This window comes from Coregonus clupeaformis, unplaced genomic scaffold (genome assembly GCF_020615455.1).
Source record: "Coregonus clupeaformis isolate EN_2021a unplaced genomic scaffold, ASM2061545v1 scaf2347, whole genome shotgun sequence".
In the NCBI taxonomy this organism is placed as follows: domain Eukaryota; kingdom Metazoa; phylum Chordata; class Actinopteri; order Salmoniformes; family Salmonidae; genus Coregonus; species Coregonus clupeaformis.
This window is the reverse complement of record NW_025535801.1, coordinates 1-70,749: the sequence shown is the minus strand read 5'-3', so window position 1 is coordinate 70,749 and position 70,749 is coordinate 1. Positions and strand designations below refer to the sequence as shown.

General features: G+C 43.1%; 23 non-coding genes across 23 annotated transcripts; all 23 read right to left on the bottom strand.

The window, feature by feature from the left end:
- Positions 1 to 35,552: 35,552 nt before the first annotated feature.
- Positions 35,553 to 35,671, bottom strand: LOC123488477. The gene has a single exon (XR_006660110.1). It is a non-coding gene; the product is annotated as a 5S ribosomal RNA (ribosomal RNA).
- A 1,157-nt stretch (positions 35,672 to 36,828) lies between these two features.
- LOC123488461 lies at positions 36,829 to 36,947 on the bottom strand. The gene has a single exon (XR_006660093.1). It is a non-coding gene; the product is annotated as a 5S ribosomal RNA (ribosomal RNA).
- A 1,157-nt stretch (positions 36,948 to 38,104) lies between these two features.
- LOC123488475 lies at positions 38,105 to 38,223 on the bottom strand. The gene has a single exon (XR_006660108.1). It is a non-coding gene; the product is annotated as a 5S ribosomal RNA (ribosomal RNA).
- A 1,156-nt stretch (positions 38,224 to 39,379) lies between these two features.
- On the bottom strand, positions 39,380 to 39,498 carry LOC121583634. Its single transcript, XR_006660107.1, has one exon. It is a non-coding gene; the product is annotated as a 5S ribosomal RNA (ribosomal RNA).
- Positions 39,499 to 47,488: 7,990 nt separating this feature from the next.
- On the bottom strand, positions 47,489 to 47,607 carry LOC123488472. The gene has a single exon (XR_006660104.1). It is a non-coding gene; the product is annotated as a 5S ribosomal RNA (ribosomal RNA).
- A 1,160-nt stretch (positions 47,608 to 48,767) lies between these two features.
- LOC123488474 lies at positions 48,768 to 48,886 on the bottom strand. Its single transcript, XR_006660106.1, has one exon. It is a non-coding gene; the product is annotated as a 5S ribosomal RNA (ribosomal RNA).
- Positions 48,887 to 50,046: 1,160 nt separating this feature from the next.
- On the bottom strand, positions 50,047 to 50,165 carry LOC121532366. The gene has a single exon (XR_005994274.1). It is a non-coding gene; the product is annotated as a 5S ribosomal RNA (ribosomal RNA).
- Positions 50,166 to 51,325: 1,160 nt separating this feature from the next.
- Positions 51,326 to 51,444, bottom strand: LOC121532415. The gene has a single exon (XR_005994318.2). It is a non-coding gene; the product is annotated as a 5S ribosomal RNA (ribosomal RNA).
- Positions 51,445 to 52,605: 1,161 nt separating this feature from the next.
- LOC123488473 lies at positions 52,606 to 52,724 on the bottom strand. Its single transcript, XR_006660105.1, has one exon. It is a non-coding gene; the product is annotated as a 5S ribosomal RNA (ribosomal RNA).
- Positions 52,725 to 53,883: 1,159 nt separating this feature from the next.
- On the bottom strand, positions 53,884 to 54,002 carry LOC123488471. Its single transcript, XR_006660103.1, has one exon. It is a non-coding gene; the product is annotated as a 5S ribosomal RNA (ribosomal RNA).
- A 1,161-nt stretch (positions 54,003 to 55,163) lies between these two features.
- Positions 55,164 to 55,282, bottom strand: LOC123488470. Its single transcript, XR_006660102.1, has one exon. It is a non-coding gene; the product is annotated as a 5S ribosomal RNA (ribosomal RNA).
- Positions 55,283 to 56,442: 1,160 nt separating this feature from the next.
- Positions 56,443 to 56,561, bottom strand: LOC123488469. The gene has a single exon (XR_006660101.1). It is a non-coding gene; the product is annotated as a 5S ribosomal RNA (ribosomal RNA).
- A 1,166-nt stretch (positions 56,562 to 57,727) lies between these two features.
- On the bottom strand, positions 57,728 to 57,846 carry LOC123488476. The gene has a single exon (XR_006660109.1). It is a non-coding gene; the product is annotated as a 5S ribosomal RNA (ribosomal RNA).
- Positions 57,847 to 59,004: 1,158 nt separating this feature from the next.
- Positions 59,005 to 59,123, bottom strand: LOC123488468. Its single transcript, XR_006660100.1, has one exon. It is a non-coding gene; the product is annotated as a 5S ribosomal RNA (ribosomal RNA).
- A 1,161-nt stretch (positions 59,124 to 60,284) lies between these two features.
- LOC123488467 lies at positions 60,285 to 60,403 on the bottom strand. Its single transcript, XR_006660099.1, has one exon. It is a non-coding gene; the product is annotated as a 5S ribosomal RNA (ribosomal RNA).
- Positions 60,404 to 61,561: 1,158 nt separating this feature from the next.
- LOC123488466 lies at positions 61,562 to 61,680 on the bottom strand. The gene has a single exon (XR_006660098.1). It is a non-coding gene; the product is annotated as a 5S ribosomal RNA (ribosomal RNA).
- A 1,161-nt stretch (positions 61,681 to 62,841) lies between these two features.
- On the bottom strand, positions 62,842 to 62,960 carry LOC123488465. The gene has a single exon (XR_006660097.1). It is a non-coding gene; the product is annotated as a 5S ribosomal RNA (ribosomal RNA).
- Positions 62,961 to 64,120: 1,160 nt separating this feature from the next.
- Positions 64,121 to 64,239, bottom strand: LOC123488464. Its single transcript, XR_006660096.1, has one exon. It is a non-coding gene; the product is annotated as a 5S ribosomal RNA (ribosomal RNA).
- Positions 64,240 to 65,398: 1,159 nt separating this feature from the next.
- Positions 65,399 to 65,517, bottom strand: LOC123488463. The gene has a single exon (XR_006660095.1). It is a non-coding gene; the product is annotated as a 5S ribosomal RNA (ribosomal RNA).
- A 1,159-nt stretch (positions 65,518 to 66,676) lies between these two features.
- LOC123488462 lies at positions 66,677 to 66,795 on the bottom strand. The gene has a single exon (XR_006660094.1). It is a non-coding gene; the product is annotated as a 5S ribosomal RNA (ribosomal RNA).
- Positions 66,796 to 67,953: 1,158 nt separating this feature from the next.
- On the bottom strand, positions 67,954 to 68,072 carry LOC123488480. The gene has a single exon (XR_006660113.1). It is a non-coding gene; the product is annotated as a 5S ribosomal RNA (ribosomal RNA).
- A 1,161-nt stretch (positions 68,073 to 69,233) lies between these two features.
- LOC123488479 lies at positions 69,234 to 69,352 on the bottom strand. Its single transcript, XR_006660112.1, has one exon. It is a non-coding gene; the product is annotated as a 5S ribosomal RNA (ribosomal RNA).
- A 1,157-nt stretch (positions 69,353 to 70,509) lies between these two features.
- LOC123488478 lies at positions 70,510 to 70,628 on the bottom strand. The gene has a single exon (XR_006660111.1). It is a non-coding gene; the product is annotated as a 5S ribosomal RNA (ribosomal RNA).
- Positions 70,629 to 70,749: the final 121 nt, after the last annotated feature.

The window sequence follows — 70,749 nt, the reverse complement described above, 5'->3', positions numbered from 1 at the left end:
AGCTGAGTTCCATGAACATTGTCCAAAATCATGTTTTAGGCCAAATCCACATTGCGACCAGTTCAGCATATGACAGGAGACACTGTTTGAGTGTAACAAACGTGAAACATTTCTTTTAGCCTTTTCGCATGAAAACAGGGTCCAAAATCATGGGTTTTCGCTCAGCAGTGGAAGTAGGAGGCGCGCTCTACAATAGGCAAGGGTTTTCAAGTCTGCAAGTACGTTTTAAGCTGAGTTCCATGAACATTGTCCAAAATCATGTTTTAACCAAAATCCACAATGCGACCAGTTCAGCATATGACAGGAGACACTGTTTGAGTGTAACAAACGTGAAACATTTCTTTTAGCCTTTTCGCATGAAAACAGGGTCCAAAATCATGGGTTTTCGTTCAGCAGTGGAAGTAGGAGGCGCGCTCTACAATAGGCAAGGGTTTTCAAGTCTGCAAGTACGTTTTTAAGCTGAGTTCCATGAACATTGTCCAAAATCATGTTTTAGGCCAAATCCACATTGCGACCAGTTCAGCATATGACAGGAGACACTGTTTGAGTGTAACAAACGTGAAACAATTCTTTTAGCCTTTTCGCATGAAAACAGGGTCCAAAATCATGGGTTTTCGTTCAGCAGTGGAAGTAGGAGGCGCGCTCTACAATAGGCAAGGGTTTTCAAGTCTGCAAGTACGTTTTAAGCTGAGTTCCATGAACATTGTCCAAAATCATGTTTTAGGCCAAAATCCACAATGCGACCAGTTCAGCATATGACAGGAGACACTGTTTGAGTGTAACAAACGTGAAACATTTCTTTTAGCCTTTTCGCATGAAAACAGGGTCCAAAATCATGGGTTTTCGTTCAGCAGTGGAAGTAGGAGGCGCGCTCTACAATAGGCAAGGGTTTTCAAGTCTGCAAGTACGTTTTAAGCTGAGTTCCATGAACATTGTCCAAAATCATGTTTTAGGCCAAAATCCACAATGCGACCAGTTCAGCATATGACAGGAGACACTGTTTGAGTGTAACAAACGTGAAACATTTCTTTTAGCCTTTTCGCATGAAAACAGGGTCCAAAATCATGGGTTTTCGTTCAGCAGTGGAAGTAGGAGGCGCGCTCTACAATAGGCAAGGGTTTTCAAGTCTGCAAGTACGTTTTAAGCTGAGTTCCATGAACATTGTCCAAAATCATGTTTTAGGCCAAAATCCACAATGCGACCAGTTCAGCATATGACAGGAGACACTGTTTGAGTGTAACAAACGTGAAACAATTCTTTTAGCCTTTTCGCATGAAAACAGGGTCCAAAATCATGGGTTTTCGTTCAGCAGTGGAAGTAGGAGGCGCGCTCTACAATAGGCAAGGGTTTTCAAGTCTGCAAGTACGTTTTTAAGCTGAGTTCCATGAACATTGTCCAAAATCATGTTTTAGGCCAAATCCACATTGCGACCAGTTCAGCATATGACAGGAGACACTGTTTGAGTGTAACAAACGTGAAACAATTCTTTTAGCCTTTTCGCATGAAAACAGGGTCCAAAATCATGGGTTTTCGCTCAGCAGTGGAAGTAGGAGGCGCGCTCTACAATAGGCAAGGGTTTTCAAGTCTGCAAGTACGTTTTAAGCTGAGTTCCATGAACATTGTCCAAAATCATGTTTTAAGCCAAAATCCACAATGCGACCAGTTCAGCATATGACAGGAGACACTGTTTGAGTGTAACAAACGTGAAACATTTCTTTTAGCCTTTTCGCATGAAAACAGGGTCCAAAATCATGGGTTTTCGTTCAGCAGTGGAAGTAGGAGGCGCGCTCTACAATAGGCAAGGGTTTTCAAGTCTGCAAGTACGTTTTAAGCTGAGTTCCATGAACATTGTCCAAAATCATGTTTTAGGCCAAATCCACATTGCGACCAGTTCAGCATATGACAGGAGACACTGTTTGAGTGTAACAAACGTGAAACATTTCTTTTAGCCTTTTCGCATGAAAACAGGGTCCAAAATCATGGGTTTTCGTTCAGCAGTGGAAGTAGGAGGCGCGCTCTACAATAGGCAAGGGTTTTCAAGTCTGCAAGTACGTTTTAAGCTGAGTTCCATGAACATTGTCCAAAATCATGTTTTAGGCCAAAATCCACAATGCGACCAGTTCAGCATATGACAGGAGACACTGTTTGAGTGTAACAAACGTGAAACATTTCTTTTAGCCTTTTCGCATGAAAACAGGGTCCAAAATCATGGGTTTTCGTTCAGCAGTGGAAGTAGGAGGCGCGCTCTACAATAGGCAAGGGTTTTCAAGTCTGCAAGTACGTTTTAAGCTGAGTTCCATGAACATTGTCCAAAATCATGTTTTAGGCCAAATCCACAATGCGACCAGTTCAGCATATGACAGGAGACACTGTTTGAGTGTAACAAACGTGAAACAATTCTTTTAGCCTTTTCGCATGAAAACAGGGTCCAAAATCATGGGTTTTCGTTCAGCAGTGGAAGTAGGAGGCGCGCTCTACAATAGGCAAGGGTTTTCAAGTCTGCAAGTACGTTTTAAGCTGAGTTCCATGAACATTGTCCAAAATCATGTTTTAAGCCAAAATCCACAATGCGACCAGTTCAGCATATGAGAGGAGACACTGTTTGAGTGTAACAAACGTGAAACATTTCTTTTAGCCTTTTCGCATGAAAACAGGGTCCAAAATCATGGGTTTTCGTTCAGCAGTGGAAGTAGGAGGCGCGCTCTACAATAGGCAAGGGTTTTCAAGTCTGCAAGTACGTTTTAAGCTGAGTTCCATGAACATTGTCCAAAATCATGTTTTAGGCCAAATCCACATTGCGACCAGTTCAGCATATGACAGGAGACACTGTTTGAGTGTAACAAACGTGAAACAATTCTTTTAGCCTTTTCGCATGAAAACAGGGTCCAAAATCATGGGTTTTCGTTCAGCAGTGGAAGTAGGAGGCGCGCTCTACAATAGGCAAGGGTTTTCAAGTCTGCAAGTACGTTTTAAGCTGAGTTCCATGAACATTGTCCAAAATCATGTTTTAGGCCAAAATCCACAATGCGACCAGTTCAGCATATGAGAGGAGACACTGTTTGAGTGTAACAAACGTGAAACATTTCTTTTAGCCTTTTCGCATGAAAACAGGGTCCAAAATCATGGGTTTTCGTTCAGCAGTGGAAGTAGGAGGCGCGCTCTACAATAGGCAAGGGTTTTCAAGTCTGCAAGTACGTTTTAAGCTGAGTTCCATGAACATTGTCCAAAATCATGTTTTAGGCCAAATCCACATTGCGACCAGTTCAGCATATGACAGGAGACACTGTTTGAGTGTAACAAACGTGAAACAATTCTTTTAGCCTTTTCGCATGAAAACAGGGTCCAAAATCATGGGTTTTCGCTCAGCAGTGGAAGTAGGAGGCGCGCTCTACAATAGGCAAGGGTTTTCAAGTCTGCAAGTACGTTTTTAAGCTGAGTTCCATGAACATTGTCCAAAATCATGTTTTAGGCCAAATCCACAATGCGACCAGTTCAGCATATGACAGGAGACACTGTTTGAGTGTAACAAACGTGAAACAATTCTTTTAGCCTTTTCGCATGAAAACAGGGTCCAAAATCATGGGTTTTCGTTCAGCAGTGGAAGTAGGAGGCGCGCTCTACAATAGGCAAGGGTTTTCAAGTCTGCAAGTACGCTTTAAGCTGAGTTCCATGAACATTGTCCAAAATCATGTTTTAGGCCAAAATCCACAATGCGACCAGTTCAGCATATGACAGGAGACACTGTTTGAGTGTAACAAACGTGAAACATTTCTTTTAGCCTTTTCGCATGAAAACAGGGTCCAAAATCATGGGTTTTCGCTCAGCAGTGGAAGTAGGAGGCGCGCTCTACAATAGGCAAGGGTTTTCAAGTCTGCAAGTACGTTTTAAGCTGAGTTCCATGAACATTGTCCAAAATCATGTTTTAGGCCAAATCCACATTGCGACCAGTTCAGCATATGACAGGAGACACTGTTTGAGTGTAACAAACGTGAAACATTTCTTTTAGCCTTTTCGCATGAAAACAGGGTCCAAAATCATGGGTTTTCGTTCAGCAGTGGAAGTAGGAGGCGCGCTCTACAATAGGCAAGGGTTTTCAAGTCTGCAAGTACGTTTTAAGCTGAGTTCCATGAACATTGTCCAAAATCATGTTTTAGGCCAAATCCACATTGCGACCAGTTCAGCATATGACAGGAGACACTGTTTGAGTGTAACAAACGTGAAACATTTCTTTTAGCCTTTTCGCATGAAAACAGGGTCCAAAATCATGGGTTTTCGTTCAGCAGTGGAAGTAGGAGGCGCGCTCTACAATAGGCAAGGGTTTTCAAGTCTGCAAGTACGTTTTAAGCTGAGTTCCATGAACATTGTCCAAAATCATGTTTTAGGCCAAATCCACAATGCGACCAGTTCAGCATATGACAGGAGACACTGTTTGAGTGTAACAAACGTGAAACATTTCTTTTAGCCTTTTCGCATGAAAACAGGGTCCAAAATCATGGGTTTTCGTTCAGCAGTGGAAGTAGGAGGCGCGCTCTACAATAGGCAAGGGTTTTCAAGTCTGCAAGTACGTTTTAAGCTGAGTTCCATGAACATTGTCCAAAATCATGTTTTAAGCCAAAATCCACAATGCGACCAGTTCAGCATATGAGAGGAGACACTGTTTGAGTGTAACAAACGTGAAACATTTCTTTTAGCCTTTTCGCATGAAAACAGGGTCCAAAATCATGGGTTTTCGTTCAGCAGTGGAAGTAGGAGGCGCGCTCTACAATAGGCAAGGGTTTTCAAGTCTGCAAGTACGTTTTAAGCTGAGTTCCATGAACATTGTCCAAAATCATGTTTTAGGCCAAATCCACATTGCGACCAGTTCAGCATATGACAGGAGACACTGTTTGAGTGTAACAAACGTGAAACAATTCTTTTAGCCTTTTCGCATGAAAACAGGGTCCAAAATCATGGGTTTTCGTTCAGCAGTGGAAGTAGGAGGCGCGCTCTACAATAGGCAAGGGTTTTCAAGTCTGCAAGTACGTTTTAAGCTGAGTTCCATGAACATTGTCCAAAATCATGTTTTAGGCCAAATCCACATTGCGACCAGTTCAGCATATGACAGGAGACACTGTTTGAGTGTAACAAACGTGAAACAATTCTTTTAGCCTTTTCGCATGAAAACAGGGTCCAAAATCATGGGTTTTCGTTCAGCAGTGGAAGTAGGAGGCGCGCTCTACAATAGGCAAGGGTTTTCAAGTCTGCAAGTACGTTTTAAGCTGAGTTCCATGAACATTGTCCAAAATCATGTTTTAGGCCAAATCCACAATGCGACCAGTTCAGCATATGACAGGAGACACTGTTTGAGTGTAACAAACGTGAAACATTTCTTTTAGCCTTTTCGCATGAAAACAGGGTCCAAAATCATGGGTTTTCGCTCAGCAGTGGAAGTAGGAGGCGCGCTCTACAATAGGCAAGGGTTTTCAAGTCTGCAAGTACGTTTTTAAGCTGAGTTCCATGAACATTGTCCAAAATCATGTTTTAGCCAAAATCCACAATGCGACCAGTTCAGCATATGACAGGAGACACTGTTTGAGTGTAACAAACGTGAAACATTTCTTTTAGCCTTTTCGCATGAAAACAGGGTCCAAAATCATGGGTTTTCGTTCAGCAGTGGAAGTAGGAGGCGCGCTCTACAATAGGCAAGGGTTTTCAAGTCTGCAAGTACGTTTTAAGCTGAGTTCCATGAACATTGTCCAAAATCATGTTTTAGGCCAAATCCACATTGCGACCAGTTCAGCATATGACAGGAGACACTGTTTGAGTGTAACAAACGTGAAACATTTCTTTTTAGCCTTTTCTCATGAAAACAGGGTCCAAAATCATGGGTTTTCGCTCAGCAGTGGAAGTAGGAGGCGCGCTCTACAATAGGCAAGGGTTTTCAAGTCTGCAAGTACGTTTTTAAGCTGAGTTCCATGAACATTGTCCAAAATCATGTTTTAGGCCAAATCCACAATGCGACCAGTTCAGCATATGACAGGAGACACTGTTTGAGTGTAACAAACGTGAAACATTTCTTTTAGCCTTTTCGCATGAAAACAGGGTCCAAAATCATGGGTTTTCGCTCAGCAGTGGAAGTAGGAGGCGCGCTCTACAATAGGCAAGGGTTTTCAAGTCTGCAAGTACGTTTTAAGCTGAGTTCCATGAACATTGTCCAAAATCATGTTTTAGGCCAAAATCCACATTGCGACCAGTTCAGCATATGACAGGAGACACTGTTTGAGTGTAACAAACGTGAAACATTTCTTTTAGCCTTTTCGCATGAAAACAGGGTCCAAAATCATGGGTTTTCGTTCAGCAGTGGAAGTAGGAGGCGCGCTCTACAATAGGCAAGGGTTTTCAAGTCTGCAAGTACGTTTTAAGCTGAGTTCCATGAACATTGTCCAAAATCATGTTTTAGGCCAAATCCACATTGCGACCAGTTCAGCATATGACAGGAGACACTGTTTGAGTGTAACAAACGTGAAACATTTCTTTTAGCCTTTTCGCATGAAAACAGGGTCCAAAATCATGGGTTTTCGTTCAGCAGTGGAAGTAGGAGGCGCGCTCTACAATAGGCAAGGGTTTTCAAGTCTGCAAGTACGTTTTAAGCTGAGTTCCATGAACATTGTCCAAAATCATGTTTTAGGCCAAAATCCACAATGCGACCAGTTCAGCATATGAGAGGAGACACTGTTTGAGTGTAACAAACGTGAAACATTTCTTTTAGCCTTTTCGCATGAAAACAGGGTCCAAAATCATGGGTTTTCGTTCAGCAGTGGAAGTAGGAGGCGCGCTCTACAATAGGCAAGGGTTTTCAAGTCTGCAAGTACGCTTTAAGCTGAGTTCCATGAACATTGTCCAAAATCATGTTTTAGGCCAAATCCACATTGCGACCAGTTCAGCATATGACAGGAGACACTGTTTGAGTGTAACAAACGTGAAACAATTCTTTTTAGCCTTTTCGCATGAAAACAGGGTCCAAAATCATGGGTTTTCGTTCAGCAGTGGAAGTAGGAGGCGCGCTCTACAATAGGCAAGGGTTTTCAAGTCTGCAAGTACGTTTTTAAGCTGAGTTCCATGAACATTGTCCAAAATCATGTTTTAGGCCAAAATCCACAATGCGACCAGTTCAGCATATGACAGGAGACACTGTTTGAGTGTAACAAACGTGAAACATTTCTTTTAGCCTTTTCGCATGAAAACAGGGTCCAAAATCATGGGTTTTCGTTCAGCAGTGGAAGTAGGAGGCGCGCTCTACAATAGGCAAGGGTTTTCAAGTCTGCAAGTACGTTTTAAGCTGAGTTCCATGAACATTGTCCAAAATCATGTTTTAGGCCAAATCCACAATGCGACCAGTTCAGCATATGACAGGAGACACTGTTTGAGTGTAACAAACGTGAAACATTTCTTTTAGCCTTTTCGCATGAAAACAGGGTCCAAAATCATGGGTTTTCGTTCAGCAGTGGAAGTAGGAGGCGCGCTCTACAATAGGCAAGGGTTTTCAAGTCTGCAAGTACGTTTTAAGCTGAGTTCCATGAACATTGTCCAAAATCATGTTTTAGGCCAAATCCACAATGCGACCAGTTCAGCATATGACAGGAGACACTGTTTGAGTGTAACAAACGTGAAACATTTCTTTTAGCCTTTTCGCATGAAAACAGGGTCCAAAATCATGGGTTTTCGTTCAGCAGTGGAAGTAGGAGGCGCGCTCTACAATAGGCAAGGGTTTTCAAGTCTGCAAGTACGTTTTAAGCTGAGTTCCATGAACATTGTCCAAAATCATGTTTTAGGCCAAATCCACAATGCGACCAGTTCAGCATATGACAGGAGACACTGTTTGAGTGTAACAAACGTGAAACAATTTCTTTTAGCCTTTTCGCATGAAAACAGGGTCCAAAATCATGGGTTTTCGTTCAGCAGTGGAAGTAGGAGGCGCGCTCTACAATAGGCAAGGGTTTTCAAGTCTGCAAGTACGTTTTTAAGCTGAGTTCCATGAACATTGTCCAAAATCATGTTTTAGGCCAAATCCACAATGCGACCAGTTCAGCATATGACAGGAGACACTGTTTGAGTGTAACAAACGTGAAACATTTCTTTTAGCCTTTTCGCATGAAAACAGGGTCCAAAATCATGGGTTTTCGTTCAGCAGTGGAAGTAGGAGGCGCGCTCTACAATAGGCAAGGGTTTTCAAGTCTGCAAGTACGTTTTAAGCTGAGTTCCATGAACATTGTCCAAAATCATGTTTTAGCCAAAATCCACAATGCGACCAGTTCAGCATATGACAGGAGACACTGTTTGAGTGTAACAAACGTGAAACATTTCTTTTAGCCTTTTCGCATGAAAACAGGGTCCAAAATCATGGGTTTTCGTTCAGCAGTGGAAGTAGGAGGCGCGCTCTACAATAGGCAAGGGTTTTCAAGTCTGCAAGTACGTTTTAAGCTGAGTTCCATGAACATTGTCCAAAATCATGTTTTAGGCCAAATCCACATTGCGACCAGTTCAGCATATGACAGGAGACACTGTTTGAGTGTAACAAACGTGAAACAATTCTTTTAGCCTTTTCGCATGAAAACAGGGTCCAAAATCATGGGTTTTCGTTCAGCAGTGGAAGTAGGAGGCGCGCTCTACAATAGGCAAGGGTTTTCAAGTCTGCAAGTACGTTTTAAGCTGAGTTCCATGAACATTGTCCAAAATCATGTTTTAGGCCAAATCCACATTGCGACCAGTTCAGCATATGACAGGAGACACTGTTTGAGTGTAACAAACGTGAAACAATTCTTTTAGCCTTTTCGCATGAAAACAGGGTCCAAAATCATGGGTTTTCGTTCAGCAGTGGAAGTAGGAGGCGCGCTCTACAATAGGCAAGGGTTTTCAAGTCTGCAAGTACGTTTTAAGCTGAGTTCCATGAACATTGTCCAAAATCATGTTTTAGGCCAAATCCACATTGCGACCAGTTCAGCATATGACAGGAGACACTGTTTGAGTGTAACAAACGTGAAACATTTCTTTTAGCCTTTTCGCATGAAAACAGGGTCCAAAATCATGGGTTTTCGTTCAGCAGTGGAAGTAGGAGGCGCGCTCTACAATAGGCAAGGGTTTTCAAGTCTGCAAGTACGTTTTAAGCTGAGTTCCATGAACATTGTCCAAAATCATGTTTTAGGCCAAATCCACAATGCGACCAGTTCAGCATATGACAGGAGACACTGTTTGAGTGTAACAAACGTGAAACATTTCTTTTTAGCCTTTTCGCATGAAAACAGGGTCCAAAATCATGGGTTTTCGTTCAGCAGTGGAAGTAGGAGGCGCGCTCTACAATAGGCAAGGGTTTTCAAGTCTGCAAGTACGTTTTAAGCTGAGTTCCATGAACATTGTCCAAAATCATGTTTTAGGCCAAATCCACATTGCGACCAGTTCAGCATATGACAGGAGACACTGTTTGAGTGTAACAAACGTGAAACAATTCTTTTAGCCTTTTCGCATGAAAACAGGGTCCAAAATCATGGGTTTTCGTTCAGCAGTGGAAGTAGGAGGCGCGCTCTACAATAGGCAAGGGTTTTCAAGTCTGCAAGTACGTTTTAAGCTGAGTTCCATGAACATTGTCCAAAATCATGTTTTAGGCCAAATCCACAATGCGACCAGTTCAGCATATGACAGGAGACACTGTTTGAGTGTAACAAACGTGAAACAATTCTTTTAGCCTTTTCGCATGAAAACAGGGTCCAAAATCATGGGTTTTCGCTCAGCAGTGGAAGTAGGAGGCGCGCTCTACAATAGGCAAGGGTTTTCAAGTCTGCAAGTACGTTTTAAGCTGAGTTCCATGAACATTGTCCAAAATCATGTTTTAGGCCAAAATCCACAATGCGACCAGTTCAGCATATGAGAGGAGACACTGTTTGAGTGTAACAAACGTGAAACATTTCTTTTAGCCTTTTCGCATGAAAACAGGGTCCAAAATCATGGGTTTTCGTTCAGCAGTGGAAGTAGGAGGCGCGCTCTACAATAGGCAAGGGTTTTCAAGTCTGCAAGTACGTTTTAAGCTGAGTTCCATGAACATTGTCCAAAATCATGTTTTAGGCCAAATCCACATTGCGACCAGTTCAGCATATGACAGGAGACACTGTTTGAGTGTAACAAACGTGAAACAATTCTTTTAGCCTTTTCGCATGAAAACAGGGTCCAAAATCATGGGTTTTCGTTCAGCAGTGGAAGTAGGAGGCGCGCTCTACAATAGGCAAGGGTTTTCAAGTCTGCAAGTACGTTTTAAGCTGAGTTCCATGAACATTGTCCAAAATCATGTTTTAGGCCAAATCCACATTGCGACCAGTTCAGCATATGACAGGAGACACTGTTTGAGTGTAACAAACGTGAAACAATTCTTTTAGCCTTTTCGCATGAAAACAGGGTCCAAAATCATGGGTTTTCGTTCAGCAGTGGAAGTAGGAGGCGCGCTCTACAATAGGCAAGGGTTTTCAAGTCTGCAAGTACGTTTTAAGCTGAGTTCCATGAACATTGTCCAAAATCATGTTTTAGGCCAAATCCACAATGCGACCAGTTCAGCATATGACAGGAGACACTGTTTGAGTGTAACAAACGTGAAACATTTCTTTTTAGCCTTTTCGCATGAAAACAGGGTCCAAAATCATGGGTTTTCGTTCAGCAGTGGAAGTAGGAGGCGCGCTCTACAATAGGCAAGGGTTTTCAAGTCTGCAAGTACGTTTTAAGCTGAGTTCCATGAACATTGTCCAAAATCATGTTTTAGGCCAAATCCACATTGCGACCAGTTCAGCATATGACAGGAGACACTGTTTGAGTGTAACAAACGTGAAACATTTCTTTTAGCCTTTTCGCATGAAAACAGGGTCCAAAATCATGGGTTTTCGTTCAGCAGTGGAAGTAGGAGGCGCGCTCTACAATAGGCAAGGGTTTTCAAGTCTGCAAGTACGTTTTTAAGCTGAGTTCCATGAACATTGTCCAAAATCATGTTTTAGGCCAAATCCACAATGCGACCAGTTCAGCATATGACAGGAGACACTGTTTGAGTGTAACAAACGTGAAACATTTCTTTTAGCCTTTTCGCATGAAAACAGGGTCCAAAATCATGGGTTTTCGTTCAGCAGTGGAAGTAGGAGGCGCGCTCTACAATAGGCAAGGGTTTTCAAGTCTGCAAGTACGTTTTAAGCTGAGTTCCATGAACATTGTCCAAAATCATGTTTTAGGCCAAATCCACATTGCGACCAGTTCAGCATATGACAGGAGACACTGTTTGAGTGTAACAAACGTGAAACAATTCTTTTAGCCTTTTCGCATGAAAACAGGGTCCAAAATCATGGGTTTTCGTTCAGCAGTGGAAGTAGGAGGCGCGCTCTACAATAGGCAAGGGTTTTCAAGTCTGCAAGTACGTTTTAAGCTGAGTTCCATGAACATTGTCCAAAATCATGTTTTAGGCCAAATCCACAATGCGACCAGTTCAGCATATGACAGGAGACACTGTTTGAGTGTAACAAACGTGAAACATTTCTTTTAGCCTTTTCGCATGAAAACAGGGTCCAAAATCATGGGTTTTCGTTCAGCAGTGGAAGTAGGAGGCGCGCTCTACAATAGGCAAGGGTTTTCAAGTCTGCAAGTACGTTTTAAGCTGAGTTCCATGAACATTGTCCAAAATCATGTTTTAGGCCAAATCCACAATGCGACCAGTTCAGCATATGACAGGAGACACTGTTTGAGTGTAACAAACGTGAAACAATTCTTTTAGCCTTTTCGCATGAAAACAGGGTCCAAAATCATGGGTTTTCGCTCAGCAGTGGAAGTAGGAGGCGCGCTCTACAATAGGCAAGGGTTTTCAAGTCTGCAAGTACGTTTTAAGCTGAGTTCCATGAACATTGTCCAAAATCATGTTTTAACCAAAATCCACAATGCGACCAGTTCAGCATATGAGAGGAGACACTGTTTGAGTGTAACAAACGTGAAACATTTCTTTTAGCCTTTTCGCATGAAAACAGGGTCCAAAATCATGGGTTTTCGTTCAGCAGTGGAAGTAGGAGGCGCGCTCTACAATAGGCAAGGGTTTTCAAGTCTGCAAGTACGTTTTAAGCTGAGTTCCATGAACATTGTCCAAAATCATGTTTTAGGCCAAATCCACATTGCGACCAGTTCAGCATATGACAGGAGACACTGTTTGAGTGTAACAAACGTGAAACAATTCTTTTAGCCTTTTCGCATGAAAACAGGGTCCAAAATCATGGGTTTTCGTTCAGCAGTGGAAGTAGGAGGCGCGCTCTACAATAGGCAAGGGTTTTCAAGTCTGCAAGTACGTTTTAAGCTGAGTTCCATGAACATTGTCCAAAATCATGTTTTAGGCCAAATCCACAATGCGACCAGTTCAGCATATGACAGGAGACACTGTTTGAGTGTAACAAACGTGAAACATTTCTTTTTAGCCTTTTCGCATGAAAACAGGGTCCAAAATCATGGGTTTTCGTTCAGCAGTGGAAGTAGGAGGCGCGCTCTACAATAGGCAAGGGTTTTCAAGTCTGCAAGTACGTTTTAAGCTGAGTTCCATGAACATTGTCCAAAATCATGTTTTAAGCCAAAATCCACAATGCGACCAGTTCAGCATATGAGAGGAGACACTGTTTGAGTGTAACAAACGTGAAACATTTCTTTTAGCCTTTTCGCATGAAAACAGGGTCCAAAATCATGGGTTTTCGTTCAGCAGTGGAAGTAGGAGGCGCGCTCTACAATAGGCAAGGGTTTTCAAGTCTGCAAGTACGTTTTAAGCTGAGTTCCATGAACATTGTCCAAAATCATGTTTTAGGCCAAATCCACATTGCGACCAGTTCAGCATATGACAGGAGACACTGTTTGAGTGTAACAAACGTGAAACAATTCTTTTAGCCTTTTCGCATGAAAACAGGGTCCAAAATCATGGGTTTTCGCTCAGCAGTGGAAGTAGGAGGCGCGCTCTACAATAGGCAAGGGTTTTCAAGTCTGCAAGTACGTTTTAAGCTGAGTTCCATGAACATTGTCCAAAATCATGTTTTAGCCCAAATCCACAATGCGACCAGTTCAGCATATGACAGGAGACACTGTTTGAGTGTAACAAACGTGAAACATTTCTTTTAGCCTTTTTCGCATGAAAACAGGGTCCAAAATCATGGGTTTTCGTTCAGCAGTGGAAGTAGGAGGCGCGCTCTACAATAGGCAAGGGTTTTCAAGTCTGCAAGTACGCTTTTAAGCTGAGTTCCATGAACATTGTCCAAAATCATGTTTTAGGCCAAATCCACATTGCGACCAGTTCAGCATATGACAGGAGACACTGTTTGAGTGTAACAAACGTGAAACAATTCTTTTAGCCTTTTCGCATGAAAACAGGGTCCAAAATCATGGGTTTTCGTTCAGCAGTGGAAGTAGGAGGCGCGCTCTACAATAGGCAAGGGTTTTCAAGTCTGCAAGTACGTTTTAAGCTGAGTTCCATGAACATTGTCCAAAATCATGTTTTAGGCCAAATCCACAATGCGACCAGTTCAGCATATGACAGGAGACACTGTTTGAGTGTAACAAACGTGAAACATTTCTTTTAGCCTTTTTCGCATGAAAACAGGGTCCAAAATCATGGGTTTTCGTTCAGCAGTGGAAGTAGGAGGCGCGCTCTACAATAGGCAAGGGTTTTCAAGTCTGCAAGTACGTTTTAAGCTGAGTTCCATGAACATTGTCCAAAATCATGTTTTAGGCCAAAATCCACAATGCGACCAGTTCAGCATATGACAGGAGACACTGTTTGAGTGTAACAAACGTGAAACATTTCTTTTAGCCTTTTCGCATGAAAACAGGGTCCAAAATCATGGGTTTTCGTTCAGCAGTGGAAGTAGGAGGCGCGCTCTACAATAGGCAAGGGTTTTCAAGTCTGCAAGTACGCTTTTAAGCTGAGTTCCATGAACATTGTCCAAAATCATGTTTTAGGCCAAATCCACAATGCGACCAGTTCAGCATATGACAGGAGACACTGTTTGAGTGTAACAAACGTGAAACAATTCTTTTAGCCTTTTCGCATGAAAACAGGGTCCAAAATCATGGGTTTTCGTTCAGCAGTGGAAGTAGGAGGCGCGCTCTACAATAGGCAAGGGTTTTCAAGTCTGCAAGTACGTTTTAAGCTGAGTTCCATGAACATTGTCCAAAATCATGTTTTAGGCCAAATCCACAATGCGACCAGTTCAGCATATGACAGGAGACACTGTTTGAGTGTAACAAACGTGAAACATTTCTTTTAGCCTTTTCGCATGAAAACAGGGTCCAAAATCATGGGTTTTCGTTCAGCAGTGGAAGTAGGAGGCGCGCTCTACAATAGGCAAGGGTTTTCAAGTCTGCAAGTACGTTTTAAGCTGAGTTCCATGAACATTGTCCAAAATCATGTTTTAAGCCAAAATCCACAATGCGACCAGTTCAGCATATGACAGGAGACACTGTTTGAGTGTAACAAACGTGAAACATTTCTTTTAGCCTTTTCGCATGAAAACAGGGTCCAAAATCATGGGTTTTCGTTCAGCAGTGGAAGTAGGAGGCGCGCTCTACAATAGGCAAGGGTTTTCAAGTCTGCAAGTACGCTTTTAAGCTGAGTTCCATGAACATTGTCCAAAATCATGTTTTAGGCCAAAATCCACAATGCGACCAGTTCAGCATATGACAGGAGACACTGTTTGAGTGTAACAAACGTGAAACAATTCTTTTAGCCTTTTCGCATGAAAACAGGGTCCAAAATCATGGGTTTTCGCTCAGCAGTGGAAGTAGGAGGCGCGCTCTACAATAGGCAAGGGTTTTCAAGTCTGCAAGTACGCTTTAAGCTGAGTTCCATGAACATTGTCCAAAATCATGTTTTAGGCCAAATCCACATTGCGACCAGTTCAGCATATGACAGGAGACACTGTTTGAGTGTAACAAACGTGAAACATTTCTTTTAGCCTTTTCGCATGAAAACAGGGTCCAAAATCATGGGTTTTCGTTCAGCAGTGGAAGTAGGAGGCGCGCTCTACAATAGGCAAGGGTTTTCAAGTCTGCAAGTACGTTTTAAGCTGAGTTCCATGAACATTGTCCAAAATCATGTTTTAGGCCAAATCCACAATGCGACCAGTTCAGCATATGACAGGAGACACTGTTTGAGTGTAACAAACGTGAAACAATTCTTTTAGCCTTTTTCGCATGAAAACAGGGTCCAAAATCATGGGTTTTCGCTCAGCAGTGGAAGTAGGAGGCGCGCTCTACAATAGGCAAGGGTTTTCAAGTCTGCAAGTACGTTTTAAGCTGAGTTCCATGAACATTGTCCAAAATCATGTTTTAGGCCAAAATCCACAATGCGACCAGTTCAGCATATGACAGGAGACACTGTTTGAGTGTAACAAACGTGAAACATTTCTTTTAGCCTTTTCGCATGAAAACAGGGTCCAAAATCATGGGTTTTCGTTCAGCAGTGGAAGTAGGAGGCGCGCTCTACAATAGGCAAGGGTTTTCAAGTCTGCAAGTACGTTTTAAGCTGAGTTCCATGAACATTGTCCAAAATCATGTTTTAGGCCAAAATCCACAATGCGACCAGTTCAGCATATGACAGGAGACACTGTTTGAGTGTAACAAACGTGAAACAATTCTTTTAGCCTTTTCGCATGAAAACAGGGTCCAAAATCATGGGTTTTCGTTCAGCAGTGGAAGTAGGAGGCGCGCTCTACAATAGGCAAGGGTTTTCAAGTCTGCAAGTACGTTTTTAAGCTGAGTTCCATGAACATTGTCCAAAATCATGTTTTAGGCCAAATCCACATTGCGACCAGTTCAGCATATGACAGGAGACACTGTTTGAGTGTAACAAACGTGAAACATTTCTTTTAGCCTTTTCGCATGAAAACAGGGTCCAAAATCATGGGTTTTCGCTCAGCAGTGGAAGTAGGAGGCGCGCTCTACAATAGGCAAGGGTTTTCAAGTCTGCAAGTACGCTTTTAAGCTGAGTTCCATGAACATTGTCCAAAATCATGTTTTAGCCCAAATCCACAATGCGACCAGTTCAGCATATGACAGGAGACACTGTTTGAGTGTAACAAACGTGAAACATTTCTTTTAGCCTTTTCGCATGAAAACAGGGTCCAAAATCATGGGTTTTCGCTCAGCAGTGGAAGTAGGAGGCGCGCTCTACAATAGGCAAGGGTTTTCAAGTCTGCAAGTACGTTTTAAGCTGAGTTCCATGAACATTGTCCAAAATCATGTTTTAGGCCAAATCCACATTGCGACCAGTTCAGCATATGACAGGAGACACTGTTTGAGTGTAACAAACGTGAAACAATTCTTTTAGCCTTTTCGCATGAAAACAGGGTCCAAAATCATGGGTTTTCGCTCAGCAGTGGAAGTAGGAGGCGCGCTCTACAATAGGCAAGGGTTTTCAAGTCTGCAAGTACGTTTTAAGCTGAGTTCCATGAACATTGTCCAAAATCATGTTTTAGGCCAAATCCACAATGCGACCAGTTCAGCATATGACAGGAGACACTGTTTGAGTGTAACAAACGTGAAACATTTCTTTTAGCCTTTTTCGCATGAAAACAGGGTCCAAAATCATGGGTTTTCGTTCAGCAGTGGAAGTAGGAGGCGCGCTCTACAATAGGCAAGGGTTTTCAAGTCTGCAAGTACGCTTTTAAGCTGAGTTCCATGAACATTGTCCAAAATCATGTTTTAGCCAAAATCCACAATGCGACCAGTTCAGCATATGACAGGAGACACTGTTTGAGTGTAACAAACGTGAAACATTTCTTTTAGCCTTTTCGCATGAAAACAGGGTCCAAAATCATGGGTTTTCGCTCAGCAGTGGAAGTAGGAGGCGCGCTCTACAATAGGCAAGGGTTTTCAAGTCTGCAAGTACGTTTTAAGCTGAGTTCCATGAACATTGTCCAAAATCATGTTTTAGGCCAAATCCACAATGCGACCAGTTCAGCATATGACAGGAGACACTGTTTGAGTGTAACAAACGTGAAACAATTCTTTTTAGCCTTTTCGCATGAAAACAGGGTCCAAAATCATGGGTTTTCGCTCAGCAGTGGAAGTAGGAGGCGCGCTCTACAATAGGCAAGGGTTTTCAAGTCTGCAAGTACGTTTTAAGCTGAGTTCCATGAACATTGTCCAAAATCATGTTTTAGGCCAAATCCACATTGCGACCAGTTCAGCATATGACAGGAGACACTGTTTGAGTGTAACAAACGTGAAACATTTCTTTTAGCCTTTTCGCATGAAAACAGGGTCCAAAATCATGGGTTTTCGCTCAGCAGTGGAAGTAGGAGGCGCGCTCTACAATAGGCAAGGGTTTTCAAGTCTGCAAGTACGTTTTAAGCTGAGTTCCATGAACATTGTCCAAAATCATGTTTTAGGCCAAATCCACAATGCGACCAGTTCAGCATATGACAGGAGACACTGTTTGAGTGTAACAAACGTGAAACAATTCTTTTAGCCTTTTCGCATGAAAACAGGGTCCAAAATCATGGGTTTTCGTTCAGCAGTGGAAGTAGGAGGCGCGCTCTACAATAGGCAAGGGTTTTCAAGTCTGCAAGTACGTTTTTAAGCTGAGTTCCATGAACATTGTCCAAAATCATGTTTTAGGCCAAATCCACATTGCGACCAGTTCAGCATATGACAGGAGACACTGTTTGAGTGTAACAAACGTGAAACATTTCTTTTAGCCTTTTCGCATGAAAACAGGGTCCAAAATCATGGGTTTTCGTTCAGCAGTGGAAGTAGGAGGCGCGCTCTACAATAGGCAAGGGTTTTCAAGTCTGCAAGTACGTTTTAAGCTGAGTTCCATGAACATTGTCCAAAATCATGTTTTAGGCCAAATCCACAATGCGACCAGTTCAGCATATGACAGGAGACACTGTTTGAGTGTAACAAACGTGAAACAATTCTTTTAGCCTTTTCGCATGAAAACAGGGTCCAAAATCATGGGTTTTCGCTCAGCAGTGGAAGTAGGAGGCGCGCTCTACAATAGGCAAGGGTTTTCAAGTCTGCAAGTACGTTTTTAAGCTGAGTTCCATGAACATTGTCCAAAATCATGTTTTAACCAAAATCCACAATGCGACCAGTTCAGCATATGAGAGGAGACACTGTTTGAGTGTAACAAACGTGAAACATTTCTTTTAGCCTTTTCGCATGAAAACAGGGTCCAAAATCATGGGTTTTCGTTCAGCAGTGGAAGTAGGAGGCGCGCTCTACAATAGGCAAGGGTTTTCAAGTCTGCAAGTACGTTTTAAGCTGAGTTCCATGAACATTGTCCAAAATCATGTTTTAGGCCAAATCCACAATGCGACCAGTTCAGCATATGACAGGAGACACTGTTTGAGTGTAACAAACGTGAAACATTTCTTTTAGCCTTTTCGCATGAAAACAGGGTCCAAAATCATGGGTTTTCGTTCAGCAGTGGAAGTAGGAGGCGCGCTCTACAATAGGCAAGGGTTTTCAAGTCTGCAAGTACGTTTTTAAGCTGAGTTCCATGAACATTGTCCAAAATCATGTTTTAGGCCAAAATCCACAATGCGACCAGTTCAGCATATGACAGGAGACACTGTTTGAGTGTAACAAACGTGAAACAATTCTTTTAGCCTTTTCGCATGAAAACAGGGTCCAAAATCATGGGTTTTCGCTCAGCAGTGGAAGTAGGAGGCGCGCTCTACAATAGGCAAGGGTTTTCAAGTCTGCAAGTACGTTTTAAGCTGAGTTCCATGAACATTGTCCAAAATCATGTTTTAGGCCAAATCCACAATGCGACCAGTTCAGCATATGACAGGAGACACTGTTTGAGTGTAACAAACGTGAAACATTTCTTTTAGCCTTTTCGCATGAAAACAGGGTCCAAAATCATGGGTTTTCGCTCAGCAGTGGAAGTAGGAGGCGCGCTCTACAATAGGCAAGGGTTTTCAAGTCTGCAAGTACGTTTTAAGCTGAGTTCCATGAACATTGTCCAAAATCATGTTTTAGGCCAAATCCACAATGCGACCAGTTCAGCATATGACAGGAGACACTGTTTGAGTGTAACAAACGTGAAACATTTCTTTTAGCCTTTTCGCATGAAAACAGGGTCCAAAATCATGGGTTTTCGCTCAGCAGTGGAAGTAGGAGGCGCGCTCTACAATAGGCAAGGGTTTTCAAGTCTGCAAGTACGTTTTAAGCTGAGTTCCATGAACATTGTCCAAAATCATGTTTTAGGCCAAATCCACAATGCGACCAGTTCAGCATATGACAGGAGACACTGTTTGAGTGTAACAAACGTGAAACAATTTTCTTTTAGCCTTTTCGCATGAAAACAGGGTCCAAAATCATGGGTTTTCGTTCAGCAGTGGAAGTAGGAGGCGCGCTCTACAATAGGCAAGGGTTTTCAAGTCTGCAAGTACGCTTTTAAGCTGAGTTCCATGAACATTGTCCAAAATCATGTTTTAGGCCAAAATCCACAATGCGACCAGTTCAGCATATGACAGGAGACACTGTTTGAGTGTAACAAACGTGAAACAATTCTTTTAGCCTTTTCGCATGAAAACAGGGTCCAAAATCATGGGTTTTCGCTCAGCAGTGGAAGTAGGAGGCGCGCTCTACAATAGGCAAGGGTTTTCAAGTCTGCAAGTACGTTTTAAGCTGAGTTCCATGAACATTGTCCAAAATCATGTTTTAAGCCAAAATCCACAATGCGACCAGTTCAGCATATGACAGGAGACACTGTTTGAGTGTAACAAACGTGAAACATTTCTTTTAGCCTTTTCGCATGAAAACAGGGTCCAAAATCATGGGTTTTCGCTCAGCAGTGGAAGTAGGAGGCGCGCTCTACAATAGGCAAGGGTTTTCAAGTCTGCAAGTACGTTTTAAGCTGAGTTCCATGAACATTGTCCAAAATCATGTTTTAGGCCAAATCCACATTGCGACCAGTTCAGCATATGACAGGAGACACTGTTTGAGTGTAACAAACGTGAAACATTTCTTTTAGCCTTTTCGCATGAAAACAGGGTCCAAAATCATGGGTTTTCGCTCAGCAGTGGAAGTAGGAGGCGCGCTCTACAATAGGCAAGGGTTTTCAAGTCTGCAAGTACGTTTTAAGCTGAGTTCCATGAACATTGTCCAAAATCATGTTTTAGGCCAAATCCACAATGCGACCAGTTCAGCATATGACAGGAGACACTGTTTGAGTGTAACAAACGTGAAACATTTCTTTTAGCCTTTTCGCATGAAAACAGGGTCCAAAATCATGGGTTTTCGTTCAGCAGTGGAAGTAGGAGGCGCGCTCTACAATAGGCAAGGGTTTTCAAGTCTGCAAGTACGTTTTAAGCTGAGTTCCATGAACATTGTCCAAAATCATGTTTTAGCCAAAATCCACAATGCGACCAGTTCAGCATATGAGAGGAGACACTGTTTGAGTGTAACAAACGTGAAACATTTCTTTTAGCCTTTTCGCATGAAAACAGGGTCCAAAATCATGGGTTTTCGCTCAGCAGTGGAAGTAGGAGGCGCGCTCTACAATAGGCAAGGGTTTTCAAGTCTGCAAGTACGTTTTAAGCTGAGTTCCATGAACATTGTCCAAAATCATGTTTTAGGCCAAAATCCACAATGCGACCAGTTCAGCATATGACAGGAGACACTGTTTGAGTGTAACAAACGTGAAACATTTCTTTTAGCCTTTTCGCATGAAAACAGGGTCCAAAATCATGGGTTTTCGTTCAGCAGTGGAAGTAGGAGGCGCGCTCTACAATAGGCAAGGGTTTTCAAGTCTGCAAGTACGTTTTTAAGCTGAGTTCCATGAACATTGTCCAAAATCATGTTTTAGGCCAAAATCCACAATGCGACCAGTTCAGCATATGACAGGAGACACTGTTTGAGTGTAACAAACGTGAAACATTTCTTTTAGCCTTTTCGCATGAAAACAGGGTCCAAAATCATGGGTTTTCGTTCAGCAGTGGAAGTAGGAGGCGCGCTCTACAATAGGCAAGGGTTTTCAAGTCTGCAAGTACGCTTTTAAGCTGAGTTCCATGAACATTGTCCAAAATCATGTTTTAGGCCAAATCCACAATGCGACCAGTTCAGCATATGACAGGAGACACTGTTTGAGTGTAACAAACGTGAAACATTTCTTTTAGCCTTTTCGCATGAAAACAGGGTCCAAAATCATGGGTTTTCGCTCAGCAGTGGAAGTAGGAGGCGCGCTCTACAATAGGCAAGGGTTTTCAAGTCTGCAAGTACGTTTTTAAGCTGAGTTCCATGAACATTGTCCAAAATCATGTTTTAGGCCAAATCCACAATGCGACCAGTTCAGCATATGACAGGAGACACTGTTTGAGTGTAACAAACGTGAAACATTTCTTTTAGCCTTTTCGCATGAAAACAGGGTCCAAAATCATGGGTTTTCGTTCAGCAGTGGAAGTAGGAGGCGCGCTCTACAATAGGCAAGGGTTTTCAAGTCTGCAAGTACGTTTTAAGCTGAGTTCCATGAACATTGTCCAAAATCATGTTTTAGGCCAAATCCACAATGCGACCAGTTCAGCATATGACAGGAGACACTGTTTGAGTGTAACAAACGTGAAACAATTCTTTTAGCCTTTTCGCATGAAAACAGGGTCCAAAATCATGGGTTTTCGTTCAGCAGTGGAAGTAGGAGGCGCGCTCTACAATAGGCAAGGGTTTTCAAGTCTGCAAGTACGTTTTAAGCTGAGTTCCATGAACATTGTCCAAAATCATGTTTTAGGCCAAATCCACAATGCGACCAGTTCAGCATATGACAGGAGACACTGTTTGAGTGTAACAAACGTGAAACATTTCTTTTAGCCTTTTCGCATGAAAACAGGGTCCAAAATCATGGGTTTTCGCTCAGCAGTGGAAGTAGGAGGCGCGCTCTACAATAGGCAAGGGTTTTCAAGTCTGCAAGTACGTTTTAAGCTGAGTTCCATGAACATTGTCCAAAATCATGTTTTAAGGCCAAAATCCACAATGCGACCAGTTCAGCATATGACAGGAGACACTGTTTGAGTGTAACAAACGTGAAACATTTCTTTTAGCCTTTTCGCATGAAAACAGGGTCCAAAATCATGGGTTTTCGCTCAGCAGTGGAAGTAGGAGGCGCGCTCTACAATAGGCAAGGGTTTTCAAGTCTGCAAGTACGTTTTAAGCTGAGTTCCATGAACATTGTCCAAAATCATGTTTTAGGCCAAATCCACAATGCGACCAGTTCAGCATATGACAGGAGACACTGTTTGAGTGTAACAAACGTGAAACAATTCTTTTAGCCTTTTCGCATGAAAACAGGGTCCAAAATCATGGGTTTTCGTTCAGCAGTGGAAGTAGGAGGCGCGCTCTACAATAGGCAAGGGTTTTCAAGTCTGCAAGTACGTTTTAAGCTGAGTTCCATGAACATTGTCCAAAATCATGTTTTAGGCCAAATCCACAATGCGACCAGTTCAGCATATGACAGGAGACACTGTTTGAGTGTAACAAACGTGAAACAATTCTTTTAGCCTTTTCGCATGAAAACAGGGTCCAAAATCATGGGTTTTCGTTCAGCAGTGGAAGTAGGAGGCGCGCTCTACAATAGGCAAGGGTTTTCAAGTCTGCAAGTACGCTTTAAGCTGAGTTCCATGAACATTGTCCAAAATCATGTTTTAGGCCAAATCCACAATGCGACCAGTTCAGCATATGACAGGAGACACTGTTTGAGTGTAACAAACGTGAAACATTTCTTTTAGCCTTTTCGCATGAAAACAGGGTCCAAAATCATGGGTTTTCGTTCAGCAGTGGAAGTAGGAGGCGCGCTCTACAATAGGCAAGGGTTTTCAAGTCTGCAAGTACGTTTTAAGCTGAGTTCCATGAACATTGTCCAAAATCATGTTTTAGGCCAAATCCACAATGCGACCAGTTCAGCATATGACAGGAGACACTGTTTGAGTGTAACAAACGTGAAACATTTCTTTTAGCCTTTTCGCATGAAAACAGGGTCCAAAATCATGGGTTTTCGTTCAGCAGTGGAAGTAGGAGGCGCGCTCTACAATAGGCAAGGGTTTTCAAGTCTGCAAGTACGCTTTTAAGCTGAGTTCCATGAACATTGTCCAAAATCATGTTTTAGACCAAAATCCACAATGCGACCAGTTCAGCATATGACAGGAGACACTGTTTGAGTGTAACAAACGTGAAACATTTCTTTTAGCCTTTTCGCATGAAAACAGGGTCCAAAATCATGGGTTTTCGCTCAGCAGTGGAAGTAGGAGGCGCGCTCTACAATAGGCAAGGGTTTTCAAGTCTGCAAGTACGTTTTAAGCTGAGTTCCATGAACATTGTCCAAAATCATGTTTTAGGCCAAATCCACATTGCGACCAGTTCAGCATATGACAGGAGACACTGTTTGAGTGTAACAAACGTGAAACATTTCTTTTAGCCTTTTCGCATGAAAACAGGGTCCAAAATCATGGGTTTTCGCTCAGCAGTGGAAGTAGGAGGCGCGCTCTACAATAGGCAAGGGTTTTCAAGTCTGCAAGTACGCTTTAAGCTGAGTTCCATGAACATTGTCCAAAATCATGTTTTAGGCCAAATCCACAATGCGACCAGTTCAGCATATGACAGGAGACACTGTTTGAGTGTAACAAACGTGAAACATTTCTTTTAGCCTTTTCGCATGAAAACAGGGTCCAAAATCATGGGTTTTCGTTCAGCAGTGGAAGTAGGAGGCGCGCTCTACAATAGGCAAGGGTTTTCAAGTCTGCAAGTACGTTTTAAGCTGAGTTCCATGAACATTGTCCAAAATCATGTTTTAGGCCAAAATCCACAATGCGACCAGTTCAGCATATGACAGGAGACACTGTTTGAGTGTAACAAACGTGAAACATTTCTTTTAGCCTTTTCGCATGAAAACAGGGTCCAAAATCATGGGTTTTCGTTCAGCAGTGGAAGTAGGAGGCGCGCTCTACAATAGGCAAGGGTTTTCAAGTCTGCAAGTACGCTTTTAAGCTGAGTTCCATGAACATTGTCCAAAATCATGTTTTAGGCCAAATCCACAATGCGACCAGTTCAGCATATGACAGGAGACACTGTTTGAGTGTAACAAACGTGAAACATTTCTTTTAGCCTTTTCGCATGAAAACAGGGTCCAAAATCATGGGTTTTCGCTCAGCAGTGGAAGTAGGAGGCGCGCTCTACAATAGGCAAGGGTTTTCAAGTCTGCAAGTACGTTTTAAGCTGAGTTCCATGAACATTGTCCAAAATCATGTTTTAGGCCAAATCCACAATGCGACCAGTTCAGCATATGACAGGAGACACTGTTTGAGTGTAACAAACGTGAAACAATTCTTTTAGCCTTTTCGCATGAAAACAGGGTCCAAAATCATGGGTTTTCGTTCAGCAGTGGAAGTAGGAGGCGCGCTCTACAATAGGCAAGGGTTTTCAAGTCTGCAAGTACGTTTTAAGCTGAGTTCCATGAACATTGTCCAAAATCATGTTTTAACCAAAATCCACAATGCGACCAGTTCAGCATATGACAGGAGACACTGTTTGAGTGTAACAAACGTGAAACATTTCTTTTAGCCTTTTCGCATGAAAACAGGGTCCAAAATCATGGGTTTTCGTTCAGCAGTGGAAGTAGGAGGCGCGCTCTACAATAGGCAAGGGTTTTCAAGTCTGCAAGTACGTTTTTAAGCTGAGTTCCATGAACATTGTCCAAAATCATGTTTTAGGCCAAATCCACATTGCGACCAGTTCAGCATATGACAGGAGACACTGTTTGAGTGTAACAAACGTGAAACAATTCTTTTAGCCTTTTCGCATGAAAACAGGGTCCAAAATCATGGGTTTTCGTTCAGCAGTGGAAGTAGGAGGCGCGCTCTACAATAGGCAAGGGTTTTCAAGTCTGCAAGTACGTTTTAAGCTGAGTTCCATGAACATTGTCCAAAATCATGTTTTAGGCCAAATCCACAATGCGACCAGTTCAGCATATGACAGGAGACACTGTTTGAGTGTAACAAACGTGAAACATTTCTTTTAGCCTTTTCGCATGAAAACAGGGTCCAAAATCATGGGTTTTCGTTCAGCAGTGGAAGTAGGAGGCGCGCTCTACAATAGGCAAGGGTTTTCAAGTCTGCAAGTACGTTTTAAGCTGAGTTCCATGAACATTGTCCAAAATCATGTTTTAAGCCAAAATCCACAATGCGACCAGTTCAGCATATGACAGGAGACACTGTTTGAGTGTAACAAACGTGAAACATTTCTTTTAGCCTTTTCGCATGAAAACAGGGTCCAAAATCATGGGTTTTCGTTCAGCAGTGGAAGTAGGAGGCGCGCTCTACAATAGGCAAGGGTTTTCAAGTCTGCAAGTACGTTTTAAGCTGAGTTCCATGAACATTGTCCAAAATCATGTTTTAGGCCAAATCCACAATGCGACCAGTTCAGCATATGACAGGAGACACTGTTTGAGTGTAACAAACGTGAAACAATTCTTTTAGCCTTTTCGCATGAAAACAGGGTCCAAAATCATGGGTTTTCGTTCAGCAGTGGAAGTAGGAGGCGCGCTCTACAATAGGCAAGGGTTTTCAAGTCTGCAAGTACGTTTTAAGCTGAGTTCCATGAACATTGTCCAAAATCATGTTTTAGGCCAAATCCACAATGCGACCAGTTCAGCATATGACAGGAGACACTGTTTGAGTGTAACAAACGTGAAACAATTCTTTTAGCCTTTTCGCATGAAAACAGGGTCCAAAATCATGGGTTTTCGTTCAGCAGTGGAAGTAGGAGGCGCGCTCTACAATAGGCAAGGGTTTTCAAGTCTGCAAGTACGTTTTAAGCTGAGTTCCATGAACATTGTCCAAAATCATGTTTTAGGCCAAATCCACAATGCGACCAGTTCAGCATATGACAGGAGACACTGTTTGAGTGTAACAAACGTGAAACAATTCTTTTAGCCTTTTCGCATGAAAACAGGGTCCAAAATCATGGGTTTTCGTTCAGCAGTGGAAGTAGGAGGCGCGCTCTACAATAGGCAAGGGTTTTCAAGTCTGCAAGTACGTTTTAAGCTGAGTTCCATGAACATTGTCCAAAATCATGTTTTAGGCCAAATCCACAATGCGACCAGTTCAGCATATGAGAGGAGACACTGTTTGAGTGTAACAAACGTGAAACAATTCTTTTAGCCTTTTCGCATGAAAACAGGGTCCAAAATCATGGGTTTTCGTTCAGCAGTGGAAGTAGGAGGCGCGCTCTACAATAGGCAAGGGTTTTCAAGTCTGCAAGTACGTTTTAAGCTGAGTTCCATGAACATTGTCCAAAATCATGTTTTAGGCCAAAATCCACAATGCGACCAGTTCAGCATATGACAGGAGACACTGTTTGAGTGTAACAAACGTGAAACATTTCTTTTAGCCTTTTCGCATGAAAACAGGGTCCAAAATCATGGGTTTTCGTTCAGCAGTGGAAGTAGGAGGCGCGCTCTACAATAGGCAAGGGTTTTCAAGTCTGCAAGTACGTTTTAAGCTGAGTTCCATGAACATTGTCCAAAATCATGTTTTAGGCCAAATCCACATTGCGACCAGTTCAGCATATGACAGGAGACACTGTTTGAGTGTAACAAACGTGAAACAATTCTTTTAGCCTTTTCTTATGAAAACAGGGTCCAAAATCATGGGTTTTCGTTCAGCAGTGGAAGTAGGAGGCGCGCTCTACAATAGGCAAGGGTTTTCAAGTCTGCAAGTACGTTTTAAGCTGAGTTCCATGAACATTGTCCAAAATCATGTTTTAGGCCAAATCCACAATGCGACCAGTTCAGTATATGAGAGGAGACACTGTTTGTGTCAGCTTCCTGCTTCCCCTGTTTGTCTCCTGGCCTCTAGAGGTCAGCTGTGTTCCCCTTTGCCTTAGTTTTTCCTCATGTGTCCTAATTAGCTTATCTATGTCACCTGTGCCTTGTTTCCCCTTGAGTATTTTAGCTGTGTGTTTTCCCCTTGTTTCTCACTTGGTTATTGCGTCCTGTCTATGTGTCTCCTGCTTTGTCCCACCGTATCAGTCCTAGTAAGTTATTCGAAGTTATCTTTTGTTTGTTTTTCTCCCCTCGGGGAGTTGTTTTGTTTTGCCTCCTGTTTTGAACATTAAATCTACTTACCTGGAGTATTGCCTGGGGTGTTTCATTTGGGTCCTACAACATCTCCTCTGTGGCAAGGGGTAGTACCCCCAGCTCTACACATTTGAGACCGGAGTTCTAGCCCGGCTTGTGACAGAATAACCAAGTCAATCATGGACCCAGAAACACTCAGTTCCCAGGACCTGTTGGCGGTGATCATTCGACATGAGGCTTCTTTCCAGCGCCATGAAGCCGTTCTCAGCCGACAAGAGGAGCTGATGGCTAGACATTCTCAACTCCTGGCCGAAATGATGAGTTCCCTTCACCAGCTCTTTGAACGCCTCCTTGGTTCTCCCCCTTCCCCCGGTCACCTCCCAGTGACGACAGGCCTTCTCGGTTGGCGGAGCCCCGACTACCACCTCCCAAGCCCTTTTCTGGGGATCCAAGCTCTTGTCAGGGTTTCCTCACCCAATGCTCCCTCACCTTGAGCTCCAACCCTCAAGTTTTCCCACAGACCGTTCCAAGATTGCCTACCTCATTACCCTTCTTTCAGACAAGGCGCTCGCCTGGGCCTCTGCGGTGTGGCAGTCCCAGGAGGCCTGTTGTGACTCCCACGCTGCATTTGTAGAAGAGTTCAAGCGGGTGTTCGATCATCCTGTCAGTGGGCGGGAGGCTTCCAAGCGCCTACTGTCTCTCCGTCAGGGCCCCCGAAGCACGGCAGATTTTGCCATTGAGTTCCGAACCATAGCAGCAAGGAGCGGATGGAATGATGAAGCGCTGAGGGTCTGCTTTCAGGGAGGGTTATCTGAGCCCCTTCAAGATGAGTTAGCCACCCGTGAACCAGCTGAAGATCTCGAGTCCCTCATAGCCTTGGCCATCCGCCTGGACAATCGTCTAAGAGAGCGGAGAACGGCTCGCCGTCAGGTGTCTCAGTCCCAAGTTCCTCTGAGCAGCTCTGTTTCTCCTGTTTGGACTCCGTCATTCAGAGCTGCCCCGGCTCCTGAACTGCCCCAGGATTCCCGGAGAGCATGCAGTTAGGCCGTTCCAGGCTTTCTTCCAACGAAAGGGAACGTCGCATGAGGGAGCGTCGGTGCCTCTACTGCGGGGTTGCCGGCCACTTCCGCTCCACTTGCCCCGAGCTGGGAAACGCCTGTCCCCGCCCAGCTACAGGAGGGTTGTGATGGGGAAAATTAGAGCTCCTCCTACTAACGCGGTCCTAGCTATTCCAGCCACTCTGTCCTGGGAGGGCCACCAGCATCGGGTCCAGGCTATGATCGATTCCGGTGCCGCAGGTGATTTTATGGATGTAACCTTGGCTAAGGAACTTAAGATCCCTACCCAACTACTTCCTCAACCCCAGGCAGTTACAGCCTTAGATGGCAGACCTCTGGAACCAGGAAAAGTTACTGAGGCGACTCAGTCCCTGCGACTTACCATCTCTCAACACCAGCAGGAGGAGACCTTCTATCTCATTGACTCTCCCGAGTATCCTATTATCCTGGGTCACCCTTGGCTATGCAGACATAATCCCCAGATCGACTGGCCTACTGGCACCATTCTTTGCTGGGGTCCCACTTGCCAACTCACCTGCATGCTTCAGAGTTCCTCAGCCCCTAGTACCCAGTTTCAAGAGTCTGTTGACGTCTCCCGAGTCCCCAGTGTTTACCATCGGTTCAAAGCAGTGTTCAGCAAGGCCCGGGCTACTGCCTTACCGCCTCATCGCACTTATGACTGTGCCATTGATCTACTCCCTGGTGCTGCCCTCCCTAGAGGTCGGATCTTTTCCTTGTCCTCCCCGAGCACGCAGCTATGGACACCTACATTAAGGAGTCCTTGGCAGCCGGCCTCATCTATGCCTCTACTTCCCGGCTGGGGGCGGGCTTCCTTTTTGTTGAAAAGAAAGACGGGGGTCTGAGGCCTTGTATTGATTACCGGGGACTCAACAAGATCACGGTTCGGAATCGATACCCTCTTCCTCTCATGGCCACTGCTTTTGAGCTGCTTCAAGGGGCTTCCATTTTTACTAAGCTGGATCTCCGCAATGCTTACCATCTCGTGCGGATCCGGCCAGGAGACGAATGGAAGACGGCGTTCAACACGCCACGGGACACTATGAATATCGGGTGATGCCGTTCGGGCTCACCAATGCCCCCCCAGTATTCCAAGCCCTGATTAATGATGTTCTCCGGGATATGCTTAATCTGTTCGTCTTCCGTGTACCTGGACGATATCCTCATCTTCTCGAGGTCACTGAAGGAGCATGAGGGGCATGTTAGCCGGGTTCTCCAGAGGCTCCTTGACAATCACCTCTACGTTAAGCCTGAGAAGTGTGAATTTCATGTTTCTCAGACTCAGTTTCTCGGGTTTATTGTCACTCCCGGGCACCTAGAGATGGATCCCAAGAAGGTCAAGGCGGTCCACGATTGGCCCACACCTGCCACGGTCAAGGAGGTTCAACGGTTCATTGGCTTTTCTAACTTCTATCGGAAGTTCATCAAGAATTTCAGCTCGGTGGTAGCCCCCCTTGACGACGCTTACCAAGGGAGGAGGGACCAAGATTCACTGGGGTCCGGAAGCAGCAGGGGCCTTCGAGGATCTCAAGCGCCGCTTCACTTCTGCTCCGATTCTGGTGACCCCCTGACCCAGAGAGACCTTTCGTGGTGGAGGTGGACGCCTCAGAGGTGGGGGTGGGAGCCGTCCTGTCTCAGAGGGGTGCGGATGGGAGATTGCACCCTTGTGCCTTCATGTCTCGCCGCCTGTCTGAGGCCGAGCGCAACTACCACGTGGGGGATCTAGAGTTGCTTGCGGTTTAACTGGCCTTGGAAGAGTGGCGCCATTGGCTTGAGGGGCTCAGCACCCTTTCCAGGTTCTCACAGACCACAAGAACCTGGAATATCTCCAACAGGCTAAGCGGATGAACCCTCGGCAAGCACGATGGTCCCTTTTCTTTAATCGATTCCAGTTCATCCTGACTTACCGACCTGGCACCAAGAACGTCAAGCCGGATGCTCTGTCTCGAGTCTATTCTCCCGAGGTACAAGAGAAGCCCTTGGCATCGATTATTCCGAGGTCTAGGATCGTCGCACTCTTCGTGGGAACTAGAAAGAGGGGCGAGAAGCTCTTGCCCATGAGCCCGATCCAGGCGGTGGTCCTGCCGGTCGCCTGTACGTTCCTCTCTCGGTTCGGGCCCGCGTCTTGCAGTGGGGTCATGAGTCGCCCTTGACATGCCATCCTGGCAGTGCTCGCACACTGGAGTTCCTCCGACGGCGGTTTTGGTGGCCGTCCATCAAGAAGGACGTGCAGGTCTTTGTTGAGGCCTGCCCTGTGTGCAACCAGGGAAAGTCGACACGCCAGCGACCCCAGGGACTGCTCCATCCCTTACCTGTTCCTCGAAGGCCATGGTCACACCTTTCTCTGGACTTTGTTACGGGACTTCCTCTATCCCAGGGCAACACCGTCATCCTTGTGGTGGTAGACCGTTTCTCTAAGGCTGCCCGGTTTATTCCCCTGCCCAAGCTGCCCTCGGCTAGGAGACTGCGGAGCTCCTCATGAACCATGTCTTCCGGATATTTGGCATTCCCCTGGACGTGGTCTCTGACCGAGGTCCCCAATTCTCGTCCCCGGTTTTGGGGGGCCTTCTGCAGGCTTATTGGGGCCACAGCCAGCCTATCGTCAGGATTCCATCCAGAGTCTAATGGCCAAACGGAACGGATTAATCAGGATCTGGAGACCACCCTGCGGTGTATGGCGGCCAGTAATCCCACGTCTTGGGCCACCTATATTATTTGGGCTGAATATGCCCACAACACCCTCCAGTCCTCAGCCACCGGATTGTCCCCCTTCGAATGCCAGTTCGGTTACAACCCTCCTTTGTTTCCAGAGGAAGAGGCGCAAGTTGGTGTTCCCTCGGCCCAGCGCTTTGTCCAACGCTGTAGGCGGACCTGGAAGAAGGCCAGGTGTACCCTCCTTCGGACCTCCCAGAGATACCAAAGTCAGGCTAATCGCCACCGCCGGACGGCCCCTAGTTTCCGAGCTGGTCAGAGAGAGTTTGGTTGGCCACTAAGAACTTGCCCCTCCGGGTCGAATCCAAGAAGCTTTCCCAGAGATACATCGGCCCTTTCCGCATTTCTAGAAAGGTTAACCCTGTGTCGTATCGTTTAGTTCTGCCTCGCTCCCTTAGAGTTAACCCCACTTTCCATGTTTCACTCCTTAAACCTGTCTTGTCTTCTCCTTTGCCCCCACCACAGACCCCCGCCACCTCCCAGGATCATAGACGGCCAGCCAGCCTAACAGTCCGCCGGATACTGACTCCGGGAGGGTCCAGAACTCTCTGCAGTATCTGGTGGACTGGGAGGGCTACGGTCCAGAGGAGCGCTCCTGGGTTCCGGCCAGGGACATCCTGGACCCAGGGTTGATCCGAGATTTTCGCACCCTGGGGCCAGGGTGTTCTGGAAGGAACGTCAGGAGTCGTTCCTAGAGGAGGGGTCCTGTCAGCTTCCTGCTTCCCCTGTTTGTCTCCTGGCCTCTAGAGGTCAGCTGTGTTCCCCTTTGCCTTAGTTTTTCCTCATGTGTCCTAATTAGCTTATCTATGTCACCTGTGCCTTGTTTCCCCCTTGAGTATTTTAGCTGTGTGTTTTCCCCTTGTTTCTCACTTGGTTATTGCGTCCTGTCTATGTGTCTCCTGCTTTGTCCCACCGTATCAGTCCTAGTAAGTTATTCAAGTTATCTTTAGTTTGTTTTTCTCCCCTCGGGGGAGTTGTTTTGTTTTGCCTCCTGTTTTGGAACATTAAATCTACTTACCTGGAGTATTGCCTGGGGTGTTTCATTTGGGTCCTACAACATCTCCCTCTGTGGCTAAGGGGTAGTACCCCCTCTACACATTTGAGACCGGAGTTCTAGCCCGGCTTGTGACACCAAGTAATGAAGAGAGAGAGGTTGACCAGGGTTTTCATAACCAAGTAATGAAGAGAGGAGGTTGGACCAGGGGGTTTTTCATAACCAAGTAATGAAGAGAGAGAGGTTGAACCAGGGGGTTTTTGCATAACCAAGTAATGAAGAGAGAGAGGTTGAACCAGGGTTTTCATAACCAAGTAATGAAGAGAGAGAGTTGGACCAGGGGGTTTTCATAACCAAGTAATGAAGAGGAGAGGTTGGACCAGGGGTTTTCATAACCAAGTAATGAAGAGAGAGAGGTTGGACCAGGTTTTCATAACCAAGTAATGAAGAGAGAGGTTGGACCAGGGGTTTCATAACCAAGTAATGAAGAGAGAGAGGTTGGACCAGGGGGTTTTCAGAACCAAGTAATGAAGAGAGAGGTTGGACCAGGGGGTTTCAGGAGAACCAAGTAATGAAGAGAGAGAGGTTGGACCAGGGGTTTTCAGTAACCAAGTAATGAAGAGAGAGAGGTTGGACCAGGGGGTTTTGCATAACCAAGTAATGAAGAGAGAGAGGTTGGACCAGGGGTTTTCAGAACCAAGTAGTGAAGAGAGAGGTTGGACCAGGGGTTTTCATACACCAAGTAATGAAGAGAGAGGTTGGACCAGGGGTTTTTTCATAACCAAGTAATGAAGAGAGAGAGGTTGGACCAGGGGGTTTTCATAACAAGTAATGAAGAGAGAGAGGTTGGACCAGGGGTTTTCAGAACCAAGTAATGAAGAGAGAGAGGTTGGACCAGGGGGTTTTCAGAACCAAGTGACCTGATCAGGAATGTATTGTTTTGTTCCCCCCTCTCTCTCTCTCCACTCTTTTTCCCTCCCCTTGCTCCCTCCAGATAAATTAGCCCAATGGGTACGGTAACACCCCCTCCACGTGGCATGCTACAACGGGCAGGATGTGGTGGTGAATGAGCTGATCGAGTGTGGCGCCAACGTGAACCAGGTGTACGAGAAGGGTTTCGCCCCACTCCACTTCACGGCCGCCTCGCGCCATCGGGGCGCTCTGCCTGGAGCTGCTGGTGGGCAACGGGGCCCTCGTCAACATCAAGGTGAGGGGAGACCGGATGACCAACACTGTGTCTGAACTAAATAACACCCTACTTCCTATGTAGTGCACTACTTTTGACCAGGGGCCCATAGAGCAAGGAGCCGTGATGACACTGCCTGTGTCCCAAATGGCACCCTGTTCCCTTTTTATAAAGTACACTACTTTGGTTCAAAAAGTAGTGTACTTATAAATAGGGTGCCATTTGGGACGCATACATGACGCAGCACATGGCTTAGTATTTGGCCCTGGTCTACATTCAAATACCAATGGAATAGGCCTAACAATGCAAACTAAATGCCATCAGCGCTCCTCAATACGTGTTTGATTTTGCCTGTGGTCAGCAGCACAGACTGCCGTGTGAACCATCTTTGTCTTTCTATCTGCAGAGTAAAGATGGAAAGACCCCCCTCCACATGACGGCCATCCACGGACGCTTCTCCAGATCTCAAGCCATCATCCAGAATGGTGAGTCGCTGTGAATGCTCTCAACTGAATATATATGAACAACATATAACAACATGTAACAACACATCTGCCACACTGATCCTCAACACGGGGGCCCCTCAGGGGTGCGTGCTCAGTCCCCTCCTGTACTCTCTGTTCACCCATGACTGCATGGCCAGGCACGACTCCAACACCATCATTAAGTTTGCCGACGACACAACAGTGGTAGGCCTGATCACCGACAACGATGACACAGCCTATAGGGAGGAGGTCAGAGATCTGGCCGTGTGGTGCCAGGACAACAACCTCTCCCTCAACGTGACCAAGACAAAGGAGATGATTGTGGACTACAGGAAAAAAAAGAGGACTGAGCACGCCCCCATTCTCATCGACGGGGCTGTAGTGGAACAGGTTGAGAGCTTCAAGTTCCTTGGTGTCCACATCACCAACGAACTATCATGGTCCAAACACACCAAGACAGTCGTGGAGAGGGCACGACAAAGCCTATTCCCCCTCAGGAGACTAAAAAGATTTGGCATGGGTCCTCAGATCCTCAAAAAAATTCTACAGCTGCACCATCGAGAGCATCCTGACTGGTTGCATCACCGCCTGGTATGGCAACTGCTTGGCCTCTGACCGCAAGGCACTACAGAGGGTAGTGCGTACGGCCCAGTACATCACAGGGGCAAAGCTCCCTGCCATCCAGGACCTCTATACCAGGCGGTGTCAGAGGAAGGCCCTCAAAATTGTCAAAGACTCCAGTCACCCTAGTCATAGACTGTTCTCTCTGCTACCGCACGGCAAGCGGTACCGGAGTGCCAAGTCTAGGTCCAAAAGACTTCTCAACAGCTTCTACCCCAAGCCATAAGACTCCTGAACAGCTAATCATGGCTACCCGGACTATTTGCACTGCCCCCCACCCCCATACTTTTTACGCTGCTGCTACTCTGTTAAGTATTTATGCATAGTCACTTTAACTCTACCCACATGTACATATTACCTCAACTACCTCAACTAGCCGGTGCCCCCGCACATTGACTATGCAACGGTACCCCCCTGTATATATAGCCTCCCTACTGTCACTTTATTCTATTGTATATATAGCCTCCCTACTGTCACTTTATTTTTACTTCTGCTCTTTTTTTCTCAACACTTTTTTGTTGTTGTTTTATTCTTACTTTTTTGTTTAAAATAAATGCACTGTTGGTTAAGGGCTGTAAATAAGCATTTCACTGTAATGTCTGCACCTGTTGTATTCGGCGCATGTGACCAATAAAATTTGATTTGATTTGATTTGATTTGATGTGTGCGGTGCGCGCGTATGTCTACACTTTGTGTAGCCGTTAGCGATGATGCTAATGATAACCTTCTTCTGGTAGGGAAGGAATGGCTTTCCCCAAAACCTTCGCAAGTAAATGTTAACTACAAAGTAGCCTATGCCTGCATGGCAGAATTATACCGTGATCATTTGCATCACTCCAGTTGCCATTTGTTCTACAGCAACACCGCTTAACCAAACAAAGGTCTCTTCCTGGTGCATGCTTGCATTTAAGGGTAACTACACCCCAACATCTAAATGTCTTACATTTTTCCCAGACCTCACAAATGGTCACCTGATAGGGTTTAAACATTGTTGTGGACATAGAACATCCAATTGTGCTGTTTTGCTATTAAAAAGGTGTACTTTTGAGAGCGAAAACCTGCCAAAACAGGGACAAACGGTCAACGGGGAAATCTAAACGGAGAAAAGGGAACTTGGGAATTAACGGAATCAGGCAAAACATTGAAGGGATTGTATAGTGCCCTAATGGACTACAGACATTGACTGTCTCCTAGACTAAAAACAAAGGCTGCATGTACTGCCTATATTTTGAGGGAAACGCACTGTCCATTATTTGATTTGATTTGATCAGGGCAGGGCAGCACACAAACTGCATTTAGTCCAATAACAATCCATGATATTATTAGGGTGATAAATAAAAAGCAGTTGCTCCATGACACAAGAGCACGCTCTACTGGGACAAAAAGCTTACAGCACCTGGTATTCCCAGGCGGTCTCCCATCCAAGTACTAACCAGGCCCGACCCTGCTTAGCTTCCGAGATCGGACGAGATCGGGCGTATTCAGGCTGGTATGGCCATAAGCAAGGGAACAACTCTTGGTACACTATATAAAGTCAATGTGTCACTCACTCTGAAAGGGACACAGAAACGTATCCACTTTGTGACACAAACTGAAGAAGCTCAACCCCTGCTTACATTTCCAATATATATATATATATTTGAGTCTTGTTGGGGGGGGAAGAGGGCATATCCTATGTTGATTTATGACAAGTTCATTGACTAGGGCCCTATAAAATAGGCGTTGCGGACCGAATCACGGAATCCAGACATTAAACCGAAATTCAACAATATTCAAACATTTATTGAACTTAGTAAGAAATCAACTAAATCTATTCAACTTGTTAGAAAACGCATCCATTTGCCCAAGTCAATCATAAGACATGAACAAAATGCATCAGTGATTCGTATTTCCATGAACTTTCTGAAACGGCACAGGAATGCCCCTGTCTGTGTGCATGTGTGCGGTGCGCGCGTATGTCTACACTTTGTGTAGCCGTTAGCGATGATGCTAATGATAACCTTCTTCTGGTAGGGAAGGAATGGCTTTCCCCAAAACCTTCGCAAGTAAATGTTAACTACAAAGTAGCCTATGCCTGCATGGCAGAATTATACCGTGATCATTTGCATCACTCCAGTTGCCATTTGTTCTACAGCAACACCGCTTAACCAAACAAAGGTCTCTTCCTGGTGCATGCTTGCATTTAAGGGTAACTACACCCCAACATCTAAATGTCTTACATTTTTCCCAGACCTCACAAATGGTCACCTGATAGGGTTTAAACATTGTTGTGGACATAGAACATCCAATTGTGCTGTTTTGCTATTAAAAAGGTGTACTTTTGAGAGCGAAAACCTGCCAAAACAGGGACAAACGGTCAACGGGGAAATCTAAACGGAGAAAAGGGAACTTGGGAATTAACGGAATCAGGCAAAACATTGAAGGGATTGTATAGTGCCCTAATGGACTACAGACATTGACTGTCTCCTAGACTAAAAACAAAGGCTGCATGTACTGCCTATATTTTGAGGGAAACGCACTGTCCATTATTTGATTTGATTTGATCAGGGCAGGGCAGCACACAAACTGCATTTAGTCCAATAACAATCCATGATATTATTAGGGTGATAAATAAAAAGCAGTTGCTCCATGACACAAGAGCACGCTCTACTGGGACAAAAAGCTTACAGCACCTGGTATTCCCAGGCGGTCTCCCATCCAAGTACTAACCAGGCCCGAACCTGCTTAGCTTCCGAGATCGGACGAGATCGGGCGTATTCAGGCTGGTATGGCCGTAAGCGAGGGAACAACTCTTGGTACACTATATAAAGTCAATGTGTCACTCACTCTGAAAGGGACACAGAAACGTATCCACTTTGTGACACAAACTGAAGAAGCTCAACCCCTGCTTACATTTCCAATATATATATATATATATTTGAGTCTTGTTGGGGGGGAAGAGGGCATATCCTATGTTGATTTATGACAAGTTCATTGACTAGGGCCCTATAAAATAGGCGTTGCGGACCGAATCACGGAATCCAGACATTAAACCGAAATTCAACAATATTCAAACATTTATTGAACTTAGTAAGAAATCAACTAAATCTATTCAACTTGTTAGAAAACGCATTCATTTGCCCAAGTCAATCATAAGACATGAACAAAATGCATCAGTGATTCGTATTTCCATGAACTTTCTGAAACGGCACAGGAATGCCCCTGTCTGTGTGCATGTGTGCGGTGCGCGCGTATGTCTACACTTTGTGTAGCCGTTAGCGATGATGCTAATGATAACCTTCTTCTGGTAGGGAAGGAATGGCTTTCCCCAAAACCTTCGCAAGTAAATGTTAACTACAAAGTAGCCTATGCCTGCATGGCAGAATTATACCGTGATCATTTGCATCACTCCAGTTGCCATTTGTTCTACAGCAACACCGCTTAACCAAACAAAGGTCTCTTCCTGGTGCATGCTTGCATTTAAGGGTAACTACACCCCAACATCTAAATGTCTTACATTTTTCCCAGACCTCACAAATGGTCACCTGATAGGGTTTAAACATTGTTGTGGACATAGAACATCCAATTGTGCTGTTTTGCTATTAAAAAGGTGTACTTTTGAGAGCGAAAACCTGCCAAAACAGGGACAAACGGTCAACGGGGAAATCTAAACGGAGAAAAGGGAACTTGGGAATTAACGGAATCAGGCAAAACATTGAAGGGATTGTATAGTGCCCTAATGGACTACAGACATTGACTGTCTCCTAGACTAAAAACAAAGGCTGCATGTACTGCCTATATTTTGAGGGAAACGCACTGTCCATTATTTGATTTGATTTGATCAGGGCAGGGCAGCACACAAACTGCATTTAGTCCAATAACAATCCATGATATTATTAGGGTGATAAATAAAAAGCAGTTGCTCCATGACACAAGAGCACGCTCTACTGGGACAAAAGCTTACAGCACCTGGTATTCCCAGGCGGTCTCCCATCCAAGTACTAACCAGGCCCGACCCTGCTTAGCTTCCGAGATCGGACGAGATCGGGCGTATTCAGGCTGGTATGGCCGTAAGCGAGGGAACAACTCTTGGTACACTATATAAAGTCAATGTGTCACTCACTCTGAAAGGGACACAGAAACGTATCCACTTTGTGACACAAACTGAAGAAGCTCAACCCCTGCTTACATTTCCAATATATATATATATATATTTGAGTCTTGTTGGGGGGAAGAGGGCATATCCTATGTTGATTTATGACAAGTTCATTGACTAGGGCCCTATAAAATAGGCGTTGCGGACCGAATCACGGAATCCAGACATTAAACCGAAATTCAACAATATTCAAACATTTATTGAACTTAGTAAGAAATCAACTAAATCTATTCAACTTGTTAGAAAACGCATTCATTTGCCCAAGTCAATCATAAGACATGAACAAAATGCATCAGTGATTCGTATTTCCATGAACTTTCTGAAACGGCACAGGAATGCCCCTGTCTGTGTGCATGTGTGCGGTGCGCGCGTATGTCTACACTTTGTGTAGCCGTTAGCGATGATGCTAATGATAACCTTCTTCTGGTAGGGAAGGAATGGCTTTCCCCAAAACCTTCGCAAGTAAATGTTAACTACAAAGTAGCCTATGCCTGCCTGGCAGAATTATACCGTGATCATTTGCATCACTCCAGTTGCCATTTGTTCTACAGCAACACCGCTTAACCAAACAAAGGTCTCTTCCTGGTGCATGCTTGCATTTAAGGGTAACTACACCCCAACATCTAAATGTCTTACATTTTTCCCAGACCTCACAAATGGTCACCTGATAGGGTTTAAACATTGTTGTGGACATAGAACATCCAATTGTGCTGTTTTGCTATTAAAAAGGTGTACTTTTGAGAGCGAAAACCTGCCAAAACAGGGACAAACGGTCAACGGGGAAATCTAAACGGAGAAAAGGGAACTTGGGAATTAACGGAATCAGGCAAAACATTGAAGGGATTGTATAGTGCCCTAATGGACTACAGACATTGACTGTCTCCTAGACTAAAAACAAAGGCTGCATGTACTGCCTATATTTTGAGGGAAACGCACTGTCCATTATTTGATTTGATTTGATCAGGGCAGGGCAGCACACAAACTGCATTTAGTCCAATAACAATCCATGATATTATTAGGGTGATAAATAAAAAGCAGTTGCTCCATGACACAAGAGCACGCTCTACTGGGACAAAAGCTTACAGCACCTGGTATTCCCAGGCGGTCTCCCATCCAAGTACTAACCAGGCCCGACCCTGCTTAGCTTCCGAGATCGGACGAGATCGGGCGTATTCAGGCTGGTATGGCCGTAAGCGAGGGAACAACTCTTGGTACACTATATAAAGTCAATGTGTCACTCACTCTGAAAGGGACACAGAAACGTATCCACTTTGTGACACAAACTGAAGAAGCTCAACCCCTGCTTACATTTCCAATATATATATATATATATTTGAGTCTTGTTGGGGGGAAGAGGGCATATCCTATGTTGATTTATGACAAGTTCATTGACTAGGGCCCTATAAAATAGGCGTTGCGGACCGAATCACGGAATCCAGACATTAAACCGAAATTCAACAATATTCAAACATTTATTGAACTTAGTAAGAAATCAACTAAATCTATTCAACTTGTTAGAAAACGCATTCATTTGCCCAAGTCAATCATAAGACATGAAAAAAATGCATCAGTGATTCGTATTTCCATGAACTTTCTGAAACGGCACAGGAATGCCCCTGTCTGTGTGCATGTGTGCGGTGCGCGCGTATGTCTACACTTTGTGTAGCCGTTAGCGATGATGCTTATGATAACCTTCTTCTGGTAGGGAAGGAATGGCTTTCCCCAAAACCTTCGCAAGTAAATGTTAACTACAAAGTAGCCTATGCCTGCATGGCAGAATTATACCGTGATCATTTGCATCACTCCAGTTGCCATTTGTTCTACAGCAACACCGCTTAACCAAACAAAGGTCTCTTCCTGGTGCATGCTTGCATTTAAGGGTAACTACACCCCAACATCTAAATGTCTTACATTTTTCCCAGACCTCACAAATGGTCACCTGATAGGGTTTAAACATTGTTGTGGACATAGAACATCCAATTGTGCTGTTTTGCTATTAAAAAGGTGTACTTTTGAGAGCGAAAACCTGCCAAAACAGGGACAAACGGTCAACGGGGAAATCTAAACGGAGAAAAGGGAACTTGGGAATTAACGGAATCAGGCAAAACATTGAAGGGATTGTATAGTGCCCTAATGGACTACAGACATTGACTGTCTCCTAGACTAAAAACAAAGGCTGCATGTACTGCCTATATTTTGAGGGAAACGCACTGTCCATTATTTGATTTGATTTGATCAGGGCAGGGCAGCACACAAACTGCATTTAGTCCAATAACAATCCATGATATTATTAGGGTGATAAATAAAAAGCAGTTGCTCCATGACACAAGAGCACGCTCTACTGGGACAAAAAGCTTACAGCACCTGGTATTCCCAGGCGGTCTCCCATCCAAGTACTAACCAGGCCCGACCCTGCTTAGCTTCCGAGATCGGACGAGATCGGGCGTATTTTTTTTATTTTTTTTTATTTTTTTTTATTATCAAAAAATTCAATTTTTTACAATATTTACAGTACAATATTACAAAGAACAATACAGAAGACACTATCCTAACATAGGCAGGTGAACAATTCACCCCCTATCAAATCAAAGAACCCAAAGAAATAAAAATACAAAAAAAACTATTATACAAAAAAACCCAGACATGACTAAGACATAACAATTCCACCCACAAAATAGGCAGATACACCCCCTATCAAATAAAAAAAAATATTCAAAATAATTCTTCAAAAATTATAAGTGATTCCTCCACCATCCACCTTTGCAATCAACCCACACCCCTCAACAAAATGTTCATCAAAATCTTCCATCCCATAATTAAACAACATATCCATGTGTTTACTAAACAGTGATATAAAAATACCCCACACCTTCACCCTCTTCCTGTCAAAAAAACCATAATTCCTCCTACAAAAAATAGCATACCTCACAAAACTCAAAACAATATTCAACAAGCACACATTAACACCATCACATTTACCAGACACTCCAAATAACACAAGTTCCTCCCACACATACTTTTTCAAGAAATCACCCCCCCAGTTTTTACTTAACATTTCCTTAACTTTACAAAACATATCTTTTAATTCCTCACATTCTATAAACAAATGCATAAGCGTTTCTGGGAAACATCCACATATATCGCATTCCCTTTTTACTTCACAATTAATTTGATGTAACACCACCTTTGTAAATATTCTATTGTGTCTTAACTTAAAATCATTATTTTCACACTCCTTACTATTATATTTTACATTTAAATTTTCCCATATCTTTTTTTTCATCCAATTCTGGAAAAACTGTTTTCCAAAATTTTTCAGCAGCCGGCCTTCTTTAACATTTTCCTACCATTATTCTATACAATATTTTCACTGGTATAGTAGATAAATGTACTTTCTTCTCACTGCTACCAATGAACAAATTAGGAAATACAAACAGATTTTCTCTTTCAACCTCACTATTTATTAAATCCACCCATGCGCTTGGTATGCTATTCTTTATCTTGTCATACATATTATTCACTGTTCCCCTTCCCACCTCTTCATCCCATTCCTTGATAATATCAAAAATAGCTTCTTCAGGTAAAAACCCTGGAATTACCTCATAGGTATAATCTTTTATTTGTCGTAGACCTGCACTCCTAAATACTTTATTATACAAAACTTGTTCTTTGTTCTTGATTTTCTCATTCAGAAATATAGGTTGATTCATAATCAGGTCAATATGACCACATTCATAATATACATTAGGCAACAACTCTGCCCATGCATTTAGCACCTCTTTATAAAAATCTGGTACCTTTTCAAACATTTTCCTTTTAAGCCCCATCAATAAACCATTATCTCCACATCCACCACTCTCCTCTAAGTAGACCTTAAAGAAGTGTTTCCAGCCATAATCTTCACTGTCATACAAATATTTCTTTACTGTTTTTATCCTAATAGCTTTTCTTTTGACATCTAAATCTACAAGTTTTAAACCTCCATCCACATAGTCAGCTATCAATGTTTTCTGAGATATTCTAACACCTTTACCATCCCATATAAAATTAGACACCACCTTATTTAATTCATTTAGCACCCACTCAGGCATGTCCAGGACTCCCAAAACATACACAAATTTAGATAATACCAAAGCATTTGCAACCATTACTTTACCTTTTAACTTTAATTTTCTATTTTTCCAGAAATTTAACGTTAGCTTGACCTTATTAAGGATCCCAGTCCAAGTTATATCTTTTGCCTCTTTCTCCTTTACACCAATGTTTACTCCCAGCACTTTAATAAAATCCCTTGCTATCTTGAATGGAATCTCACACTTATTTGCATCGATATCCCCAACAAACATTATTTCAGTCTTCTCTATATTAACTTTAGCGCCCGATGCCTTACCATATATATCTATGATTCTCATAATGCTTCCAATGCTTCCTATATCTTTCACAGTGCAAGTAGTGTCATCAGCGTACTGATGTACAACACTGATACCACCACCTGGGATTCCGACACCCCTTACCTCTTTATTACTATTTATTAAAGTAGCTAACGGTTCTGTAGAAACACTGTACAACAGAGCTGACAAAGGACAGCCCTGCCTTACTGACCTCTCTACAGGAAAAGTATCTGTTAACACTCCGTTACATTTGACACAACTTTTAGCCCCGCTGTACAACAGGTTGATCCAAGATACAAACTTTGGCCCAAAACCAAACCTCTCCATAGTCTGTAATAGGAAGCTATGCTCCACTCTATCAAAAGCTTTGTTAAAATCCAAACTTAATACTATACCGCCTTCATTTTTCATTTGATTAACAACATCTCTAATTGTACAAATTACATCTGCAACATCTCTTCCAGGTATACCGTAGGCTTGTGTTGATGCAATAATACTCCCAATCACCTTTTTCATCCTATTCGCTAACACTTTAGTCAATATCTTATAATCCGAATTTAGAAGACTAATAGGCCTATAATTTTCTAACTTTAATCTACTGCCCCTATTCTTGAATAAAATCGTTAGCATACCAGTTGACATAGACTCAGGGATTTCCTTATTCTCTTCCATATAATGAAACACCTTCCCTAAAATGGGTGCCAAAATATCTACAAAGACTTTATAGAACTCATTTGTTAAACCATCCAAACCCGGACTTTTATTGCCTTGAGTGTTAACAATTGCTTCCTTGATTTCCATAATCGAAATCTCTTCATCACACATCATTCTATCTACCTGAGATACTTTGGCACTAATTGTATCCAGCACTTTTTCAACACATACTTTATCTACATCATTCTTTTTGTAAAGATTTCTGTAAAAGGATTCAACTGTATCTAAGATCTCAACAAAATCGTTTACCTTTACACCTTTTTCATCTTCCAACTCTACAATGTAACTCTTAGTTTGTTTTCTTTTTTCAAGCCCCAAAAAAAAGGATGTACATTTCTCTCCCTCCAAAGCGTACTGTGCCCTACTCCTAACAATAGCACCCAAACATTTCTTTTTTTCATAACGACCCAGCTCTGCATGGATTTTCAAATAGTTCACAACATCATAGTCCGGATCAGTATCAGCCTTTTCAAGTTCATGCAACATCCTATTTCTAAGCATTGTTTCCTTCTGCTTATCTAACCGGTTGTGATTTCTAGCATACCTAATACTCCTGTTTTTTACTTTTCCTTTCACTTCCTCCCACCATAAACACACATTCTCTTTTAACAGTACATTAGACATTTCATCATTAATACATTCAACAATTTCATTTCTATATCCTTCCTCCTTTAACAGACTGGCATTTAAACACCAGACACCTCCCCCTCTCCTCTCCACACCAAAACCCATTTGAAATGACATTACTGCGTGATCACTATATGCTGTAAAGTTATATGACATCTTCTTAACATGCTGCACCAATTCTTGTTTTGCTAGACATAAATCAATTCTGCTTTGTTTTAATTCCTTTAGCACCACCTGCCTTCTAGAAAACACTCTTCTGTTTGGATTTTCAGCCCTCCATATATCTACTAGATTCTCCTCATTCATAAGTTTCCATAATGCATTTCTAGAAGAGTCATATCTGAATCTAGCACAACTAGAGGCATCCATTCTACTACACCTCACATTAAAGTCTCCTATCAATATACAGTTTTCTGAGCACAGTGTTTTTAAGTTGTGAAACATTTCTCTCCTTTCAGATTCAATGTTTGAAGCATAAACATTGATTAAACGAAAAACTACATTTTGCACTTCAAATTCAATTGCAATAAGTCTGCCATCATTGTCAGCATATATTTGTTTTACATTTTGAACCACATCGTTTTTTATCAAAATAGCCACACCACATGTTTTATCACTTCCATGACTACAAAAAATTAAATCAGACCATTTACTCTTAATCTCCTGTATTTTGGAATCTGTCCAATTGGTCTCTTGAAAACACAACATGTCTGCCTTAACAGACACTAAAACCTGCTCAAATTTGCTCATGTTTCTCAAACTGTTACCATTTAGGGATGCGACTGTAATCATTATTAATGTGTGCAGAGGTATAATCAGAGCAAAACAAGTCCTTTCAAAACCTACTTTTTCTTTTTTCCAAATCCCATCATCTCCCTAGTTTTCGACAATGACCTCTTATTTTTTGCAAACAACTGATGATCCTCACTATCTATTTCATCCTCCGTCTCCTGATTTGGAGCGGCAGGGAAGCCTTTTGAAAAGTGCGCTTTAACAGTGCCAGTGACTTCAGTGGACCCAGCTCGCTCTTTGGTGTCATTTTTACACACGCTTGAAACTGGCTCAGGCACCTGAGAAGCACCTTGCACCATCTCTACCTGTGTATGTATTTCACCCATCATGTGCTGCTGTTCCACCTTGTCAGCAGCAGAGACCAAAACTGCGTCTCGTGTTTTGCCAGAAGACATTACAGGCTCTTCAGGCATATCTGCCACTGTCTCTGAAGTCACACTCCCCATGTCACTCTCTTTTTCTCCTTCCATAAACACACTCCCCTCCTCTTCCTCAGAAGTGAGGTCCATTGTTTGCAAAAGTAAGTGATCTTTTCCCTTCTTACAGCTACATCTAACTTTCGGTCTGTCACACATTTCACACACATTACCTATGTTCAAACATTCTCTGGCATAATGCCCTTGTTCACTACATTTATGGCAAGTGAATTCTGGACATTCCTTAAGTATGTGCCCCGGCTGAATACATAGTCTACATACCTTCACTTGATTGTCATGGATTACACGAAAATATTCAAATCCCTCGACAGTGTTAAATTTGGTAGAATATGGCAAGGATTGCACATTGTCTGTGAACTTCACCTTGCAAAATCTCGTCCCGTCTACAATGTCTGTTCCTGGCCACATCCTCCTCTTGATTGGCGTGGTCGCCTTCACTTTCCAGCCTCTTAGTTTCTCATATATCTCCCCATCTGTAATGTATGCAGGCAAGTTCAAAAAGGACACCACAAGCTCATCGTTCCCTAGCTCTTTAGCCATGATTTGACAGTTCTTTATCTTTAGCCCGTCCATTAGTCTTTCTTTTCCCTTTACATGAGACATTGTTATTTCATACTTATTTCCGTCTCTCATTCTACATCCAAGTATTGTTCCACAAACTTCCCTTATTCCTCTCAGCAATTCCATCGTTGTTATTTTCCCTTCTCCAATTATTTCCACGTTCACCGTCAGTTCCTTCTCATACTTTCTTTTCTTCAGTTCTTCATTTGAAATTCTAATTTCACTGTTGTCCTTTCTCGTCGTCGTTTGTATTCTTGATGTTGACGCCATGTTGTCCATCCGGTTATTTTAATCAATATCCCCCAAACAGCTCACGCCGATGGGGGATAATAACAAAAAAGTTTCAAAGAAAATCAACTACAATCACACACAAACTTTCAAACTTATAAATCAAAAAAAACTCCAAACAAACGATATCCTCTCTCAAGCACTCAGACACCTGCCGCTCATCCACTTCCTGAAATTCCAAAAAGGGGCGTATTCAGGCTGGTATGGCCGTAAGCGAGGGAACAACTCTTGGTACACTATATAAAGTCAATGTGTCACTCACTCTGAAAGGGACACAGAAACGTATCCACTTTGTGACACAAACTGAAGAAGCTCAACCCCTGCTTACATTTCCAATATATATATATATATATTTGAGTCTTGTTGGGGGGGGGAAGAGGGCATATCCTATGTTGATTTATGACAAGTTCATTGACTAGGGCCCTATAAAATAGGCGTTGCGGACCGAATCACGGAATCCAGACATTAAACCGAAATTCAACAATATTCAAACATTTATTGAACTTAGTAAGAAATCAACTAAATCTATTCAACTTGTTAGAAAACGCATTCATTTGCCCAAGTCAATCATAAGACATGAACAAAATGCATCAGTGATTCGTATTTCCATGAACTTTCTGAAACGGCACAGGAATGCCCCTGTCTGTGTGCATGTGTGCGGTGCGCGCGTATGTCTACACTTTGTGTAGCCGTTAGCGATGATGCTAATGATAACCTTCTTCTGGTAGGGAAGGAATGGCTTTCCCCAAAACCTTCGCAAGTAAATGTTAACTACAAAGTAGCCTATGCCTGCCTGGCAGAATTATACCGTGATCATTTGCATCACTCCAGTTGCCATTTGTTCTACAGCAACACCGCTTAACCAAACAAAGGTCTCTTCCTGGTGCATGCTTGCATTTAAGGGTAACTACACCCCAACATCTAAATGTCTTACATTTTTCCCAGACCTCACAAATGGTCACCTGATAGGGTTTAAACATTGTTGTGGACATAGAACATCCAATTGTGCTGTTTTGCTATTAAAAAGGTGTACTTTTGAGAGCGAAAACCTGCCAAAACAGGGACAAACGGTCAACGGGGAAATCTAAACGGAGAAAAGGGAACTTGGGAATTAACGGAATCAGGCAAAACATTGAAGGGATTGTATAGTGCCCTAATGGACTACAGACATTGACTGTCTCCTAGACTAAAAACAAAGGCTGCATGTACTGCCTATATTTTGAGGGAAACGCACTGTCCATTATTTGATTTGATTTGATCAGGGCAGGGCAGCACACAAACTGCATTTAGTCCAATAACAATCCATGATATTATTAGGGTGATAAATAAAAAGCAGTTGCTCCATGACACAAGAGCACGCTCTACTGGGACAAAAAGCTTACAGCACCTGGTATTCCCAGGCGGTCTCCCATCCAAGTACTAACCAGGCCCAACCCTGCTTAGCTTCCGAGATCGGACGAGATCGGGCGTATTCAGGCTGGTATGGCCGTAAGCGAGGGAACAACTCTTGGTACACTATATAAAGTCAATGTGTCACTCACTCTGAAAGGGACACAGAAACGTATCCACTTTGTGACACAAACTGAAGAAGCTCAACCCCTGCTTACATTTCCAATATATATATATATATATTTGAGTCTTGTTGGGGGGGGGAAGAGGGCATATCCTATGTTGATTTATGACAAGTTCATTGACTAGGGCCCTATAAAATAGGCGTTGCGGACCGAATCACGGAATCCAGACATTAAACCGAAATTCAACAATATTCAAACATTTATTGAACTTAGTAAGAAATCAACTAAATCTATTCAACTTGTTAGAAAACGCATTCATTTGCCCAAGTCAATCATAAGACATGAACAAAATGCATCAGTGATTCGTATTTCCATGAACTTTCTGAAACGGCACAGGAATGCCCCTGTCTGTGTGCATGTGTGCGGTGCGCGCGTATGTCTACACTTTGTGTAGCCGTTAGCGATGATGCTAATGATAACCTTCTTCTGGTAGGGAAGGAATGGCTTTCCCCAAAACCTTCGCAAGTAAATGTTAACTACAAAGTAGCCTATGCCTGCCTGGCAGAATTATACCGTGATCATTTGCATCACTCCAGTTGCCATTTGTTCTACAGCAACACCGCTTAACCAAACAAAGGTCTCTTCCTGGTGCATGCTTGCATTTAAGGGTAACTACACCCCAACATCTAAATGTCTTACATTTTTCCCAGACCTCACAAATGGTCACCTGATAGGGTTTAAACATTGTTGTGGACATAGAACATCCAATTGTGCTGTTTTGCTATTAAAAAGGTGTACTTTTGAGAGCGAAAACCTGCCAAAACAGGGACAAACGGTCAACGGGGAAATCTAAACGGAGAAAAGGGAACTTGGGAATTAACGGAATCAGGCAAAACATTGAAGGGATTGTATAGTGCCCTAATGGACTACAGACATTGACTGTCTCCTAGACTAAAAACAAAGGCTGCATGTACTGCCTATATTTTGAGGGAAACGCACTGTCCATTATTTGATTTGATTTGATCAGGGCAGGGCAGCACACAAACTGCATTTAGTCCAATAACAATCCATGATATTATTAGGGTGATAAATAAAAAGCAGTTGCTCCATGACACAAGAGCACGCTCTACTGGGACAAAAAGCTTACAGCACCTGGTATTCCCAGGCGGTCTCCCATCCAAGTACTAACCAGGCCCGACCCTGCTTAGCTTCCGAGATCGGACGAGATCGGGCGTATTCAGGCTGGTATGGCCGTAAGCGAGGGAACAACTCTTGGTACACTATATAAAGTCAATGTGTCACTCACTCTGAAAGGGACACAGAAACGTATCCACTTTGTGACACAAACTGAAGAAGCTCAACCCCTGCTTACATTTCCAATATATATATATATATATTTGAGTCTTGTTGGGGGGGGGAAGAGGGCATATCCTATGTTGATTTATGACAAGTTCATTGACTAGGGCCCTATAAAATAGGCGTTGCGGACCGAATCACGGAATCCAGACATTAAACCGAAATTCAACAATATTCAAACATTTATTGAACTTAGTAAGAAATCAACTAAATCTATTCAACTTGTTAGAAAACGCATTCATTTGCCCAAGTCAATCATAAGACATGAACAAAATGCATCAGTGATTCGTATTTCCATGAACTTTCTGAAACGGCACAGGAATGCCCCTGTCTGTGTGCATGTGTGCGGTGCGCGCGTATGTCTACACTTTGTGTAGCCGTTAGCGATGATGCTAATGATAACCTTCTTCTGGTAGGGAAGGAATGGCTTTCCCCAAAACCTTCGCAAGTAAATGTTAACTACAAAGTAGCCTATGCCTGCCTGGCAGAATTATACCGTGATCATTTGCATCACTCCAGTTGCCATTTGTTCTACAGCAACACCGCTTAACCAAACAAAGGTCTCTTCCTGGTGCATGCTTGCATTTAAGGGTAACTACACCCCAACATCTAAATGTCTTACATTTTTCCCAGACCTCACAAATGGTCACCTGATAGGGTTTAAACATTGTTGTGGACATAGAACATCCAATTGTGCTGTTTTGCTATTAAAAAGGTGTACTTTTGAGAGCGAAAACCTGCCAAAACAGGGACAAACGGTCAACGGGGAAATCTAAACGGAGAAAAGGGAACTTGGGAATTAACGGAATCAGGCAAAACATTGAAGGGATTGTATAGTGCCCTAATGGACTACAGACATTGACTGTCTCCTAGACTAAAAACAAAGGCTGCATGTACTGCCTATATTTTGAGGGAAACGCACTGTCCATTATTTGATTTGATTTGATCAGGGCAGGGCAGCACACAAACTGCATTTAGTCCAATAACAATCCATGATATTATTAGGGTGATAAATAAAAAGCAGTTGCTCCATGACACAAGAGCACGCTCTACTGGGACAAAAAGCTTACAGCACCTGGTATTCCCAGGCGGTCTCCCATCCAAGTACTAACCAGGCCCGACCCTGCTTAGCTTCCGAGATCGGACGAGATCGGGCGTATTCAGGCTGGTATGGCCGTAAGCGAGGGAACAACTCTTGGTACACTATATAAAGTCAATGTGTCACTCACTCTGAAAGGGACACAGAAACGTATCCACTTTGTGACACAAACTGAAGAAGCTCAACCCCTGCTTACATTTCCAATATATATATATATATATTTGAGTCTTGTTGGGGGGGGGGAAGAGGGCATATCCTATGTTGATTTATGACAAGTTCATTGACTAGGGCCCTATAAAATAGGCGTTGCGGACCGAATCACGGAATCCAGACATTAAACCGAAATTCAACAATATTCAAACATTTATTGAACTTAGTAAGAAATCAACTAAATCTATTCAACTTGTTAGAAAACGCATTCATTTGCCCAAGTCAATCATAAGACATGAACAAAATGCATCAGTGATTCGTATTTCCATGAACTTTCTGAAACGGCACAGGAATGCCCCTGTCTGTGTGCATGTGTGCGGTGCGCGCGTATGTCTACACTTTGTGTAGCCGTTAGCGATGATGCTAATGATAACCTTCTTCTGGTAGGGAAGGAATGGCTTTCCCCAAAACCTTCGCAAGTAAATGTTAACTACAAAGTAGCCTATGCCTGCCTGGCAGAATTATACCGTGATCATTTGCATCACTCCAGTTGCCATTTGTTCTACAGCAACACCGCTTAACCAAACAAAGGTCTCTTCCTGGTGCATGCTTGCATTTAAGGGTAACTACACCCCAACATCTAAATGTCTTACATTTTTCCCAGACCTCACAAATGGTCACCTGATAGGGTTTAAACATTGTTGTGGACATAGAACATCCAATTGTGCTGTTTTGCTATTAAAAAGGTGTACTTTTGAGAGCGAAAACCTGCCAAAACAGGGACAAACGGTCAACGGGGAAATCTAAACGGAGAAAAGGGAACTTGGGAATTAACGGAATCAGGCAAAACATTGAAGGGATTGTATAGTGCCCTAATGGACTACAGACATTGACTGTCTCCTAGACTAAAAACAAAGGCTGCATGTACTGCCTATATTTTGAGGGAAACGCACTGTCCATTATTTGATTTGATTTGATCAGGGCAGGGCAGCACACAAACTGCATTTAGTCCAATAACAATCCATGATATTATTAGGGTGATAAATAAAAAGCAGTTGCTCCATGACACAAGAGCACGCTCTACTGGGACAAAAGCTTACAGCACCTGGTATTCCCAGGCGGTCTCCCATCCAAGTACTAACCAGGCCCGACCCTGCTTAGCTTCCGAGATCGGACGAGATCGGGCGTATTCAGGCTGGTATGGCCGTAAGCGAGGGAACAACTCTTGGTACACTATATAAAGTCAATGTGTCACTCACTCTGAAAGGGACACAGAAACGTATCCACTTTGTGACACAAACTGAAGAAGCTCAACCCCTGCTTACATTTCCAATATATATATATATATATTTGAGTCTTGTTGGGGGGGGGGGAAGAGGGCATATCCTATGTTGATTTATGACAAGTTCATTGACTAGGGCCCTATAAAATAGGCGTTGTGGACCGAATCACGGAATCCAGACATTAAACCGAAATTCAACAATATTCAAACATTTATTGAACTTAGTAAGAAATCAACTAAATCTATTCAACTTGTTAGAAAACGCATTCATTTGCCCAAGTCAATCATAAGACATGAACAAAATGCATCAGTGATTCGTATTTCCATGAACTTTCTGAAACGGCACAGGAATGCCCCTGTCTGTGTGCATGTGTGCGGTAAGCGCGTATGTCTACACTTTGTGTAGCCGTTAGCGATGATGCTAATGATAACCTTCTTCTGGTAGGGAAGGAATGGCTTTCCCCAAAACCTTCGCAAGTAAATGTTAACTACAAAGTAGCCTATGCCTGCCTGGCAGAATTATACCGTGATCATTTGCATCACTCCAGTTGCCATTTGTTCTACAGCAACACCGCTTAACCAAACAAAGGTCTCTTCCTGGTGCATGCTTGCATTTAAGGGTAACTACACCCCAACATCTAAATGTCTTACATTTTTCCCAGACCTCACAAATGGTCACCTGATAGGGTTTAAACATTGTTGTGGACATAGAACATCCAATTGTGCTGTTTTGCTATTAAAAAGGTGTACTTTTGAGAGCGAAAACCTGCCAAAACAGGGACAAACGGTCAACGGGGAAATCTAAACGGAGAAAAGGGAACTTGGGAATTAACGGAATCAGGCAAAACATTGAAGGGATTGTATAGTGCCCTAATGGACTACAGACATTGACTGTCTCCTAGACTAAAAACAAAGGCTGCATGTACTGCCTATATTTTGAGGGAAACGCACTGTCCATTATTTGATTTGATTTGATCAGGGCAGGGCAGCACACAAACTGCATTTAGTCCAATAACAATCCATGATATTATTAGGGTGATAAATAAAAAGCAGTTGCTCCATGACACAAGAGCACGCTCTACTGGGACAAAAGCTTACAGCACCTGGTATTCCCAGGCGGTCTCCCATCCAAGTACTAACCAGGCCCGACCCTGCTTAGCTTCCGAGATCGGACGAGATCGGGCGTATTCAGGCTGGTATGGCCGTAAGCGAGGGAACAACTCTTGGTACACTATATAAAGTCAATGTGTCACTCACTCTGAAAGGGACACAGAAACGTATCCACTTTGTGACACAAACTGAAGAAGCTCAACCCCTGCTTACATTTCCAATATATATATATATATATTTGAGTCTTGTTGGGGGGGAAGAGGGCATATCCTATGTTGATTTATGACAAGTTCATTGACTAGGGCCCTATAAAATAGGCGTTGCGGACCGAATCACGGAATCCAGACATTAAACCGAAATTCAACAATATTCAAACATTTATTGAACTTAGTAAGAAATCAACTAAATCTATTCAACTTGTTAGAAAACGCATTCATTTGCCCAAGTCAATCATAAGACATGAACAAAATGCATCAGTGATTCGTATTTCCATGAACTTTCTGAAACGGCACAGGAATGCCCCTGTCTGTGTGCATGTGTGCGGTAGCGCGCGTATGTCTACACTTTGTGTAGCCGTTAGCGATGATGCTAATGATAACCTTCTTCTGGTAGGGAAGGAATGGCTTTCCCCAAAACCTTCGCAAGTAAATGTTAACTACAAAGTAGCCTATGCCTGCCTGGCAGAATTATACCGTGATCATTTGCATCACTCCAGTTGCCATTTGTTCTACAGCAACACCGCTTAACCAAACAAAGGTCTCTTCCTGGTGCATGCTTGCATTTAAGGGTAACTACACCCCAACATCTAAATGTCTTACATTTTTCCCAGACCTCACAAATGGTCACCTGATAGGGTTTAAACATTGTTGTGGACATAGAACATCCAATTGTGCTGTTTTGCTATTAAAAAGGTGTACTTTTGAGAGCGAAAACCTGCCAAAACAGGGACAAACGGTCAACGGGGAAATCTAAACGGAGAAAAGGGAACTTGGGAATTAACGGAATCAGGCAAAACATTGAAGGGATTGTATAGTGCCCTAATGGACTACAGACATTGACTGTCTCCTAGACTAAAAACAAAGGCTGCATGTACTGCCTATATTTTGAGGGAAACGCACTGTCCATTATTTGATTTGATTTGATCAGGGCAGGGCAGCACACAAACTGCATTTAGTCCAATAACAATCCATGATATTATTAGGGTGATAAATAAAAAGCAGTTGCTCCATGACACAAGAGCACGCTCTACTGGGACAAAAAGCTTACAGCACCTGGTATTCCCAGGCGGTCTCCCATCCAAGTACTAACCAGGCCCGACCCTGCTTAGCTTCCGAGATCGGACGAGATCGGGCGTATTCAGGCTGGTATGGCCGTAAGCGAGGGAACAACTCTTGGTACACTATATAAAGTCAATGTGTCACTCACTCTGAAAGGGACACAGAAACGTATCCACTTTGTGACACAAACTGAAGAAGCTCAACCCCTGCTTACATTTCCAATATATATATATATATATTTGAGTCTTGTTGGGGGGGGGGAAGAGGGCATATCCTATGTTGATTTATGACAAGTTCATTGACTAGGGCCCTATAAAATAGGCGTTAAAGACCGAATCACGGAATCCAGACATTAAACCGAAATTCAACAATATTCAAACATTTATTGAACTTAGTAAGAAATCAACTAAATCTATTCAACTTGTTAGAAAACGCATTCATTTGCCCAAGTCAATCATAAGACATGAACAAAATGCATCAGTGATTCGTATTTCCATGAACTTTCTGAAACGGCACAGGAATGCCCCTGTCTGTGTGCATGTGTGCGGTGCGCGCGTATGTCTACACTTTGTGTAGCCGTTAGCGATGATGCTAATGATAACCTTCTTCTGGTAGGGAAGGAATGGCTTTCCCCAAAACCTTCGCAAGTAAATGTTAACTACAAAGTAGCCTATGCCTGCCTGGCAGAATTATACCGTGATCATTTGCATCACTCCAGTTGCCATTTGTTCTACAGCAACACCGCTTAACCAAACAAAGGTCTCTTCCTGGTGCATGCTTGCATTTAAGGGTAACTACACCCCAACATCTAAATGTCTTACATTTTTCCCAGACCTCACAAATGGTCACCTGATAGGGTTTAAACATTGTTGTGGACATAGAACATCCAATTGTGCTGTTTTGCTATTAAAAAGGTGTACTTTTGAGAGCGAAAACCTGCCAAAACAGGGACAAACGGTCAACGGGGAAATCTAAACGGAGAAAAGGGAACTTGGGAATTAACGGAATCAGGCAAAACATTGAAGGGATTGTATAGTGCCCTAATGGACTACAGACATTGACTGTCTCCTAGACTAAAAACAAAGGCTGCATGTACTGCCTATATTTTGAGGGAAACGCACTGTCCATTATTTGATTTGATTTGATCAGGGCAGGGCAGCACACAAACTGCATTTAGTCCAATAACAATCCATGATATTATTAGGGTGATAAATAAAAAGCAGTTGCTCCATGACACAAGAGCACGCTCTACTGGGACAAAAAGCTTACAGCACCTGGTATTCCCAGGCGGTCTCCCATCCAAGTACTAACCAGGCCCGACCCTGCTTAGCTTCCGAGATCGGACGAGATCGGGCGTATTCAGGCTGGTATGGCCGTAAGCGAGGGAACAACTCTTGGTACACTATATAAAGTCAATGTGTCACTCACTCTGAAAGGGACACAGAAACGTATCCACTTTGTGACACAAACTGAAGAAGCTCAACCCCTGCTTACATTTCCAATATATATATATATATATTTGAGTCTTGTTGGGGGGGGGAAGAGGGCATATCCTATGTTGATTTATGACAAGTTCATTGACTAGGGCCCTATAAAATAGGCGTTGCGGACCGAATCACGGAATCCAGACATTAAACCGAAATTCAACAATATTCAAACATTTATTGAACTTAGTAAGAAATCAACTAAATCTATTCAACTTGTTAGAAAACGCATTCATTTGCCCAAGTCAATCATAAGACATGAACAAAATGCATCAGTGATTCGTATTTCCATGAACTTTCTGAAACGGCACAGGAATGCCCCTGTCTGTGTGCATGTGTGCGGTGCGCGCGTATGTCTACACTTTGTGTAGCCGTTAGCGATGATGCTAATGATAACCTTCTTCTGGTAGGGAAGGAATGGCTTTCCCCAAAACCTTCGCAAGTAAATGTTAACTACAAAGTAGCCTATGCCTGCCTGGCAGAATTATACCGTGATCATTTGCATCACTCCAGTTGCCATTTGTTCTACAGCAACACCGCTTAACCAAACAAAGGTCTCTTCCTGGTGCATGCTTGCATTTAAGGGTAACTACACCCCAACATCTAAATGTCTTACATTTTTCCCAGACCTCACAAATGGTCACCTGATAGGGTTTAAACATTGTTGTGGACATAGAACATCCAATTGTGCTGTTTTGCTATTAAAAAGGTGTACTTTTGAGAGCGAAAACCTGCCAAAACAGGGACAAACGGTCAACGGGGAAATCTAAACGGAGAAAAGGGAACTTGGGAATTAACGGAATCAGGCAAAACATTGAAGGGATTGTATAGTGCCCTAATGGACTACAGACATTGACTGTCTCCTAGACTAAAAACAAAGGCTGCATGTACTGCCTATATTTTGAGGGAAACGCACTGTCCATTATTTGATTTGATTTGATCAGGGCAGGGCAGCACACAAACTGCATTTAGTCCAATAACAATCCATGATATTATTAGGGTGATAAATAAAAAGCAGTTGCTCCATGACACAAGAGCACGCTCTACTGGGACAAAAAGCTTACAGCACCTGGTATTCCCAGGCGGTCTCCCATCCAAGTACTAACCAGGCCCGACCCTGCTTAGCTTCCGAGATCGGACGAGATCGGGCGTATTCAGGCTGGTATGGCCGTAAGCGAGGGAACAACTCTTGGTACACTATATAAAGTCAATGTGTCACTCACTCTGAAAGGGACACAGAAACGTATCCACTTTGTGACACAAACTGAAGAAGCTCAACCCCTGCTTACATTTCCAATATATATATATATATATTTGAGTCTTGTTGGGGGGGGGGGGGGAAGAGGGCATATCCTATGTTGATTTATGACAAGTTCATTGACTAGGGCCCTATAAAATAGGCGTTTGCGGACCGAATCACGGAATCCAGACATTAAACCGAAATTCAACAATATTCAAACATTTATTGAACTTAGTAAGAAATCAACTAAATCTATTCAACTTGTTAGAAAACGCATTCATTTGCCCAAGTAAATCATAAGACATGAACAAAATGCATCAGTGATTCGTATTTCCATGAACTTTCTGAAACGGCACAGGAATGCCCCTGTCTGTGTGCATGTGTGCGGTGCGCGCGTATGTCTACACTTTGTGTAGCCGTTAGCGATGATGCTAATGATAACCTTCTTCTGGTAGGGAAGGAATGGCTTTCCCCAAAACCTTCGCAAGTAAATGTTAACTACAAAGTAGCCTATGCCTGCCTGGCAGAATTATACCGTGATCATTTGCATCACTCCAGTTGCCATTTGTTCTACAGCAACACCGCTTAACCAAACAAAGGTCTCTTCCTGGTGCATGCTTGCATTTAAGGGTAACTACACCCCAACATCTAAATGTCTTACATTTTTCCCAGACCTCACAAATGGTCACCTGATAGGGTTTAAACATTGTTGTGGACATAGAACATCCAATTGTGCTGTTTTGCTATTAAAAAGGTGTACTTTTGAGAGCGAAAACCTGCCAAAACAGGGACAAACGGTCAACGGGGAAATCTAAACGGAGAAAAGGGAACTTGGGAATTAACGGAATCAGGCAAAACATTGAAGGGATTGTATAGTGCCCTAATGGACTACAGACATTGACTGTCTCCTAGACTAAAAACAAAGGCTGCATGTACTGCCTATATTTTGAGGGAAACGCACTGTCCATTATTTGATTTGATTTGATCAGGGCAGGGCAGCACACAAACTGCATTTAGTCCAATAACAATCCATGATATTATTAGGGTGATAAATAAAAAGCAGTTGCTCCATGACACAAGAGCACGCTCTACTGGGACAAAAAGCTTACAGCACCTGGTATTCCCAGGCGGTCTCCCATCCAAGTACTAACCAGGCCCGACCCTGCTTAGCTTCCGAGATCAGACGAGATCGGGCGTATTCAGGCTGGTATGGCCGTAAGCGAGGGAACAACTCTTGGTACACTATATAAAGTCAATGTGTCACTCACTCTGAAAGGGACACAGAAACGTATCCACTTTGTGACACAAACTGAAGAAGCTCAACCCCTGCTTACATTTCCAATATATATATATATATTTGAGTCTTGTTGGGGGGGGGAAGAGGGCATATCCTATGTTGATTTATGACAAGTTCATTGACTAGGGCCCTATAAAATAGGCGTTGCGGACCGAATCACGGAATCCAGACATTAAACCGAAATTCAACAATATTCAAACATTTATTGAACTTAGTAAGAAATCAACTAAATCTATTCAACTTGTTAGAAAACGCATTCATTTGCCCAAGTCAATCATAAGACATGAACAAAATGCATCAGTGATTCGTATTTCCATGAACTTTCTGAAACGGCACAGGAATGCCCCTGTCTGTGTGCATGTGTGCGGTACGCGCGTATGTCTACACTTTGTGTAGCCGTTAGCGATGATGCTAATGATAACCTTCTTCTGGTAGGGAAGGAATGGCTTTCCCCAAAACCTTCGCAAGTAAATGTTAACTACAAAGTAGCCTATGCCTGCCTGGCAGAATTATACCGTGATCATTTGCATCACTCCAGTTGCCATTTGTTCTACAGCAACACCGCTTAACCAAACAAAGGTCTCTTCCTGGTGCATGCTTGCATTTAAGGGTAACTACACCCCAACATCTAAATGTCTTACATTTTTCCCAGACCTCACAAATGGTCACCTGATAGGGTTTAAACATTGTTGTGGACATAGAACATCCAATTGTGCTGTTTTGCTATTAAAAAGGTGTACTTTTGAGAGCGAAAACCTGCCAAAACAGGGACAAACGGTCAACGGGGAAATCTAAACGGAGAAAAGGGAACTTGGGAATTAACGGAATCAGGCAAAACATTGAAGGGATTGTATAGTGCCCTAATGGACTACAGACATTGACTGTCTCCTAGACTAAAAACAAAGGCTGCATGTACTGCCTATATTTTGAGGGAAACGCACTGTCCATTATTTGATTTGATTTGATCAGGGCAGGGCAGCACACAAACTGCATTTAGTCCAATAACAATCCATGATATTATTAGGGTGATAAATAAAAAGCAGTTGCTCCATGACACAAGAGCACGCTCTACTGGGACAAAAAGCTTACAGCACCTGGTATTCCCAGGCGGTCTCCCATCCAAGTACTAACCAGGCCCGACCCTGCTTAGCTTCCGAGATCGGACGAGATCGGGCGTATTCAGGCTGGTATGGCCGTAAGCGAGGGAACAACTCTTGGTACACTATATAAAGTCAATGTGTCACTCACTCTGAAAGGGACACAGAAACGTATCCACTTTGTGACACAAACTGAAGAAGCTCAACCCCTGCTTACATTTCCAATATATATATATATATATTTGAGTCTTGTTGGGGGGGGGAAGAGGGCATATCCTATGTTGATTTATGACAAGTTCATTGACTAGGGCCCTATAAAATAGGCGTTACGGACCGAATCACGGAATCCAGACATTAAACCGAAATTCAACAATATTCAAACATTTATTGAACTTAGTAAGAAATCAACTAAATCTATTCAACTTGTTAGAAAACGCATTCATTTGCCCAAGTCAATCATAAGACATGAACAAAATGCATCAGTGATTCGTATTTCCATGAACTTTCTGAAACGGCACAGGAATGCCCCTGTCTGTGTGCATGTGTGCGGTAGCGCGCGTATGTCTACACTTTGTGTAGCCGTTAGCGATGATGCTAATGATAACCTTCTTCTGGTAGGGAAGGAATGGCTTTCCCCAAAACCTTCGCAAGTAAATGTTAACTACAAAGTAGCCTATGCCTGCCTGGCAGAATTATACCGTGATCATTTGCATCACTCCAGTTGCCATTTGTTCTACAGCAACACCGCTTAACCAAACAAAGGTCTCTTCCTGGTGCATGCTTGCATTTAAGGGTAACTACACCCCAACATCTAAATGTCTTACATTTTTCCCAGACCTCACAAATGGTCACCTGATAGGGTTTAAACATTGTTGTGGACATAGAACATCCAATTGTGCTGTTTTGCTATTAAAAAGGTGTACTTTTGAGAGCGAAAACCTGCCAAAACAGGGACAAACGGTCAACGGGGAAATCTAAACGGAGAAAAGGGAACTTGGGAATTAACGGAATCAGGCAAAACATTGAAGGGATTGTATAGTGCCCTAATGGACTACAGACATTGACTGTCTCCTAGACTAAAAACAAAGGCTGCATGTACTGCCTATATTTTGAGGGAAACGCACTGTCCATTATTTGATTTGATTTGATCAGGGCAGGGCAGCACACAAACTGCATTTAGTCCAATAACAATCCATGATATTATTAGGGTGATAAATAAAAAGCAGTTGCTCCATGACACAAGAGCACGCTCTACTGGGACAAAAAGCTTACAGCACCTGGTATTCCCAGGCGGTCTCCCATCCAAGTACTAACCAGGCCCGACCCTGCTTAGCTTCCGAGATCGGACGAGATCGGGCGTATTCAGGCTGGTATGGCCGTAAGCGAGGGAACAACTCTTGGTACACTATATAAAGTCAATGTGTCACTCACTCTGAAAGGGACACAGAAACGTATCCACTTTGTGACACAAACTGAAGAAGCTCAACCCCTGCTTACATTTCCAATATATATATATATATATTTGAGTCTTGTTGGGGGGGAAGAGGGCATATCCTATGTTGATTTATGACAAGTTCATTGACTAGGGCCCTATAAAATAGGCGTTACGGACCGAATCACGGAATCCAGACATTAAACCGAAATTCAACAATATTCAAACATTTATTGAACTTAGTAAGAAATCAACTAAATCTATTCAACTTGTTAGAAAACGCATTCATTTGCCCAAGTCAATCATAAGACATGAACAAAATGCATCAGTGATTCGTATTTCCATGAACTTTCTGAAACGGCACAGGAATGCCCCTGTCTGTGTGCATGTGTGCGGTGCGCGCGTATGTCTACACTTTGTGTAGCCGTTAGCGATGATGCTAATGATAACCTTCTTCTGGTAGGGAAGGAATGGCTTTCCCCAAAAACCTTCGCAAGTAAATGTTAACTACAAAGTAGCCTATGCCTGCCTGGCAGAATTATACCGTGATCATTTGCATCACTCCAGTTGCCATTTGTTCTACAGCAACACCGCTTAACCAAACAAAGGTCTCTTCCTGGTGCATGCTTGCATTTAAGGGTAACTACACCCCAACATCTAAATGTCTTACATTTTTCCCAGACCTCACAAATGGTCACCTGATAGGGTTTAAACATTGTTGTGGACATAGAACATCCAATTGTGCTGTTTTGCTATTAAAAAGGTGTACTTTTGAGAGCGAAAACCTGCCAAAACAGGGACAAACGGTCAACGGGGAAATCTAAACGGAGAAAAGGGAACTTGGGAATTAACGGAATCAGGCAAAACATTGAAGGGATTGTATAGTGCCCTAATGGACTACAGACATTGACTGTCTCCTAGACTAAAAACAAAGGCTGCATGTACTGCCTATATTTTGAGGGAAACGCACTGTCCATTATTTGATTTGATTTGATCAGGGCAGGGCAGCACACAAACTGCATTTAGTCCAATAACAATCCATGATATTATTAGGGTGATAAATAAAAAGCAGTTGCTCCATGACACAAGAGCACGCTCTACTGGGACAAAAGCTTACAGCACCTGGTATTCCCAGGCGGTCTCCCATCCAAGTACTAACCAGGCCCGACCCTGCTTAGCTTCCGAGATCGGACGAGATCGGGCGTATTCAGGCTGGTATGGCCGTAAGCGAGGGAACAACTCTTGGTACACTATATAAAGTCAATGTGTCACTCACTCTGAAAGGGACACAGAAACGTATCCACTTTGTGACACAAACTGAAGAAGCTCAACCCCTGCTTACATTTCCAATATATATATATATATATTTGAGTCTTGTTGGGGGGGGAAGAGGGCATATCCTATGTTGATTTATGACAAGTTCATTGACTAGGGCCCTATAAAATAGGCGTTACGGACCGAATCACGGAATCCAGACATTAAACCGAAATTCAACAATATTCAAACATTTATTGAACTTAGTAAGAAATCAACTAAATCTATTCAACTTGTTAGAAAACGCATTCATTTGCCCAAGTCAATCATAAGACATGAACAAAATGCATCAGTGATTCGTATTTCCATGAACTTTCTGAAACGGCACAGGAATGCCCCTGTCTGTGTGCATGTGTGCGGTAAGCGCGCGTATGTCTACACTTTGTGTAGCCGTTAGCGATGATGCTAATGATAACCTTCTTCTGGTAGGGAAGGAATGGCTTTCCCCAAAACCTTCGCAAGTAAATGTTAACTACAAAGTAGCCTATGCCTGCCTGGCAGAATTATACCGTGATCATTTGCATCACTCCAGTTGCCATTTGTTCTACAGCAACACCGCTTAACCAAACAAAGGTCTCTTCCTGGTGCATGCTTGCATTTAAGGGTAACTACACCCCAACATCTAAATGTCTTACATTTTTCCCAGACCTCACAAATGGTCACCTGATAGGGTTTAAACATTGTTGTGGACATAGAACATCCAATTGTGCTGTTTTGCTATTAAAAAGGTGTACTTTTGAGAGCGAAAACCTGCCAAAACAGGGACAAACGGTCAACGGGGAAATCTAAACGGAGAAAAGGGAACTTGGGAATTAACGGAATCAGGCAAAACATTGAAGGGATTGTATAGTGCCCTAATGGACTACAGACATTGACTGTCTCCTAGACTAAAAACAAAGGCTGCATGTACTGCCTATATTTTGAGGGAAACGCACTGTCCATTATTTGATTTGATTTGATCAGGGCAGGGCAGCACACAAACTGCATTTAGTCCAATAACAATCCATGATATTATTAGGGTGATAAATAAAAAGCAGTTGCTCCATGACACAAGAGCACGCTCTACTGGGACAAAAAGCTTACAGCACCTGGTATTCCCAGGCGGTCTCCCATCCAAGTACTAACCAGGCCCGACCCTGCTTAGCTTCCGAGATCGGACGAGATCGGGCGTATTCAGGCTGGTATGGCCGTAAGCGAGGGAACAACTCTTGGTACACTATATAAAGTCAATGTGTCACTCACTCTGAAAGGGACACAGAAACGTATCCACTTTGTGACACAAACTGAAGAAGCTCAACCCCTGCTTACATTTCCAATATATATATATATATTTTTGAGTCTTGTTGGGGGGGGGGAAGAGGGCATATCCTATGTTGATTTATGACAAGTTCATTGACTAGGGCCCTATAAAATAGGCGTTGCGGACCGAATCACGGAATCCAGACATTAAACCGAAATTCAACAATATTCAAACATTTATTGAACTTAGTAAGAAATCAACTAAATCTATTCAACTTGTTAGAAAACGCATTCATTTGCCCAAGTCAATCATAAGACATGAACAAAATGCATCAGTGATTCGTATTTCCATGAACTTTCTGAAACGGCACAGGAATGCCCCTGTCTGTGTGCATGTGTGCGGTGCGCGCGTATGTCTACACTTTGTGTAGCCGTTAGCGATGATGCTAATGATAACCTTCTTCTGGTAGGGAAGGAATGGCTTTCCCCAAAACCTTCGCAAGTAAATGTTAACTACAAAGTAGCCTATGCCTGCCTGGCAGAATTATACCGTGATCATTTGCATCACTCCAGTTGCCATTTGTTCTACAGCAACACCGCTTAACCAAACAAAGGTCTCTTCCTGGTGCATGCTTGCATTTAAGGGTAACTACACCCCAACATCTAAATGTCTTACATTTTTCCCAGACCTCACAAATGGTCACCTGATAGGGTTTAAACATTGTTGTGGACATAGAACATCCAATTGTGCTGTTTTGCTATTAAAAAGGTGTACTTTTGAGAGCGAAAACCTGCCAAAACAGGGACAAACGGTCAACGGGGAAATCTAAACGGAGAAAAGGGAACTTGGGAATTAACGGAATCAGGCAAAACATTGAAGGGATTGTATAGTGCCCTAATGGACTACAGACATTGACTGTCTCCTAGACTAAAAACAAAGGCTGCATGTACTGCCTATATTTTGAGGGAAACGCACTGTCCATTATTTGATTTGATTTGATCAGGGCAGGGCAGCACACAAACTGCATTTAGTCCAATAACAATCCATGATATTATTAGGGTGATAAATAAAAAGCAGTTGCTCCATGACACAAGAGCACGCTCTACTGGGACAAAAGCTTACAGCACCTGGTATTCCCAGGCGGTCTCCCATCCAAGTACTAACCAGGCCCGACCCTGCTTAGCTTCCGAGATCGGACGAGATCGGGCGTATTCAGGCTGGTATGGCCGTAAGCGAGGGAACAACTCTTGGTACACTATATAAAGTCAATGTGTCACTCACTCTGAAAGGGACACAGAAACGTATCCACTTTGTGACACAAACTGAAGAAGCTCAACCCCTGCTTACATTTCCAATATATATATATATATATTTGAGTCTTGTTGGGGGGGAAGAGGGCATATCCTATGTTGATTTATGACAAGTTCATTGACTAGGGCCCTATAAAATAGGCGTTATGGACCGAATCACGGAATCCAGACATTAAACCGAAATTCAACAATATTCAAACATTTATTGAACTTAGTAAGAAATCAACTAAATCTATTCAACTTGTTAGAAAACGCATTCATTTGCCCAAGTCAATCATAAGACATGAACAAAATGCATCAGTGATTCGTATTTCCATGAACTTTCTGAAACGGCACAGGAATGCCCCTGTCTGTGTGCATGTGTGCGGTAGCGCGCGTATGTCTACACTTTGTGTAGCCGTTAGCGATGATGCTAATGATAACCTTCTTCTGGTAGGGAAGGAATGGCTTTCCCCAAAACCTTCGCAAGTAAATGTTAACTACAAAGTAGCCTATGCCTGCCTGGCAGAATTATACCGTGATCATTTGCATCACTCCAGTTGCCATTTGTTCTACAGCAACACCGCTTAACCAAACAAAGGTCTCTTCCTGGTGCATGCTTGCATTTAAGGGTAACTACACCCCAACATCTAAATGTCTTACATTTTTCCCAGACCTCACAAATGGTCACCTGATAGGGTTTAAACATTGTTGTGGACATAGAACATCCAATTGTGCTGTTTTGCTATTAAAAAGGTGTACTTTTGAGAGCGAAAACCTGCCAAAACAGGGACAAACGGTCAACGGGGAAATCTAAACGGAGAAAAGGGAACTTGGGAATTAACGGAATCAGGCAAAACATTGAAGGGATTGTATAGTGCCCTAATGGACTACAGACATTGACTGTCTCCTAGACTAAAAACAAAGGCTGCATGTACTGCCTATATTTTGAGGGAAACGCACTGTCCATTATTTGATTTGATTTGATCAGGGCAGGGCAGCACACAAACTGCATTTAGTCCAATAACAATCCATGATATTATTAGGGTGATAAATAAAAAGCAGTTGCTCCATGACACAAGAGCACGCTCTACTGGGACAAAAAGCTTACAGCACCTGGTATTCCCAGGCGGTCTCCCATCCAAGTACTAACCAGGCCCGACCCTGCTTAGCTTCCGAGATCGGACGAGATCGGGCGTATTCAGGCTGGTATGGCCGTAAGCGAGGGAACAACTCTTGGTACACTATATAAAGTCAATGTGTCACTCACTCTGAAAGGGACACAGAAACGTATCCACTTTGTGACACAAACTGAAGAAGCTCAACCCCTGCTTACATTTCCAATATATATATATATATATTTGAGTCTTGTTGGGGGGGGGAAGAGGGCATATCCTATGTTGATTTATGACAAGTTCATTGACTAGGGCCCTATAAAATAGGCGTTGCGGACCGAATCACGGAATCCAGACATTAAACCGAAATTCAACAATATTCAAACATTTATTGAACTTAGTAAGAAATCAACTAAATCTATTCAACTTGTTAGAAAACGCATTCATTTGCCCAAGTCAATCATAAGACATGAACAAAATGCATCAGTGATTCGTATTTCCATGAACTTTCTGAAACGGCACAGGAATGCCCCTGTCTGTGTGCATGTGTGCGGTACGCGCGTATGTCTACACTTTGTGTAGCCGTTAGCGATGATGCTAATGATAACCTTCTTCTGGTAGGGAAGGAATGGCTTTCCCCAAAACCTTCGCAAGTAAATGTTAACTACAAAGTAGCCTATGCCTGCCTGGCAGAATTATACCGTGATCATTTGCATCACTCCAGTTGCCATTTGTTCTACAGCAACACCGCTTAACCAAACAAAGGTCTCTTCCTGGTGCATGCTTGCATTTAAGGGTAACTACACCCCAACATCTAAATGTCTTACATTTTTCCCAGACCTCACAAATGGTCACCTGATAGGGTTTAAACATTGTTGTGGACATAGAACATCCAATTGTGCTGTTTTGCTATTAAAAAGGTGTACTTTTGAGAGCGAAAACCTGCCAAAACAGGGACAAACGGTCAACGGGGAAATCTAAACGGAGAAAAGGGAACTTGGGAATTAACGGAATCAGGCAAAACATTGAAGGGATTGTATAGTGCCCTAATGGACTACAGACATTGACTGTCTCCTAGACTAAAAACAAAGGCTGCATGTACTGCCTATATTTTGAGGGAAACGCACTGTCCATTATTTGATTTGATTTGATCAGGGCAGGGCAGCACACAAACTGCATTTAGTCCAATAACAATCCATGATATTATTAGGGTGATAAATAAAAAGCAGTTGCTCCATGACACAAGAGCACGCTCTACTGGGACAAAAGCTTACAGCACCTGGTATTCCCAGGCGGTCTCCCATCCAAGTACTAACCAGGCCCGACCCTGCTTAGCTTCCGAGATCGGACGAGATCGGGCGTATTCAGGCTGGTATGGCCGTAAGCGAGGGAACAACTCTTGGTACACTATATAAAGTCAATGTGTCACTCACTCTGAAAGGGACACAGAAACGTATCCACTTTGTGACACAAACTGAAGAAGCTCAACCCCTGCTTACATTTCCAATATATATATATATATATTTTGAGTCTTGTTGGGGGGGAAGAGGGCATATCCTATGTTGATTTATGACAAGTTCATTGACTAGGGCCCTATAAAATAGGCGTTACGGACCGAATCACGGAATCCAGACATTAAACCGAAATTCAACAATATTCAAACATTTATTGAACTTAGTAAGAAATCAACTAAATCTATTCAACTTGTTAGAAAACGCATTCATTTGCCCAAGTCAATCATAAGACATGAACAAAATGCATCAGTGATTCGTATTTCCATGAACTTTCTGAAACGGCACAGGAATGCCCCTGTCTGTGTGCATGTGTGCGGTGCGCGCGTATGTCTACACTTTGTGTAGCCGTTAGCGATGATGCTAATGATAACCTTCTTCTGGTAGGGAAGGAATGGCTTTCCCCAAAACCTTCGCAAGTAAATGTTAACTACAAAGTAGCCTATGCCTGCCTGGCAGAATTATACCGTGATCATTTGCATCACTCCAGTTGCCATTTGTTCTACAGCAACACCGCTTAACCAAACAAAGGTCTCTTCCTGGTGCATGCTTGCATTTAAGGGTAACTACACCCCAACATCTAAATGTCTTACATTTTTCCCAGACCTCACAAATGGTCACCTGATAGGGTTTAAACATTGTTGTGGACATAGAACATCCAATTGTGCTGTTTTGCTATTAAAAAGGTGTACTTTTGAGAGCGAAAACCTGCCAAAACAGGGACAAACGGTCAACGGGGAAATCTAAACGGAGAAAAGGGAACTTGGGAATTAACGGAATCAGGCAAAACATTGAAGGGATTGTATAGTGCCCTAATGGACTACAGACATTGACTGTCTCCTAGACTAAAAACAAAGGCTGCATGTACTGCCTATATTTTGAGGGAAACGCACTGTCCATTATTTGATTTGATTTGATCAGGGCAGGGCAGCACACAAACTGCATTTAGTCCAATAACAATCCATGATATTATTAGGGTGATAAATAAAAAGCAGTTGCTCCATGACACAAGAGCACGCTCTACTGGGACAAAAGCTTACAGCACCTGGTATTCCCAGGCGGTCTCCCATCCAAGTACTAACCAGGCCCGACCCTGCTTAGCTTCCGAGATCGGACGAGATCGGGCGTATTCAGGCTGGTATGGCCGTAAGCGAGGGAACAACTCTTGGTACACTATATAAAGTCAATGTGTCACTCACTCTGAAAGGGACACAGAAACGTATCCACTTTGTGACACAAACTGAAGAAGCTCAACCCCTGCTTACATTTCCAATATATATATATATATTTGAGTCTTGTTGGGGGGGGGAAGAGGGCATATCCTATGTTGATTTATGACAAGTTCATTGACTAGGGCCCTATAAAATAGGCGTTATGGACCGAATCACGGAATCCAGACATTAAACCGAAATTCAACAATATTCAAACATTTATTGAACTTAGTAAGAAATCAACTAAATCTATTCAACTTGTTAGAAAACGCATTCATTTGCCCAAGTCAATCATAAGACATGAACAAAATGCATCAGTGATTCGTATTTCCATGAACTTTCTGAAACGGCACAGGAATGCCCCTGTCTGTGTGCATGTGTGCGGTGGGCGCGCGTATGTCTACACTTTGTGTAGCCGTTAGCGATGATGCTAATGATAACCTTCTTCTGGTAGGGAAGGAATGGCTTTCCCCAAAAACCTTCGCAAGTAAATGTTAACTACAAAGTAGCCTATGCCTGCCTGGCAGAATTATACCGTGATCATTTGCATCACTCCAGTTGCCATTTGTTCTACAGCAACACCGCTTAACCAAACAAAGGTCTCTTCCTGGTGCATGCTTGCATTTAAGGGTAACTACACCCCAACATCTAAATGTCTTACATTTTTCCCAGACCTCACAAATGGTCACCTGATAGGGTTTAAACATTGTTGTGGACATAGAACATCCAATTGTGCTGTTTTGCTATTAAAAAGGTGTACTTTTGAGAGCGAAAACCTGCCAAAACAGGGACAAACGGTCAACGGGGAAATCTAAACGGAGAAAAGGGAACTTGGGAATTAACGGAATCAGGCAAAACATTGAAGGGATTGTATAGTGCCCTAATGGACTACAGACATTGACTGTCTCCTAGACTAAAAACAAAGGCTGCATGTACTGCCTATATTTTGAGGGAAACGCACTGTCCATTATTTGATTTGATTTGATCAGGGCAGGGCAGCACACAAACTGCATTTAGTCCAATAACAATCCATGATATTATTAGGGTGATAAATAAAAAGCAGTTGCTCCATGACACAAGAGCACGCTCTACTGGGACAAAAAGCTTACAGCACCTGGTATTCCCAGGCGGTCTCCCATCCAAGTACTAACCAGGCCCGACCCTGCTTAGCTTCCGAGATCGGACGAGATCGGGCGTATTCAGGCTGGTATGGCCGTAAGCGAGGGAACAACTCTTGGTACACTATATAAAGTCAATGTGTCACTCACTCTGAAAGGGACACAGAAACGTATCCACTTTGTGACACAAACTGAAGAAGCTCAACCCCTGCTTACATTTCCAATATATATATATATATATTTGAGTCTTGTTGGGGGGAAGAGGGCATATCCTATGTTGATTTATGACAAGTTCATTGACTAGGGCCCTATAAAATAGGCGTTGCGGACCGAATCACGGAATCCAGACATTAAACCGAAATTCAACAATATTCAAACATTTATTGAACTTAGTAAGAAATCAACTAAATCTATTCAACTTGTTAGAAAACGCATTCATTTGCCCAAGTCAATCATAAGACATGAACAAAATGCATCAGTGATTCGTATTTCCATGAACTTTCTGAAACGGCACAGGAATGCCCCTGTCTGTGTGCATGTGTGCGGTGCGCGCGTATGTCTACACTTTGTGTAGCCGTTAGCGATGATGCTAATGATAACCTTCTTCTGGTAGGGAAGGAATGGCTTTCCCCAAAACCTTCGCAAGTAAATGTTAACTACAAAGTAGCCTATGCCTGCCTGGCAGAATTATACCGTGATCATTTGCATCACTCCAGTTGCCATTTGTTCTACAGCAACACCGCTTAACCAAACAAAGGTCTCTTCCTGGTGCATGCTTGCATTTAAGGGTAACTACACCCCAACATCTAAATGTCTTACATTTTTCCCAGACCTCACAAATGGTCACCTGATAGGGTTTAAACATTGTTGTGGACATAGAACATCCAATTGTGCTGTTTTGCTATTAAAAAGGTGTACTTTTGAGAGCGAAAACCTGCCAAAACAGGGACAAACGGTCAACGGGGAAATCTAAACGGAGAAAAGGGAACTTGGGAATTAACGGAATCAGGCAAAACATTGAAGGGATTGTATAGTGCCCTAATGGACTACAGACATTGACTGTCTCCTAGACTAAAAACAAAGGCTGCATGTACTGCCTATATTTTGAGGGAAACGCACTGTCCATTATTTGATTTGATTTGATCAGGGCAGGGCAGCACACAAACTGCATTTAGTCCAATAACAATCCATGATATTATTAGGGTGATAAATAAAAAGCAGTTGCTCCATGACACAAGAGCACGCTCTACTGGGACAAAAAGCTTACAGCACCTGGTATTCCCAGGCGGTCTCCCATCCAAGTACTAACCAGGCCCGACCCTGCTTAGCTTCCGAGATCGGACGAGATCGGGCGTATTCAGGCTGGTATGGCCGTAAGCGAGGGAACAACTCTTGGTACACTATATAAAGTCAATGTGTCACTCACTCTGAAAGGGACACAGAAACGTATCCACTTTGTGACACAAACTGAAGAAGCTCAACCCCTGCTTACATTTCCAA